The following is a 69,593-nucleotide window of genomic DNA, read 5'->3' on the forward strand; positions in this document are numbered from 1 at the left end:
CCTTGACGGGGATGTGAGCCTGACCCGCCCACCAGGCATCTGACCCCTTCATCAGTCTGCCCCTGCTCAGGTGGGCCCTCCACACACGACCCCTCCTTCCACACAGACACACACGCACACACACACACACACACACACACGGGGGGCATGGGGCCGCACAGGTCAGATCAGAGTGGTGTCGGGCTGGACTGGATGTCTCTAGGTCTCCCTGTGTTACCTTTGGGTCCCTGCGAGATAGAGACCTGAGGCGTCCTGTGCACGACCTGACCCACTGTCTCAAGGGTCGGGAAGCATCGCAGCCTCGGGCTCCCCTGAGCCGGCAGCCGGCGGACACGGGCACACAACAGGAGAACATGTTCGTCAGGCGAAGGTGTCCCAACGAATGAGCCCAGTCGGGCGCTGTCTCCAGAACGTGGGTGCCTGGTGACCCGGGTTCCGAGTTCTGTTGGGCTCTGTTACCAGGGAGGTGAGGTCACTTCCTGGGGCCCCCTTACCCGGCTTCCTGCTCCCACAAGAGCCCCTCCCAGTCTGCAAAGGGCTCCCCTCCATCCCATGCCCTGTCCCTACAGTGACACCAACACAGCCCAGACATGTTCCCGCGAGGCCTGGTGCAGCCGGGGCCGTGGCTTTGGGGCCACAGCGCTGGGTTCAGACCTGGGATTTCCTCCTGACCAGTGCTGGGGCCCTGCACAGACCCCGTGCCTCCTAGGGTCCCCCGGTCTCCCGGTCTGCACAGTGGGGTCCTTGTGGCATCTACTTGTAGGGGCGCCATCAGGGAGACACCGTAGACACGTCCCGTGCCTGCTATCCCATGAGGCTCGTGGGCACACGTGGCCGTGGAAAGATGAGGAAGGGGTGGGCCTGGCACGGAACACACTCACGCGGGCCTGGGTCTGCTCCGGGTCCAGGCACAGCCACCCCTCCTGCCTGGGTCCCAGGCCCGGGGGAAGGTGGAGGTGAACTCGTTCACACCCTGTGCCCACCGGACACGCACGCCAGGGGCTCCATTACATTTGGGCTCGGGTCCCAGTGCCTGGTCTGGGCCTACTTGCTGGGCGGTCCCCACTGTGGCTCCCAGCCTTCCCGAATCCTGGTCCCACGTCCCTCTGTCACCCCTCCCGTCCCGGGTGGGCTGCCCATGTGACCGGGTTTAAGGGCTAGTATATAATGACTGGGTGTCATTTCCAGGCCGATGCATGGAATTTCTGCTTTCCTCTCTCCTGGGTCCATTCTCTGTCTCTGCCTCGGACTCTGTCTGTCTCTGTGTGTCTCGCAGGAGCAGGGCCTGTGGGCTCCAGGGTCCAGGTGACAACCCTCAGAAGCCTCCCTTGTGGCCCGTGTCCCTCTCCCGGCCCGGTGCTCAGCTCCCTCACGAGGCCTCCTCGGCCCAGCCAGGGCACTGCCTGGGGAACCACTTCCTAATGAGGACCCGAGGCTCCGACAGGGAGGATCTTGACCTCGGTCCCCACACCAGGGTCCATGCTTGGCCACGTGCTGCGCACCCAGGTCCTCGGTCCTCCAAGCCCCCAGGCTGCCCTCTGCTCAGAAGGACCTTGAGGGAGTAGGAAGCGTTTTCCCAGGAGGGGAGAACAGAGGACCAGGGATGAAGATCCCAGGACACAGAGTCATCTATGAGCCTATGGGGCACTTGGGACACTGTCTACGCAGCCCAGTTTAGGAGGAGGAAGCTGAGTCCTTCTGTGCTGTAGCCCCATCCGCACTTCCTAGCTCCAGGGGCCCAAGGTGTTGGACACAGGACCCCAGACCACATCCTCCTCTAGTTCCTGGCAATCCCCCCGGACACCTTGGGGACCTCCTGACTCTCAGCCGGCATGTCCTCCTCCCCATGCTCTGGGTCCTGGGCTATTGCCAAAAATCCTGATGTCCCTGCCCCATGGCCCCACTGCCTCCAGCCTTTCTCTTCTTTCCCCCGTATTACCCACCCCCTCCCAGTGTGGACTCCCCTCTGATCCCCAGCTGGGCAGTCAGTGTCAGCGTGTGTGTGTGTTTCTGTGCGTGTGAGCCTTTCTGGAGATGCCCAGAGGTCACAGCCTCACAAGGACGGGGTGGATAGGGAAGCCCCGGCCTCTCAGGGGCTCTCATTCCCAGGGGGAATGCCATGTGGGGGTAGAGGCTGGCCTAGGACTGGAGACCAGCCCTGCTCCTTAGACCCTGCACACCTCGCATGTCCTGGGCCAGTCCTTGCCTCTCCTGACCTCAGTGTCCCCACTGTCCCTGAGGATCAGATGGGGAAGTGCATCAGCATGCACCTGCACCTGGCAAGCTGCGGTGACCCCGACTCCTTACCTGACATCCGGAGCCCCCTGAGAACTGGTCCAGATGCCCCCCCCAGTGTGTTCCCCTCCCCCCTCCCTAGTGTTTTCCTCCCCCAGGGAGCCCACCATCCCTGGCCCCTCAGAGCCCCCTGCTACCACTGCCTCACTTCATGGTTCTTCTTGTTCCCCGAGCGCAGAAGGGACCTAAGGCTGTGAGTGGTCCAGGGAAGCCAGGTTAGCGTGATGCTGGGCACCCAGCCTGGCAAAAGGAGGGGTCCTGGACACAGCTGCAGTGTAGGGGTGGCCTGGGATGCCAGCTGAGGTAGAAATTGCCTGGAAGCCTCATCCACTCCTGTCTGTAGTTGCTTATCTACCCAACAACCCAAACCTGGACAGTGGCCCTGTGGATGGCTGGTGTCCACAACAGGTAGAAGGTTCCTCTGGGTAACTAGAAAAGAGATCAAAGGCAACCTAAATATCTTAGATCGAAAGAAATTATAACGATAGAGGAAACAGAGGAGCCCTCGAGAAAATCGGTGAAAACAACATTCTTTCTTCTAGAGATTTACAAAATTGACAGAATAGACAAAAACTGAACAATTTCGTACCAGGAAATTGGCTGAGATGAAACGCATCAATTCTGAGACACACACAAACTACCAGAACTGACTCCAGAAGAGATGGAAACCACGAGCAGACCTGGAATACGTGCAGAGACTGAAGCGGTACCAAGAGCTTTCCAACAAAGCCAACCCCAGAGCCTGACGCTCTCACTGGTGCTTTGGCCAACACGGTTCAAGAAGGATCCGTCGTTGCAGGACGAGCTTTGACAAAATCTACAACCTTTCATGACAAGTGCTGCCAATGAAATAGAAATAGGAGATTGCATTATGACAAAGGGTATTTAGGAAAAAACTCACATGTGTGTCATTCTCAGTGGTTAAACACTGACCGTTCTCCCCTTATGATGGTGAGTAAGGGAAGGATGCCCTCTTCCAACACCTCATTTCCACAGCGTAATGGAAGTTTGGTCACAGCTACTACACAAGATGGATAATTTAAAAGTTCTCGAATGGACAAGAAGGAAAATACGTGTATATATTCCATGACCTTACGGGCAAAATATCATGGAATAAAAACATTCTGTGTGAGATTATAATACTTTCACCAAGCTATGGGCAGAGAAGTCCAACACATAGGGATCAATGGAATCCAACTGGGAATCAATGAATAAATCCGTACGGGTATGGTCACTTGTTTATGAACATGGGTGCCAAGACCGTTCCGTGCGGTAAAAACGGAGTATTCGCAAACGGTGTTGGGAAACCAGATTCCACGCAGAAAAGCGTGAACTCAGAACATTACCTGACACCACGGAAAACAATGATCTCCAGGGGCACCTGGGTGGTTCAGGCAGTGAGTGGGTCATCCAACGTCAGCCCACGTCATACCTCCCAGTTCAGGAGTTTGAGCCTTGTAGCTGGCTCGTTGCCATCATCATGGACCCCGCTTCGGATCCTCTGTCCTCCCCCCCACCGCCGCTTGCCCACTCATGCTCTCCCTCTCAAATATAAGGAAAACATTTTCTCAAGGGCAAAAATCTTAACGCCCCAGAAATCAATAAAGAGCACTTAGAGGGTAATCTTCATTCCCTTGGGTTTGGCAGTCGTGTCTCTAATGTAGCACCGGAGGCAAGGCAACCAAGGAGAAAAGAGACACACGGGACTTCATCATTGCCAAAACGTTTTGTGAATGCCTGACAATCTCAAACGAATGTAAAGAAAACCCAAAGAATGGTAGGAAATGTTGGCGCACCGTAATTCTGATAAGGGTATTGCATCTGGAATATACAAAGAAAAGGAAATGCAACCCGACACCGCACCACCACAGTAACCCGCCTTCCCACACCCACAAGGAGGGGCTCTACTGAATACACCGACATCACACCTGTTGGGGAGGATTTCGAGAACTCGGAACCCGCTTACGTAGCCGAGGGAGACGTAAAATGGTGGAGCCTCTGTAGCAGAACGTTTGGCACGTTCTCGAAGAGTCGGGCGTATGCGTATCATTTCACCCAAGTTGTCTATCGTATAACCAGAAGAATCGAGTTCGGGTGCTCTAACGAAAGCCTGTACGTAAATACTCATAGCAGCACCATTCACAATAGCCCTTTATTCGTTCGGGCACAAAGGACTGAAGTGTGGATACGGGCTACAGTGTGATGAACTCGGTGTTTGTTTCTTCAGAGAGAGAGAACGTACACAGAGTGTGAGGGGCAGAGGGAGAGGGAGAGAGAATCTGAAGCGGGGTCCACGCCCAGCACAGAGCCCGTCTCTGGGTTCCACTTCGTGACCCTGAGATCATGTCCTGAGCTGCAGTCAAGAGTCTGATGTGTAAGCAACTGAGCCTCCCAGGCGCCCCCGACATAGGCGAACTAGAAAACGTTATACTAAGTGGCAGAAACCAGACACAAAATACCACACGCTGTAGGATCCCACCCGTGTGAAAAACTCACAATGAGAAGTAAAGAAATAGTGACGGGAGCCACGTCGCTGGTTGCCGGGGAGCACGGGGGGTCGGCAAGAGCAAGCACCTGACCCTCGGCGGGGACTGGTTTTCTGCCTGGGGTGATGGGGATGTTTGGAACTAGATAGCGGTGATGGCGCCCGGCAGAGGAAGCCTAGTTAAGGTCAGGGACTTGTACCATGTTAAATGTTCAAAAGGAGAAAGTCGAGGGGCACCTGGGGGGCTCAGTCAGTGCCACGTCCGACCTCGGCTCAGATCATGATCTCACGGTTCGTGAGTTCGAGCCCCGCGTCGGGCTCTGTGCTGACAGCGTGGAGCCTGGAGCCTGTTTCAGATTCTGTGTCTCCTTCCCTCTCTGCCCCTCCCCCGCTCGCACTCTGTGTCTCTCTCTGTCTCAAAAATAGACGTTCAAAAAATTAAAGCGAGAAAGTCCATTTTATATTACATTTAAGACATCAATACACGTACTAGTGAAAAGCAACAAACCAAGAAAAGAGAAAGAATGCCTTCCCGGATGAGGACGGGAAGACTCCGGTCTGGAGCTGGCACTGGCCGTGTCTCGTAAGCGGTGCCGAGGCAGGCGGGAGCCGGGTCTGGCTCTGGAGCAGGTGCTGGCGGGGGTCTCGCCGTGTCGAGGGCACCGGCTCTGCGTCAGGAGGGGATGCGAGAGCGAATGCGGGGCCGGCTCTAGTCTGGGCCTTTGGCTGGCTCTGTCTCCGCGAACGTGTCAGAGCGGGTCACGGCCCTGGAGCTGGGAGCCCAGCCGACACCGGGGCGGGTGACAGAGCGTCTCTGTCTCTGCAGTCCCCGGGCAGTAACCTGGGACCTGTGCGGGGACAGCGGGCACCTGAGCACAGTCAGCTGGGTCCTGCTTCTGCTCCCGACACCGTTCCTGCCACCGCCCTTGCTCCCGCAGGGATGCCGGCCACAAATCAAGGGCCCGAAGGCCTTCGAGGGGTGTTTATTGTATTTCTAATTCTTGCTCCAATCCCAGTCTCCGCCCCCCCACCAGAATGAGTCTTCCTCTTCTCCCTTATCCTTTCTCTCCTCTACTTTGTAGCTGTTACTTTATTTGCTCATGGTTTGCTTAAAATCCACAGTAATCTTCAATAAAAATTTTATTTTTTTTTATGTTGTGCAATTCCTGAGCACTGGGCATGCTCACGATTCTGTGAACCACGCCACAGAATATTGTTGCAGAATAATTCGGTCCCCAAAGGTCACCGTGTACCCGGAGCCCTCACTCCCCATTCGTGCCCCCGCCAGCCCCTGGGAACCCCCAGTCTGCTTTCTCTCCGTGTTCCGTTACCTACTCTGGAGGTTTCCTTCAAGTGGAATCTCGCCAGAGATACTTTGGGTCCGCATCGACCTTTCATATGGGACAGATTTATTTTCATACTTTGTGGTCGTTTGAAATAGACTTTTTCTCCTTTGACCTTGAAATCACAATGGATTAAAGATTAGGTGGGTTAAAAGAGGCCCCTTCGGTGACAATGGGCATGGTCTTGGGTGGAGACCCCTGTGCGTGCTGTGACACCACACCCTGACGCCAGCAGGGACACGGCTGGTCCTCCCGTGGCCCAAACAGAAACCGGGAGATGCGGAAGGCTGGACGGTCACACCACAGAGGGGAGAGCATCCCTCACGACCCAGGGCCAGAACGGTTCACAGGCCTCTGGGCCAAATAATGCTCCAAATCAGTGCATTCCCCGGGATGGAGGCCAGACCCGTCCCAGTCCAAGGGGAGGCGACCCCTGTGAGAGCAGGCATCAGAGATGCGGGGCGTCCCGGGGAGGGACTCGGGCAAGTGAAACCCAGGGAGGCAGCGCTAGTTGCCTTCAGACGGGCAGGTTTCTGCTCTGGGAACCAGCCAGCCAGGTGACAAGGTGAGGAAGCACAGGTCCCCAGAGACAAGTGTGACGGAATCCCGTCTCCGGGAGAGAGTCCTCAGGCAGAGAGGAGGGACCGGGGGCTCCAGGGGGACGCGGCCAGCCTGCCGGGAACCAGCCCCTCCGGCTGAGGGTGCACTCGGGTGGCAGAGGGACCTGAACGGGACAGCAGTGCGTGGCCGGCCTCGCTTTCCCCATCCAAGGCCAACGTCCTCTGCAGCCGTTGCCACTCTGCCCCTCGTCTCAAAGCAAAGTGGTCTCTTCACTCAGGTTCCCTGGTGCCCGTTCAGGACAAGGATGCCTCCCGGCAAGAAAGAGGAGAGCCGGCGGGGCTCACCCAGCCCGGGGGCCCTGGCAGACAAGCCGGCACTGGGCCTGTGGACCACGGCCCTCTCCTGCCCCCACCGGCACCGTCTGCCCTCTGTCCGCTGACCCCCACCTCCCAGGAGACGAATTCAGCCCGAGGACCGCCTCGGGGACGGCCTGGGAAGCGCTGGGTGTTAGGACAGTTGAGGGAAGACACAAGGGGTGTTCTCGACTCCCAAATCTGACGACCCAAGTCTGGGAGGCGAGAGGAAGATGGGAGGAAATGCAGGGTGTGCATTTGCACGTCTTCCTAAGAGTAGAGGTGGGTGGGTGACCCAGGGACTCGGGCGGAGACCTGACGCCTTCAAGGGAGCCGGGAGGAGGATCCGAGAGAACCAGAGCAAACCCACAAAAGCACAGGGGCGGCGGGAGGTGCCGGAGACCTACGTGTGCGGGTCCTCCAGGGCCCCCACACTTCACTCTATGTGTGTGTGTGTGTGTGTACGATAGTTAAAAACCTTGGTGAATATGGCTTACGTGTCTTCTTAGGGTGAGGAGGGCCATGGGGACGGCGCTCCCCCTTGCTGGCTGTGGCCCAGAGGCCCTGGGTGGGGTCCGGGGCTCGCTTTTGGGATCCAGGTGCGTGCACACAGCGGGGAGCAGACAGGGTGCTGAGGGCAGGCAAGGACGCATCCACAAAGGGATAAGGACAGAAGCGGTTTCTGCTCTGGGGGGTGGGGCAGAGGCTGTTAGGGTCTTGTGCTTGGATTTGGGGAACTGCGGCTGGCAAGGCAAGCTGTCCCGGTGACGCCCCCTCAGGGCGCCCGAGTCCACCTGCCCCTGGGGGAGCACCTGCGACCCTCCTCTCTGCCTGAGGGCTCTGTCCTGCCCCAGGGGCGCCTCCTCTCCTGCCAGCCGGGGCCAGCCTGCCACCTGAGAGCGCAGGTACCCCGAATGCCCTGGGGACAGGGCCGGTCCGGGTAGGACACCGTCTCCCAGCGGACTTGAGCGCCAGGCCGCCACGGTGCTCCCCCTCCTCCTCCGGGCTGCGTGGGCCCAGGTCCTCCTCTGCCAGGGACCACCCTCTGTCCAGGCTCCACACGCTGGCACTTGGGGCAGGTCGTCTGGACCTTCTGGACTCGTGCTTCCTTGTCGGGAACGTGAGCAGAGGCCTCCCTCCCAGACTCGCCAGAGGGGACACGGCCAGGAACATTCACTCCCTGCAAAGGAAGATGCCACGTGGGGGACCTATCGGGTCCTGCTCAGTGGAGATTTCACGGTGCTCAGCACACAGCAGGGACCTGAGTTCCCCAGCTGAATTAGGGAAGGAGGAAGGGAAGGAGGCAGGGAGGGAAACCATAGAAGCAGGGTCCACACCAGGTCAGGTAAGAGGTCCGGTCAGAGGGCGTCACAACTCGGGCCCTGGAAGGGGGCACGGGACACGTCCTTCTGTCCCTCCAGCGCTGACCTTCCTCCACGTGGGACCTGTTGACCTCCTGGATCGTCTCCAACTCCTCCGCAAACAACGCTGAGTGTTCCCAGAAGGGGGTGGGCAGGCAGGGGCCAAAGAGGGGCTACCGGAGTCCTGTGCCCTGGGGGACTCTGGGACAGCCTTCCAGGTGGCCCTTTATGTCCTCCAGGCACCAGGCCACGATTCCACCTCATCTCTCAGGGAATGCGACAACCCATCTAGAAGGCCCGTTACGTCCCCATGTCACAGAGGGGGACACCGAGGCTAATAGCACGGCCTGGGTCACTGGTAAGATGACCTGGGTCAGGAAGCCCATCTCTTGACTTCGGATTGTCTTACCCGCAGGCGTGCATCTTGGTGTCCTGGGGCTCGGGGTCCCTCTTCCTGGGGGACCCTACCACCCGCTGAGGCCCCCCCTGAACTCTGGGGAGCAGAGCTGACCACCCTGCCTGGGGCCCCACATGGGGCTGGGGAAGGGCCAACTCCGGGCTCTGGGGGCTCTCCCTGTATTGGGCCAGCAGGTCCCCTGCAGGACAAGGACTTCTCGCTGGGGATCGGCTGGGGCCTCTGCTTCTTCACGTGGACACCTAGGCTGCCGGTCCCCAGACCAGAAACCTGCCTGTCTGAAGGCCACCAGCGCTGCCTCCCTCGGGTCTCACTTGCCCGAGTCCACCCCGGGACGTCCCGCATCTCTGACGCCTGCTCCCATGGGGGTCGCCTCCCCTTGGACTGGGACGGGTCTGGCCTCCATCCGGGGGAACGCACTGATTTGGAGCAATATTTGGCCCAGAGGCCTGTGAACCGTTCTAGCCCTGGGTCGTGAGGGATGCTCTCCCCTCTGTGGTGTGACCGTCCAGCCTTCCGCATCTCCCGGTTTCTGTTTGGGCCACGGGAGGACCAGCCGTGTCCTGTCTGGCTTCAGGCTGTGGTGTCACAGCACGCACAGGGGTCTCCACCCCAAGACCATGCCCATTGTCACCAAAGGGGCCTCTTTTTTCCTACCTAATACTTAATCCATTGTGATTTCAAGGTCAAAGGAGAAAAAGTCTATTTCAAACGGCCACAAAGTACAAAAATGAATCTGTCTTGTCTGAAAAGTCAGTGCAGACCCAAAGGTATCCCTTGTGAGATTCCACTTAAAGGAAACCTCCAGAGTAGGTAACGGAACACGGAGAGAAAGCAGACTGGGGGTTCCCAGGGGCTGGTGGGGGACGAATCGGGAGTGAGGGCTTGGGGTACACGGTGACCCTTGGGGACCGAGATGTTCTGCAGCAAAATTCTGTGGCGTGGTTCACAGCGTTGTGAGCGTACCCAGTGCTCAGGAATTGCACAATGTAAAATAAATAAAACTTTTTATTGAAGATTAACATAGATTATAATTAATGAACAAATAAAGTAACAGCTAAAAAGTAGAAGAGAAAAAGGATAAGGGAGAAGAGGAAGAGATATTCTGGTGGAGGGTCGGAGTCAGGGATTAGAGAATAAATTTGAAATAAAACATAACAAAAATAAAGTAAAATAAACACCCCGTGTAGGCCTTCAGGCCCTTGATTTCTGACTGGCATCCATATGGGAGCAAGGGCGGGGGCAGGGGCAGGGAGAAGGGCGTTGACAGGGGCGGGGGCAGGGGCGGGGAGAAGGGCAGTGGCAGGAACAGTGTTGGGAGCAGAAGCAGGAACAGTGGAACCAGGAGAAGCAGGAGCAGAAGCAGGACCCAGCTGACTCTGCTCAGGTGCCCGCTGTCCCTGCACAGGTCCCAGGTCACCTGCTGGCTCCCGGGCCCCTGTAGGAGTCGCCCCAGACACCACCACTGCCTGCAGAGCCCCCGAGGCCCCCATGCTGTTGGGTTGGTCTCTGGAGCCTCACCGGCTTCTGCTCCTGCCCCGGACTCTTGAGAAGGAAACAGAGTGATGGTTGCAGTGGCTCCAAGGCGTCAGGGTGAGAGGAGGGTAGGTCCCAGCTCACACCAGCGCCAGCCTCTCCAGGGGCCTTTGGGACACACAACTCACCCCAGAGCCTCCCCGAGAAGCCACGGCCAGGAACCCACACCAGGACCTCTGCCCCCTTGCAGTCCACAGCCCGGGGCTCTGCGTCTATGCTCCCGGCCCCACACCAGCCCCCGGGGGTTCCTCCCTGGGTGGCCCAGCACCCCCCAGCCCCGTGAACACACATCTGCCACCCCAGCCTTCTCACCCTCGGGCTCTGGCTCCGGGGGCTCCGGGGGCTCCGGGTCCTGGTCCCAAGACCCGTGAACCAGGACCCTGTGGGGGGGCCGGGGCGGTGAAGGAGGCCTTCCCAGGCCATCTCCAGGCTCTGCTTCCCAAGACCTCCGTGTGGCCACTCTCTCCCCGGGTCCAGGGTGGCCCTCCTGGGCGACGGGGCACACGCACAACTCTGTAGGTCAGGTGAATCGGGATTCCGACAGTCGCCTCCCGATTTCATTGGTTGATTTCTGTAAAGACAGTGACCCGCGGACGGCCCGGAGACATCACAGCCCCGCCCAGCCATCCTCAATGTCCTTCCGCCCTCTCTCCCCGCTGCTCCCAGATCGGACACAGACCTGAATGTGCACAGACCTACCCCTGGGACACAGTGACATCCACCAGCAGGGCTCTGGATGAACCTTGGGGACAAGAGGGCCACCCCAGCACAGCCTGTCCCTGCCTTCCAGACTTGACTGGGGTGTGAGCCTGACCCGCCCACCAGGCATCTAACCCCTTCATCAGCCTGCACCTGCTCAGGTGGGCCCTCCACACACGACCCCTCCTTCCACGCGCACACACACACACACACACACGGGAGGGGACCTGGGGTCGCACAGGTCAGATCAGAGCACTGTTGGGATGGACTGGCTGTCTCTGGGTCTCCCTGTGTTACCTTTGGGTCCCTGCGAGCTAGAGACCTGAGGCGTCCAGTGCACGACCTGACCCACTGTCTCCAGGGTCGGGAAGCGTCGCGGCCACAGGCTCCCGTGAGCCGGCAGCCACGGGACACGGGCACACAACAGGAGAACATGTTCGTCAGGCAAAGGTGTCCCAACGAATGAGCCCAGTCAGGCGCTGTCTCCAGAAGGTGGGTGCCTGGTGACCCGGGTTGTGAGTTCAATTGGGCTCTGTGACCAGAGGGGTGAGGTCACTTCCTGTGGCCCCCTTACCCAGCTTCCTGGTCCTACAAGAGCCCCTCCCAGGCTGCAAAGGGCTCCCCTCCACCCCATGCCCTGTCCCTACAGTGACACCAACACAGCCCAGACACATCCCCGCGAGGCCTGGTGCAGCCGGGGCCGCGGCTCTGGGGCCACAGAGCTGGGTTCAGACCTGGGTTTTCCTCCTGACCAGTGCTGGGACCCCGCACACACCCTGTGCCTCCTGGGGCCACCCGGTCTCCCCGTCTGCACAGTGAGGTCCTTGTGGCATCTACTTGTAGGGGCGCCATCAGGGAGCCACCTGTAGACACGTCCCGTGCCTGCTATCCCATGAGGCTCGTGGGCACACGTGGCCGTGGAAGGATGAGGAAGGGGTGGGCCTGGCACGGAACACACTCACGCGGGCCTGGGTCTGCTCCGGGTCCAGGCACAGCCACCCCTCCTGCCTAGGTCCCGGGCCCCGCGGGAGGTGGAGGTGAACTCGTTCAGACCCTGTGCCCACCGGACACGCACTCCAGGGGCTCATTGCATTTGGGCTCGGGTCCCGTTGCCTGGTCTGGGCCTAGGTGCTGGGCGGTCCCCACTGTGGCTCCCAGCCTTCCCGATTCCTGGTCCCACATCCCTCTGTCCACCCTCCCCTCCCGGGTGGACGGCCCGTGTGACCGGGTTCTAAGGGCTAGAACATGATGACCGGGTGTCATTTCCTGGCCAATTCATGGAATTTCTGGTTTCCTCTCTCCTGGGTCCATTCTCTGTCTCTGCCTCGGACTCTGTCTGTCTCTGTGTGTCTTGCAGGAGCAGGGCCTGTCGGCTCCAGGGTCCAGGTGACAACCCTCAGAAGCCTCCCTTGTGGACCATGTCCTTCATCAAGCCCGGGGCTCAGGTCCCTCACGAGGCCTCCTCGGCCCAGCCAGGGCACTGCCTGGGGAACCACTTCCTAATGAGTACCCGAGGCTCCAACAGGGAGGATCTTGACCTCGGTCCCCACACCAGGGTCCATGCTTGGCCACGTGCTGCACACCCAGGTCCTCGGTCCTCCAAGCCCCCAGGCTGCCCTCCGCTCAGAAGGACCTTGAGGGAGTAGGAAGCGTTTTCCCAGGAGGGGAGATCAGAGGGCCAGGGATGAAGATACCAAGACACAGACTCATCTATGAGCCTGTGGGACCCTTGGGACACTGTCTACTCAGCCCAGTTTACAGAAGAGGGGACGTGTCTGGGCTGTGTTGGTGTCACTGTAGGGACAGGGCATGGGGTGGAGCGGAGCCCTTTGCAGCCTGGGAGGGGCTCTTGTAGGAGCAGGAAACCGGGTAAGGGGACCCCACGATGTGACCTCACCTCCCTGGTCACAGAGCCCAATTGAACTCAGAGCCCAGGTCACCAGGCACCCACGTTCTGGAGACAGCGCCCGACTGGGCTCATTCGTTGGGACGCCTATGCCTGACGAACTTGTTCTCCTGTTGCGTGCCCGTGTCCCTTGGCCACCGGCTCAGGGGAGCCCGCGGCCGCGACGCTTCCCGACCATGGACAGTAGGTCAGGTCGTGCACTGGACGCCTCAGGTCTCTAGCTCGCAGGGACCCAAAGGTAACTCAGGAGACCCAGAGACAGCCGGTCCAGCCCGATACCGCTCTGATCTGACTTGTGCGGCCCTAGGTCCCCTCCCGTTTGTGTGTGTGTGTGTGTGTGTGTGTGTGTGCATGTGGAAGGAAGGGTCGTGTGTGGAGGGCCCACCTGAGCAGGTGCAGGCTGATGAAGGGGTCAGATGCCTGGTGGGTGGGTCAGGCTCACACCCCGGTCAAGGCTGGACGGCAGGGACATGTTGTGCTCGGGTGGCCCTCTTGTCCCCAAGGTTCATCCAGAGCCCTGATGGTGGATGTCACTGTGTCCCAGGCGCAGGGCTGTGCACACTCAGGTCTGTGTCCGATCTGGGAGCAGCAGGGAGAGAGGGCGGAAGGACACTGAGGATGGCCGGGTGGGGCTGTGATGTCTCCGGGCCGTCCGCGGGTCACTGTCTTTACAGAAATCAACCGATGAAATCGGGAAACGTCTGGCCGAATCCCGATTCACCTGCCCTACAGAGTTGTGCGTGTGCCCCGTCGCCCAGGAGAGCCACCCTGGACCCGGGGAGAGAGTGGCTGCACAGAGGTTTTGGGAAGCAGGGCCTGGACTTGGCCTGGGAAGGCCTCCTTCAGCGCCCCGGCGCCGCTGTAAGGTCCTGGTTCACTGGTCCTGGGACCGGTACTTGGAGTCCCCGGAGTCAGAGCCCGAGGGTGAGAAGGCTGGGGGTGGGGGATGGGATGCTCGGGGCCTGGGAAGTGCTGGGCAACCCAGGGAGGAGCCCCTGGGGGCTGGTGTGGGGCCAGGAGCAGAGACTGAGAGCCCCAGCTGCAGACTGCAGGGGAGCAGAGGTCCTGGTGTGGGTTCCTGGCCGCGGTTTTTCGGGGCGGCTCTGGGTTGAGTTGTGTGTCTGCAAAGGCCCCTGGAGAGGCCGGCACGGGGGGGACCTTCCCTCCTCTCACCCTGAGGCCTTGGAGCCGCTGCAACCGTCACTCTGTTTCCTTCTCAAGAGTCCGCCGCAGGAGCAAAAGCCGGGTGGGCTCCAGAGCCCGGCCCAACGGTATCGGGGGTCTCGGCGTATCTGCAGGCAGGCGTGGTATCTGGAGCGACTCCTGCAGGGACCCGGTTGCCAGCAGGCGACCTGGGACCTGTGCGGGGACAGCGGGCACCTGAGCAGAGTCAGCTGGGTCCTGCTTCTGCTGGTTCCACTGTTCCTGCTTCTGCTCCCAACACTGTTCCTGCCATCGCCCTTCTCCCCGCCCCTGCCACTGCCCTTGCTCCCACATGGATGTCGGCCAAAAATCAAGGGACTGAAGACCTATACAGGGTGCCTTTGTTATTTTCTTTTATTTTTTGTTTATGATACTTTATTTCAAATTTATTCTCCAATCCCTGAGCCCGACCTCCCACCAAAATGTCTCTTCCTCTTCTCCCTTATCCTTTTTCTCTTCTACTTTTAGCTGTTATTTTATTTATTCATTAGTTATAATCTATATTAATCTTCAATAAAATGTTTTATTTATTTTACATTGTGCGATTCCTGAGCACTGGGTACGCTCACAACGCTGTGAACCATGCCAAAGAATTTTGTTGCAGAATATCACGGTCCCCAAGGGTCACTGTGTACCCGGAGCCCTCACTCCCCATTCGTGCCCCCGCCAGCCCCTGGGAACCCCCAGTCTGCTTTCTCTCCGTGTTCCGTTACCTACTCTGGAGGTTTCCTTCAAGTGGAATCTCGCCAGAGATACCTTTGGGTCTGCACCGACTTTCTAAGATGGGACAGATTCATTTTTGTAGTTTGTGGTTTTTTGAAATAGACTTTTTCTCGTTTGATATTGAATCACAATGGATTAAAGATAAGGTGGGAAAAAAGAGTCCCTCTCACCCACAGCCAGCAAGGGGGAGCGCCGTCCCCATGGCCCTCCTCACCCTAAGAAGACACATAAGCCATATTCACAAAGGTTTTTAACCACAGCACACACACACACACACACACACACACACACACACATAGAGCGAAGGGTGGGGGCCCTGGAGGACCCGCACACGTAGGTCTCCGGCACCTCCCGCCGCCCCTGTGCTTTTGTGGGTTTGCTCTGGTTCTCTCGGACCCTCCTCCCGGCTCCCTTGAAGGTGCCAGGTCTCTGCCCGAGTCCCTGCGTCACCCACCCACCTCTACTCTTAGGAAGACGTGCAAATGCACACCCTGCATTTCCTCCCATCTTCCTCTCGCCTCCCAGACTTGGGTCGTCAGATTTGGGAGTCGAGAACTCCCCTTGTGTCTTCCCTCACCTGTCCTTCCACCCAGCTCTCCCCAGGCCGACCCCGAGGCGGTCCTCGGGCTGGATTCATCTCCTGGGAGGTGGGGGTCAGCGGACAGAGGGCAGACGGTGCCGGTGGGGGCAGGAGAGGGCCGTGGCCCACAGGCCGAGTGCCGGCTTGTCTGCCAGGGCCCCCGCGCTGGGTGAGCCCCGCCGGCTCTCCTCTTTCTTACCGGGAGGCATCCTTGTCCTGAACGGGCACCAGGGAACCTGAGTGAAGAGACCACTTTGCTTTGAGACGAGGGGCGGAGTGGCCCTGGAGGGCTGGGACCTCACAGGACCTTTGACTCCGGCCCCCGGACCCAACACAGCCCCTGCTCAGGGTAAGAGGTACAGGGGCTGAATGCGTCCAGAGAGGATCTCAGAGTCCCCACCTGCCTCTGAGCATCTCACGCTGTGGACATGCAGACTAATAGTAAAAGGTACATGTTGGGGTGGGGGCAGGGGACGCCCAGCTTGACCCCTGAGCTTCCCTTCCCCCTCCAGAGGCTTCACTGAGCACAGTGGACACAGCCTGCCCCCTGGTGGTCAGCACCGGCATGACAGCCCCAGGCTTGGAAACCAGAAAACAAAACACACACGTTTGTTTGGGTGTAGTCCAGGCAGCAGCCCTCCCTGGCCCTAGGGGGGCACAGGGGCAGGACCTGCGGGCTCCAGGGGCGATGTGAGGACTTCACAAGCCTCCCTTGGCCCCCGTTCCACCTCTCCTGCCCTGGTGCCCAGTTCAATCCTAAGGCTTCCTCACCCCAGCCAAGGCACTGCCTTTGAAAGCCCTTCCTAATGAGGCCCCGGGGCTCCGACAAGGAGGGTGTTGACCTCGGTCCCCACACCAGGGTCCGCTGCTTGGCCACGTGCTGCAAACCCTGGTCTTCGGTCCTCCAAGCCCCCAGGCTGCCCTCTGCTCAGAAGGACCCTGAGGGAGTAGGAAGCGTTTTCCCAGGAGGGGAGAACAGAGGGCCAGGGATGAAGATCCCAGGACACAGAGTCGTCTATGAGCCTGTGGGACACTTGGGACACTGTCTACACAGCCCATTTTAGGAGGAGAAAGCTGAGTCCTTCTGTGCTGTAGCCCCGTCCACACTTCCTAGCTCCAGGGGCCCAGCATGGTACACACAGGACCCCAGACCCCGTCTTCCCTACTTCCTGCCAATCCTCCTGGACACCTTGGACACCCCCTGACCTCAGCCGGCATGTGTCCCTCCCTATGCTGTGGGTCCCGGGCTATTGCCAGGAATCCTGATGTCCCTGCCCCATGGCCCCACTGCCTCCAGCCGTTCTCTTCTTTCCCCCGTATTACCCACCCCCTCCCAGTGTGGACTCCCCTCTGATCTCCAGTTGGACAGTCAGAATGTGTGTGTGTGTGCACGTGCCTTTCTGGAGATGCCCAGAGGTCACAGCCTCACAGGGACGGGGTGGATAGGGACCCCTGAGCATCTCAGGGTCTCTCATTCCCACGGGGATCCCCATGAGGGGGGGCGGATAGAGGCTGGCCTAGGACTGGAGACCAGCCCTGCTCCTTGGACCCTGCACACCTCACATGTCCTAGGCCAGTCCTTGCCTCTCCTCAGGGTCCCTCTGTCCCTGGGGGTCAGACGGGGAAGTGCATCAGTGTGGCCAGGCTTACCCCAGGGGTAGATGGAGGGGAGCTGCCCCGGGTACCCAGGCCTCTCTCCCCAGGGCCGGCGGGGATGTGGGGTGGCCAGGTGTGCCCAGGGACCTGCACCCAGCACCTGTAGATGATCCAGATGGTCCGGTGATGTGCATGAATCCAACCGCTCCCCACCTGGCTGGTCCCCCATGTTCCCACCTCCACCAACTGCTCTGGGAACCGAACCTCTCCTCAGCTCCAAAAGCATGCCCGCCCCATCCAGGCAGGCCTCAGGGTGCGAGGCCAGGTGGGTTGGACATCTGGGGACACGATGGCCAGTGACTACACCCATCCCACCCAGCTGGCCTGGACCGCAGACTCCACCCCAGGGTCCAGGTGCATGGACCCTGGGACATGGCTGGGCCAGGGCTCCTGGAGGCAGCAGTGGAGGCCGACTCAGGGCAGGGAGAAGTCGGTCTGCCCCTTGCCCTTCTCCTTTCCTCCTTCCGCCTTGTCTTCCTGGCAGGACCTTGGACAGAGGTCCAGCCTGTGCCTGGCTGCAGCCCCGAGAGCAGTCAGAGGGTGGCAAGCTGCCCAGGGAGGCCGGGGGCCACCTCTAGGATGACCAAGTGTCAGGGGGCTACTGTAACTGGCCATCTCCCGGGCACTCGGTGATGTCAGCCCTTTGTATACATGAGCCGTGACCCCGGGACCGAGTCCCGGCCCCTTCTTCATCCCACGAGGCCCGCATCCTCCCCAGCCGAGGCCCCGTCGGTGGCCGGCTCTCCCTCCAGCCCCAAGAACTCCGCGGCTCCAGAGGCTCTACATCTTTCGCGGCTGGAGCCCGAGCAGCCATCAGGGGCCTGGATCCGGGCCCTGGAGCCCCTCAGGAGGACAGGTGAGACCGGGCAGGAGCCAGGAGAGGGCCGAGTGGAGTCTCCTTGAGGTCATGGCCTCCTGCTCAGCCCAGACCCAGGTGTGTGCTGACCCCTAGGGCACCTGGACCCCGGCTGCCGGGCAGGCTCGGGGACAGAGACCACAATGTGGCTCCTGGTAGCTCACAGGTGTCCCTGTGCCCTGTAGCTACACCTGTCCTACCAGCTGGACTCCCTCCTGCTCGGCCAGCAATGTCTGTGGCCAAAAGGAACAGGCCACCGTCGAGGTCTGGGAAGAATGCGTGGCCAGGCAGAAGGGGAAGGCTCGCCCTCGGCTCGGGGGGTCCCTGCCGGGCTGGCGGGGGCTCTGGAGGTGGTATTCCAGCGCTCTGCTGACCAGCCCTGTGCCCAGAAACACCTGCCTCCCTTCTCTGGGCCTCACTCTCCTGCTCTGTGAAATGGGTGATGCAGGGCGATCACTCCCATGGCAGGGACAAGGCAGGTACCAGTGACGGATGGAGCACCCGTACAGGGCCCGGATCGCAGACCGCAGTGGGGAAGGGGAGAGGGGACGCCAGTGAGGCCCCGCCCCCAAAGCCATCCAGCCTTTCCATGCAGCCACCAGGGCCTGGCATGGCCCCAGGAGCGGTGGCCGACCAGACTCCGGACACAGGTCACTGTGGCCTCTTTCTCAGCAGTGGGGACCCGGGGGCGGGGACACCCAGGGTGCAGGGGTGCTCGGGGCAGCTCCTCCCTCAGAGGGAAAGAGAACAATGGAGACGTTCTCTGGGGTCCCCCCAGGCCAGGAGAAATGGGAGGAGCGCTCCCCCAGCCCAGAGAGCTCTTCCCCGTGACTATTTCCCTGGCGATGGTAGGGGGTCAGCGGGTTATACTGGCTGTGACTCTGCACTTGAATGTGTGAGCCCCCGAATTCACCATATACACTGAGAGGCGGTTTCACTGAAAACTCGGCAGGAAGTTGCTTCGGCAGCTTGTGAGTCTCAGTTTGGAGCCCTGTCCTTCCCAGAGACCTCAGGGCCTGGACTGTCCTCCCGGTCCCCCCCACCCCCCAGAGACCCCAGGGCCCAGGCTGTCCTCCAGGTCCCCCCAGGCGCCCCAGGTCCCAGGATGTCCTCCCAGTCCCTCCCGGAGACTCCAGGGCCTGTGTTGTCCTCCCGGTCCCTCCTGGAGACCCCAATGCCCTGGCTGACCTCCCAGTACCCCCAGGGACCCCAGGGACCGGACTGTCTTTCCGGTCCCCCCCAGAGACCCCAGGCTCAAGCTGTCCTCCCAGTCTCTCCCAGAGACCCCAGGGCCCAGGCTGTCCTCCCAGTCCCCCCCCCCCCCGCCAGAGACCCCAGGGCCTGGGCTGTCCTCCCGGTCCTTCCCAGAGACATCGGGCTTCAGCTCAGCCTCAGCCACCACACGCCCCGGGGCAGCCTTGGGCCCTCACGAGCTCTGTCTCTCAGGGTCCGCAAGCACAGCTCCTCACTGCCCCTGTCCCCCCAGCCGGCGGGCGACACCGCATCACCGGTGCCGGCCTGGACGTGACGATCAGCAGCTTGGACGAGAGCATCCGCCGAGCTGGCAGGGGGCACGTCCCTTGGTCCCCTCTCCGAGACCTCTCCGGGTACAGACCTCACTTGAACAACGCCTCTGACAGGAGACCATCTCTGGACCTGCCGGGGAATCCAGCCCCGGGAGGAGGCGACGACCTGCTCTGCTCTACAGAGGGGGAGACCGAGGCAGCATCGTCCTCCCAGGCCGGTGCCTGGGAATCCATGCTTGCCTGGGGGCAAATACCAAGCCCGCGAGCTCCCTCCACATCTAGGATGCCGTGGCTGTGACGACACTGCCTGGTCACGTCCCCTGCACCTGGCAAGCTGCGGTGACCCCCGACTCCTTACCTGACGTCCGGAGCCCCGAGTGAACTGGGCCAGATGCCCTCCCTGGGGTGTTCCCCTCCCCCCTCCCTAGTGTTTTCCTCCCCCAGGGAGCCCACCATCCCTGCCCCTCGAGCCCCCTGCTCCCACCGCCCCGCTCCATAGCTCCCATCCAGAACACCCTCATCTCTAAGGCTGGCTTCAGAGGTCACCTCCTCGGGGTCCTGCCAAAGCCCAGGCTCCGGGTCAGAGCGACCCGGGCTCACACCCACAGCGGGACCACGTCAGAGTCGTGTGACACGCAAGCTCTATGCCAGCTTCTGGGACCTCGGTGCTCTTTTTGCAGATGGGGTCGGCGGCTCCCACCTCCGGTGGGTGTGTGGGGGATGAAAGCAGGGAGGTGAAGGTTTCCGAAGTGGGGAAGCTTGTGGGCGGAGGGGGCTCTCAGGAAGGCAGGGGGAGGGGATGGGGAAGAAGGAAAGGCGGCCTGACCTCCCCCCTTAGACTGGTGTCCACCTCCCCCTCCTCCTGGCTCAGCCACGCGCCCGCATGAATAGCGGAGTGGAGTGTGGGGGCCAGGTCAGCAGGGTGGGGGTGTGTCTCGTTTCCCTCTTGCCCCCGTGTCTCCATACCCGCTGCGTCCAGCCGCCCTGCCTGGGTGGAGTGGCCGTGGGCCCAGGCCTAAGAGGATATGAGGGTCACTGAGCGGGCGTCGGAGATCGGATACGTGCGACCCAGGTGTCGTGGGCTCCTGCCGCGAGGTGGTCCCGTGCGCGCAGTCCCGTGGTCCCGGTGCACCTGCCCAGGCTCCACCTGCCTCGACCTTTGGTGGGAGCACCTCCCTGCCCCCAAGGCTCCCGCGCCACATCCTGCCCAAAGGTGGGAGCCAGGGGCCACTCTAGCCGGACTGGTGAAGCTCCTCCTCCAAGCGCTCATGGAACAGTCAGGAAACTGAGGCCAGGAGAGGCAGGGACTGGCCGGGGACCCACCAGGTGAGCAGAGCCTAGAGGGGCTGGGGGAGGTTTCAGGTCCTAGGCCAGGGCTTCACTTTCCCAGGGGGTTTTCGAGGGAATGAGAGCCTCTAACATCCTGGAGGACCACTGAACCCATCCCGTGTGGGGTCCTTTCCTCTGGGCATCCCCGAGTGGGCACAGGTCCACGCAATTGCATGGAAACACAGTCCCCCGCCCCCCAGTAACTAACCACCCGCGTGGGGGTCAAAGGATGAGTGGACCCTGGAGGTGACAGGGGTTGGGGAAGAGAAGAGGTGTGGGGCGGGGACCTTGTCTCCAGGGAACATGCCCATGAGGGGAGCCACGCCAGGCCGATGGCCAGGGGACCCCCAGATACCCCCGTGTGTATCACAGGCACCCCCATTCTAGAGAAGCACCCCACTCAGCTCCCGTGGTTGGAGACCTTCGAATGCGCGACGTGTTCTCATGCTGTGTCCTGATACCTCGAGGCTGTGGTCTCAGGAAAGCCCACAGGGAGAGCCTTTTCCCACCTGCAGACGGGGGGTCAGGTCTCACCCCCGAAGGCTGTGGTCATGTGCCCGGAGGGACGCAAAGGTGACACCGGGAGGCCCAGGACTGGCTGGTCTAGCCTGACACTAGCCTGATCCGACTTGTGAGTCGCACGAGCCTCCCTGTGTCTGTGAGTGTGTGTGAGGCTGTGTGTGTTTGTAAGGATGGGACGTGGGGGGGAAGCCACCCAGAGCAGGAGTAGGCTGATGGGAGGGTCATGTCCACACCCCAGGTCAAGGGTGACCGGGAGGGACAGGGTGAGTTGTGTAGAGCTACAGGACACAGGGACACATTCTGGTGTCCGTCCCCGAGCCCGGCCGGAAGCTGGGGTGCAGGTGCCCTAGGGGTCGGCACACACCTGGGTCTGGGCTGAGCAGGAGGCCATGACCTCAAGGAGACTCCACTCGGCCCTCTCCTGTGTTCCGTGCCAGGCGCACCCCTTCCTCATCCTTCCACGGCCACGTGTGCCCACGAGCCTCACAGGATAGCAGGCACGAGACGTGTCTACAGGTGGCTCCCTGATGGCGCCCCCACAAGTAGATGCCACAAGGACCCCACTGGGCAGATGGGGAGAATGGGGGGCCCCAGGAGGCACGGGGTCTGTGCAGGGTCCCAGCAGTGGTCAGGAGGAAATCCCAGGTCTGAACCCAGCTCTGTGGCCCCAAAGCCGTGGCACCGGCCGCACCAGGCCTCGCGGGGACGTGTCTGGGCTGTGTTGGTGTCACTGTAGGGACAGGGCATGGGGTGGAGGGGAGCCCTTTGCAGACTGGGAGGGGCTCCTGTGGGAGGAGGAAGTCGGGTAAGGGGGCCCCAGGAAGTGACCTCACATCCCTGGTCACAGAGCCCGATTGAACTCACAACCCGGGTCACCAGGCACCCACGTTCTGGAGACAGCGCCCGACTGGGCTCATTCGTTGGGACACCTTCGCCTGACGAACATGTTCTCCTGTTGTGTGCCCGTGTCCCGCAGCTGCCGGCTCAGGGGCGCCCTTGGCCGCGACGCTTCCCGACCCTGGAGACAGTGGGTCAGGTCGTGCACTGGACGCCTAAGGTCTCTATCTCGCAGGGACCCAAAGGTAACACAGGGAGACCCAGAGATAGCCGTTCCAGCCCGACACCGCTCTGATCTGACCTGTGCGGTCCCATGTGCCCTCCCGTGTGTGTGTGTGTGTGTGTGTCTGTGTGGAAGGAGGGGTCGTGTGTGGAGGGCCCACCCGAGCAGGTGCAGGCTGATGAAGGGGTCAGATGCCTGGTGGGCAAGTCAGGCTCACACTCGGTCAAGGCTGGTTGGGAGGGACAGGGTGTGCTGGGGTGGCCCTCTTGTCCCCGATGTTCATCCCAAGCCCTGCTGGTGGATGTCACTGTGTCCCAGGGGCAGGTCTATGCACACTCAGGTCTGTGTCCAATCTGGGAGCCCCAGGTGGAGAGGGTGGAAGGACACTGAGGATGGCCGGCCGGGGCTGTGATGTCTCCGGGCCGTCCGCGGGTCACTGTCTTTACAGAAATCAACTGATGAAATCGGGAAACGTCTGGCCGAATCCCGATACACCAGCCCTACAGAGTTGTGCGTGTGCCCCGTCGCCCAGGAGGGCCACCCTGGACCCAGGGAGAGAGTGGCTGCACGGAGGTCTTGGGAAGCAGAGCCTGGGGATGACCTGGGAAGGCCTCCTTCACCGCCCCGGCCCCTCCACAGGGTCCTGGTTCACGGGTCCTGGGATCAGGACCCGGAGCCCCCGGAGCCAGAGCCCGAGGGTGAGAAGGCTGGGGTGGCAGATGTGTGTTCACGGGGTCCGGGCGGTGCTGGGCCACCCAGGGAGGAGCCCCCGGGGGCTCGTGTGGGGCCAGGAGCAGAGACTGAGAGCCCGGGCTGCGGCCTGCAGGGGGGCAGAGGTCCTGGTGTGGGTTCCTGGCCGCGGCTTCTCGGGGAGGCTCTGGGGTGAGTTGTGTGTCTGCAAAGGCCCTTGAGAGGCCGTCGCTGGGTGGGTGGGGGGCGGGGGGAACTTCCCTCCTCTCACCCTGAGGCTTTGGAGCCGCTGCAACCATCACTCTGTTTCCTTCTCAAGAGTCCGGGGCAGGACCAGAAGCTGGTGGGGCTCCAGAGCCCGACCCAAGGGCATCCGGGTCCTCGGCGTCTCTGCAGGCAGGGGTGGAGTCTGGAGCGACTCCTGCAGGGGCCGGAGAGCCAGCAGGTGACCTGGAACCTGTGCTGGGACAGCGGGCACCTGAACAGTGTCAGCTGGTTCCTGCTTCTGCTCCCGACACCGTTCCTGCCACCGCCCTGGTTCCCGTATGGATTCCGGCCACAAATCAAGGGCCCAAAGGCCTTCGAGGGGTGTTTATTGTATTTCTAATTGTTGCTCCAGTCCCAGTCACCGACCCCGTCACCAGAATGACTCTTCCTCTTCTCCCTTATCCTTTCTCTCCACCACGTTTTAGGTGGTACTTTATTTGTTCATGGTTTGTTTAAAATCCACATTAATCTTCAATAAAAATTTATTTTATATTGTGCAATTCCTGAGCACGGGGTACGCTCACGACGCTGTGAACCACGCCACAGAATTTTGTTGCAGAATATCTCGGTCCCCAAGGGTCACCGTGTACACGCAGCCCTCAGTGCCCATTCGTGTCCCCTCCAGCCCCTGGGAACCCGAGTCTGTTTTCTCTCGGTGTTCCGTTACCTACTCTGGAGGTTTCCGTCAAGGGGAATCTCGCCAGAGATACCTTTGGGTCTGAACCAACTTTTCAGACGAGACAGATTCATTTTTGTACTTTGTGTTCGTTTGAAATAGACTTTTTCTCCTTTGATATTGAAATCACAATGGATTAAAGATTAGGTGGGAAAAAGAGGCCCCTTCGGTGACGATGGTCTCAGGGTGGAGACCCCTGTTTGTGCTGTGACACCACAGCCTGACACGAGAGAGGACACGCCTGGTCCTCCCGTGGCCCAAACAGAAACCGGGAGATGCAGAAGGCCGGACGGTCACATCACGGAGCGGAGAACATCCCTCATGACCCAGGGCCCGAACGGTTCACAGCCTTCTGCACCAAATAATGCTCCAAAGCCAGTGCGTTCCCCGGGATGGAGGCCAGACCCGTCCCAGTCCAAGGGGAGGCAGCCCCCATGGGAGCAGGCATCAGAGATGCGGAACGTCCCGGGGAGGGACTCGGGCAAGTGAAACCCAAGGGACGCAGTGCTGGGCACCTTCAGACGGGCAGGTTTCTGGTCTGGGGACCCGCAGCCCAGGTGACAATGTGAGGAAGCACAGGCCCCAGCCGATCCACAGCGAGAAGTGTGACCGGCACCCCTCTCTTGGACAACAGAGCGCAGCCCCCATCCGCGGCCACAGGCGCGGACCCTCCCCCAGCAGGGCTCGTCCCAGGACCAGCGGAGAAACTCTGGTGCAGCGTGTGGGGTGAGCCGGGTGCCAGGTAGGTGCTCTTCCCGAGCCAGCTTTCCCTGGGGCTGGGTGCTGGCCACTCAAGTCTCTTCCTCTGCATCCTGTGTCCCCACATCAGAATTTCCAAAGCGCCCCAGCCCTGGAACATGGGCCGTTTGTGAGTTTTCACTCCCAGCTTCCTCAAGGGATCAACTGTGTGCATAAATCTCTCCTTTTTCAGGACACAAGCCGTCAAGTGGACTTTCTGGGTCAAATTTTATATCATGTGTCAGGTACAAGCCTCGGCTTTCAACCTCCACGGTCTCCCGGGCCACTGAGATCCTTGCTTGGGAAAACGGGGGTGCAGAGCCCCGGGACTGTGATCTCCAGGAGGGATCGGGCAGGCGAGCTCTGAGTGGAGTGACCAGGGTACCTGGGGTGGCCGGCCCAGCAAAGACCGTCCTGACCCCAGCCCCATACCGGCCCCCACGATGGTGGCGGTGGACGAGGAAGGAGCGGACACTCGTGTGGGTAGTTCCACAGCTGGTGCCGGAGCTGCTCTGGCTCGAACGGGGGCTCTAACCCCGGAACTGGCCCCAGGGCTGAAGCCGGAGCCGGCCCCATCTGTGCAGCTGGGGCAAGAGGCGGTGTTGGACGGGGCTCCAGCTCTAGGGAAGGTGCTAGAGCCGCAGGCACCTCCAGAGAGGACCCAGACCTGCTTCTGCAGCCGGATATGGCTCTGGAGCTGAAGCTAGAGCTTCTGCTGTGGACTCTGGCTCTGGCTCTGGCTCCGGAGTGGGTGCTGCAGCGGCTTCAGCTTTGGCCCTGGAAGTGCAGCTGGCCGTGCAGCCCGTGCGAGCGACGCAGCCGGTGCCAGAGTCCCGGGGGATCCGAGCCCGGAACCGCTGCGGGAGCTGTCCATGGTGCTGGAGCTGCTCTGGTTCGGAGCTGGCTCTCGTCGCGGCTGCGATGCCGCGCCCGGTGCCGGGGGCCCCGCTTGCATCGCCGGTCCTGGATCTGGCCCTCCGGCTGGTGGGGAAACCGGCGGGGGAGCTGGTCGGAGCCCCGGCGTTGGCTCCACCTGCGGACCCGGCGTCCGGGCGGACGCCGACACCAGAGCCGGCGCTGGAGCGGACACGGGCTCCGGCACAGGAGGCGGTGACGGAGCCGGTGCCAGAGCAGGACGTGGCTGGGATGTCGGTGCCGGAGCTGGTTCTTTGTCCGGAGGTGGCATCGGCTCTGCGTCTACCACTGGTGCCCAAGGCAGCTTTCGCTCTGGAGCGGGCGCAGCAGCTGGCACTTGCGGGGGCTTCTGCTCCGGACCCGGTATGAGAACTGCTGCTGTGGCAGGCTCTGACCCTCAACTCGGTCCGGACTCTAGTTCTGGAGCCGATGCTGGAGCCGATGCTGGAGCTGGCTCTTCCGTGCACCCTGGCACCGGCGCTACATGGGCCTCGAGCAGCTTCTCTCTCTCAAGTGGGCACTGGAACGACCACCGGGGCTGACACTGCAGTTGGCCAGAGAGCGGCCGCCGTCTCTGGAGGCAGCGCTACAGCCGGCATCGAGCCAGGGCTGGCTGGCGGGAGAACACCGACCCTGACCTTGGACCTGGCACCACAGCTAAAGCTGGAGCGGCCTCGGTCTCGGCAGTTGAATCAGTGCCGGACCTGGAGTTGACTCGAGCTGGGAAGTGGCTTGACCTCGGGCCCTGGAGCCGGCTCTGGCTGTGGTTCTGGGCTGGTGACAGAACCGGCTGTGGCAGTGGCTCAGACGCAGAGGCCGGGGCTCAGACTGACTCTGGGTCTGGAGCTTCGGCGGGAGCTGGCTGGCTCTGCAGGTCTCTCAAGCTCTTGAGCCGGTGCCGGAGCTGGCTCTCGGGTGGGATCTGGCGCTGAAGCCACTTCCGGGGCTGACGCTGGCTGTGGAGACGTTTCCAGCCCTCGAGATGCCTGTAGCTCTAGTCGTGCTGCCGGGAGCGATGAGGACCAGGTCTAGTTCGCTCCTGCCTTGTCCGTTGCTCTGGAATGTACGTCGGTCCGACCCACACTCCAGAGCTGGCTGGTGCCGGACCTGGCAAGTCGGTTGACGACAGAGCTGCCTCTGTCTCTGCAGCCGGTGATACCGCGGGTGCCTGTGCTGGTTCCAGCCCTTCCGCTGGTCCTGGAGCCGGTGCTGGAGCTGGCCGTGGTTCCGGGGCTCTCACGTGAGCCGATGTGAGAACAACAGCTCTGGACTTGACACTGGCTCAGGTGGGAGAGCCGGCCCGCGCTCCTTACCTGCCGCTCTATCTGCTGCTGGGCTTGTGCCGGAGACGCCCCTAACTCCGGATTCGATACCAAAGAGCTGGCCCTGAAGGCGGTGCGAGCTTTGGAGCCGGGGGTCGAGCCGGCACCGTGGTCGGCACCGTGGTCGGCACTGGTGCCGCAAGAGGACGAAAATTGGCCACGCGAGCGCCTTCCCACGTGCCTTTGCAAAACCAGAACACGTTCCAGCGCCGCGCAGAGAAGCCCCAGCCCGAGGATCCACCCCAGGGCGTCTTCCTCACCTGTAGACCGTATGCGTGAATATCAAATACCTTTCTTTTCTTCCCTTCCTTCTTATCGTGTAACATCTTATCGTGTAACATCATATAAGATGCATTAATAACGGCTCACTTCACATCATAGGATGTAAGTCACAGGATATCGAAGACAAGCGTGGACGTCCCCTGAGAGCTCAGCATCCTCCTCGGGGAGAGGATTTGTATGGTTTGAACTGTACGTGGGACAGCTGTGCTACGTTAGGAGGGAGGATGACTTTCTCACTCTCTTTCTTTGGAGCTTAACCTGGAGAACCTCAACGACCACAGCGCTAAACTGCCTTCCCGTTCCCACTTTAAGAGTCTCTGTCACTTGCGGGCCTTAGAGACCGAGCGCCACGCAGCGTGCAAAGTGCCTCCCCGGTCCAGGCCTCGTGTCGCGTACTGGGCTCTGCGGGCACCTCCTGGGAATGCCGAGAAGTGCGTGGCTGATGCTTTCCTGGCTGAGGACACAGGTGACCCCCCAAGCCCTCTTACCTGGAAGAGGCCAAGTTGTGGGCTCAGGGCTGCCGCTCGCGAGACCGGCCGGAAACACCGTCAGCACCCAGACTCCCGGAAGAGAAAAACGGGCCTCCCGACGCGAGGCCTCAGAAAACAAGCCAGAAACGGTCTTTTCGGAATGTGGACTTCCACAAAGGAAGTCAGTACAGAAGATGCTGTATTCCTTCTGCCATGCGTCTCGGGTGAGCAGGGGTTTTTGCCTCCTTGTCATTACCCGTTAGGACACATGCTTGATATGCTCTGTTTCCCGTACAGTCGACTCCATTGATGCTAAAAATTCTCACTCTATCGTCGGGACAGAGAGGAGGAAATTATGGCATACGCGTGCCAGAGGCAGCCACCACCTGGAAGATCATCGTTACTATTTTGATTTCTAGTTGTCCCTTGTGGGGCGTGTCATCTGAACGGGCCCACCCCCAGGCACACAGCGGCCCGAACGAGGATAACCAGGACCAAAGAGCTCCCATCCGGATCCTGATGAGCTTCCAGAGAAGTTCTGTGTGTTTGTGTGAGGGAGAAAGACAGAAGAAGAGGGAAAGCGACACGACTTCGTGGTTTTCACGCTGCTGTAAAATCCGATCGCCACTAAGTACAGAAAACGCTTGACAGAATCCAACACCATTTCGTGATACGAACGCTCAAAGCAGAAACAGAAGGGAACTCCCTGAGCGCTCCTAAAGGCCACCTACGAACAAGCCACAGCTCCCGTCACCCAGAACGGAGACAAGACTGGAAGCCTTGTCCCTGAGTTCAGGAGCAAGACGGACGAGGCCCAAGCCCCCGGCAGCAGCCCACGCTGTCCTAGAGGTCTGGGCCGTGTCGACGAGGCAAGAAAGGGGGATAACAGACATCTAGATCGGAGGGAATGAAGGAAAGCCGTCTCTAGTTGCAAAGAACATGACTGTGGACATGGGAAATCATACAGAATACACAGAAAAGCTTCCGGAAGTAATAAAATAGTTCAGCAAGGCTGCAGGATACAAGCACAGTACCAACAAAGAAATTGTACGAGACGGTAAACTGGTGCAGCCAATGCGGAAAGCAGCATGGAAACTCCCCAAGACATCGAAAATAGAAACACCATGTAATCCGGCAATTCCACTTTCGGGTATTTAGGGGAAGAAAACGAAACACTCACGCCAAAAGATATCTTACCCCCGCCTCCCAGCACTACTTACAGAGTCAAGACGTGGAAGGAACCCAAACGTCCACGATGGATGGACGGATCAAGAGGATGTGGGAGTGTGCGCACACAGAAACGTACATATCATAGAATACTAGTCAGTCATAAACAAGGAGGAAACCCGTTTGTGACAACACAGACGAGGATATTATGCTACGGGAAATAAGTCCGACGGAGAAAAACAGATATCATGTCTCCTTTGTAAGTGGGATCTTAAAAACAGAGCTCAAAGAACTCACAGACAGAGCAATCACACTGGTGGTTGCCAGAGGCAGGGGCTAAGGGATGAGCGAACCGGGGAAGGTGGGCGAAAGGTACAAGCTGCCGGTGATAAAATAAATAAGCCTAGGGACGTGATGTGCAGCCTGGTCACTATAGTTAATACTGCATTGCACGTGTGGAAACTGCAAAGGGGTAAATCTGAAAAGTCTCTGTGACAAGAAAAAATGTGCAACTACGTGTGCAGATGGACGTTAACAGGCCCTGCTGTGTGATCACTCGGCCATACACACAGCTACCCAATCATCGAGGTACATACGGAACGGACTGAATGCCACGCGTCCGTTCAACAAAATCAGGGGCGCCCGGGGGGCCCAGTCGGTTAAGCGGCCGACTTCAGCTCAGCTCAGGATCTCACAGTTCGTGGGTTCAAGCCCGCATCGGGCTCTGTGCTGATGGCTCAGAGCTGGAGCTGCTTCGGATTCCCTGTCTCCCTCTCTCTCTGCCCCTCCCCCACCTGCACTCTGTCTTTCTCTCTCTCTCTCTCAAAAAGAAACACTACAAGTAGGTGAACTGAAAGACAGCATCACGAAAGCTAGAAGGCACCCTACTGAATGGGACAATGAATCGGCTAAGGACATATATCCTAAGAGACTCGCATGTGGAATGCATATTAAATCTTACAACTCAATAGGAAGAAACCACGCATCCAATTTAAAAATGGGAAATGCAGGGCGCCTGGGTGGCTCAGTCGGCTGAGCGTCCGACTTCGGCTCAGGTCATGATCTCACAGCTCGTGAGTTCGAGCCCCGCGTCGGGCTCTGTGCTGACCGCTCAGAGCCTGGAGCCTGCTTCTGCTTCTGTGTCTCCCTCTCTCTCTGCCCCTAACCCACTCACATTCTGCCTCTGTCTCTCTCAATAATAAATAAACATGAAAAAATTTTTTTTAAAAATGGGAAATGCAGGGGCGCCTGGGTGGCGCAGTCGGTTAAGCGTCCGACTTCAGCCAGGTCACGATCTCACGGTCCGTGAGTTCGAGCCCCGCGTCAGGCTCTGGGCTGATGGCTCAGAGCCTGGAGCCTGTTTCTGATTCTGTGTCTCCCTCTCTCTCTGTCCCTCCCCCGTTCATGCTCTGTCTCTCTCTGTCCCAAAAATAAATAAACGTTGAAAAAAAAAATTTTTTTTAAATAAAAAATAAAAAAAAAAAGGGAAATGCAGCTGAGGAGACATTTCTCGACAAACGATAAACAAGTGACCAACAATGTTCCACATCGTTCTTTAGGATGGAAATCCAATCAAAGCCACCATGACATACAAGTTCACATCCACCAGGACGGCTGTCATTAAAAAGATAGATATTAAGAAGTGTTGGCACGGATCTGTAGACGTTGGGGTCCTCCTCCTATGCTGGCAGAAATATAAAGTGATGTAGTCCTTTGGGAGACAGTCTGGCCATGTTTCAAAACGTAAACACGGAGTATCCATATGATCCAGGGATGAAAACCTGTGAAAAGCCTGACCGTGAACATTCACAGCATTGCCACTCACAGTTGCCCAAAGGTAGAAACGCCCCCAATGTCCATCGACTGCTGAGTGGATACAGAACACGGCCTATCTACACCATAAAAATGATTTGAAGAACATGATCAGGCTTGAGACCGACTGAACTCCCGGTCCATGCCGCACTCACGGTGAACCTTGACAACATCAGCTGCATTTAAAGGAGCCTTCGGAAACCAGCACATCCGCGTTATTCTGTGTATAGAAGAGGCCCAACACAGCCTCCCTAGCTACAGCTGGGCACCTGCTACCAGGTCATTACAGGAAAAATGACCTCAGGTGTGCCCCTGCCCCCAGGCGCCCCGAGGGGGTCGAGGGCAGTGGTGGTGGACGGTGCTCCCCTTGGTACCGAGGATGCGCCCTCTCACCTGCTGGATGACGGGGGTCCCCGATCCTCCATGGAGGGACGGAGGTCTCCAGCCGGTCCCTTCATACACAAACAAGGACAGTGCAAGACAAAGGCCCGGGGACAGGCAAAGGATCCCCGGTCCCCCGGGGCAGCTGGGCAGTCGAAGGGCACCCAGACCTGCCCCAGCACCGGAAAGTCCTAAGTGGACTCTGGGCACCGGCTGAGGCCCGTGCAAGGGCTGCAAACTGTGGGCGGGCACGGGTCGCCCTGCAACAGGTTGCGCACACCCAGTGCGCACGACGAGGCCCCACAGCGGCTGGAGGAACCCTTCCAACACCCCCACGGACGTGCGCCACGCGGGACCAGGAGGGGCGGAGACTCCCGGGCGGGATGCGCGCCCTCCTGGCTGGGTCCCAGGACGTGGCTAAGTGAGGACAGAGGCCCGCGACTTGAGCCCGAGCCTCCCTTCCCCTGCCCCAGGCGTGTGTCTCCTCTCCTGCCCTGGTTGGAGGGCCCCAGTCCTGCCCCAGTGTCCCCACCCCTGCCTCCGACGTCCCCACCCACTGCCTCCTGCTACCCTCCAGCCCTGCTGGGAGCCCACACTGCCCCCAGGCTGGGTGAGCGATGTGGTTCCACCTCAGGCCCTCGGGGACAGTTGGGAAACAAGCCAGGAAAGGCGGGCACTGGCCCAGGGCAGCTGTAGGAAACACCTGTGCGCTCACTCCTCTGTCCCGGCTGTTACTGGCCATGTGAAATTCTGGAACGAAAGGTTGGGCCAGTTTCCGGTGGAATATAAAATGTAGACACTGCAGGGAGGGCTGAGACCCAAGAAACACAGCAGGATTCTGGAGGAGATGTGCGTCCCCCAACATCCCCGCCCCCGCCAGGCGGCCCTGCCGCCCCAGACCCTGCACGCCAGCCACGGTGTCTCCCGCCGGGGTGCTGGCCGGGGTCCAGCGTCTGCCATGACCCTAATTGTAGAGGATCTCGTTTCAGAAAATCTAGAACAGGGTGTTATGCAGACATCGTGTGTGATACCTTGTTCCAGTTACTGGCATATTTCCTACAGGATGCTAGAAATGAGAAAAAGAACAGTGATGGGCCCGGAGACACCCCATAATCCCACCGCTGGCCTCCACCTCCCCTGGCTCCCAGGTGGGTCCTGGGCGTTTGAGTCGGCATCAAACTGGGAAAAGGGTGCTTGGCTCTCTGCGGCATCACCCTCGGACGCCCCAGTGTCGGGGCTCCAGGGACTGACCGGCTAGAGGTCACCTGCTTAGCCCCCACGCGTGTCCAGACGGGCAGGCTGCAGGCCCCGGGCGCTTCTCCCTGCCCCTCCGCGTCAGCTCTGTGCTTGCCCCTGCCCCTCGCCTGGGGGCCGTGTGGACTCCGCTCCCTCCCGCTACTCCCTCTGCTGCAGGCCGGCGGCCACCACGTCCCCAGCCGGAGAGGGAGGGCCGACGAGAACACCCGCAAGCGACGTATTTCTGGCGTCTATGCCCGGCTCGAGCGGCACCCGCTCCGGTCAGCTCCAGGCGCACACACCCCGTCCCGTTCCCTGCTGGATTCTCAGCCCTCAAACTGTGCCGGGTGAGGAATAACACTTCACATCTCGCTGACTCACTGGGACCGTCCCAGAGCCGCATGACGCGGGCCCCGCTGTTTACAGCGACACATGGGAGCCGCGGCCTCGTGTCCATTCATTCATCACCGCAGGCGTCAGCACCCGTGTCTGTCTGCTGCTGTGTGCAGGCACCCGCACACGATGGTGAAGCCCAGACACCACCCTGCCCTCGGGCTCACAGCCTAAGTGGAGGGACGGCGTCTCCCCCACAGTCAGCAGCTGGGGCCACAGAGGCAGAGCGTCCCCACCCTCCCCAACCTGCAGTGACCCCCGACTCCTGGCCCGACTTCCGGCGCCCTGCGTGAGCTGGTCCAGACGCCCTCCCCTGTGGGCAGCCCTCACCCCACTCCGGCCTCCCTAGGGCCTTCCTCCCCCAGGGAACCCACGGAGCCGCGGCCCCTCAGAGGCCCCTGTCGCCACCGCCCCTCCCATGGCCCCCACCCAGGACGTCCTCATCTCCAGGGTTGGAGCCTCCTCAGGCTCCCGTGCGAGCTCAGGCTTTGGGTCGGATTGTCCTGGGGGCAAACCCACAATAGGGTCATGTCCCAGCCCTGTGACCCACAAACTCACGTGGTGGGGGTCAGAGCCTCATTTTCTTCGTTGATAATGGGGTCCGTGACTCCCATCTCAGGAAGGTGAGCAGGAGGCACGGGGGTCACCTGGCTGGGGGAGCCCCAACCCAGGACAAGACCTGGGCTGGTCAGGGCAGGGCTCCATGAGGGTGAAGACTGAGTCCCTTGTTCCCGTTCACCGCTGGCCTTGGTCGCTTAGAGCTGAGTGCCCTTGATCCCGGGGCCGCAGTTCATGTATAAGAAGGGGTGAAGTCAGTGAGCACCCCGGGGAGTCCCTAGCAACTCTAACCACCCCCAACACTCAGACATCCCCACGATGTGCCCCCTCCTTCCGGGTCTCCCTCCCACCCCTCTGACCCGGCCAGGGCTGCGGCCAGGGACAGGCTGCCCCTTGTGTCCCGGGTTCTGGCAGGAAGACAATGGGAGGAGGTGGAGAGAAGGAGGGGGAGGCGGGAGGTGACAGGCTGATCCTCTCCTTGCCCGTACTTGGTGTCCACCGTCTCCTCCAGGCCCCCTGCCCCGGCCGTGCACCCAGCTGGACCCTGGGGGGGAGCGTGGGGTCTGTGACAGCTGGGACGGTATAGGGACATTCGGCGACCCTCGTGTACCCGCGTGTCCAACCCACCCGGCCCTCAAGTCTGCAGCCCACTGGCTGGGGTGAGGCTGACCCGAGGGCTCACAGGATTTGGGGTTACAGGGCAGCGGTCTGGAGGCAGGGTGCACACGGGATCAGTGGCACGGAGCCCCCCGGGGAGGGCACACAGCCGTGCCAGGCCGAGGACACGAGACCCAGCTGCCCTTTGCTAGGGAGGCTGTGTGCCTGGCACATCTCCTCTCCATCCACCCAGGAGGAGAGCCTGGGCCCTGTCCACGCTGACGTCACTCCACGCCCAACCTCAGGGCCAGGTGGGAGACTGAGGCCAGGGACCGGCCCAGGACACGTGAGGTGGGCAGAGTCCAAGCAGTGGGGGTCTCCGTCCTAGGCCAAACTCAGTCCTCCCCTGGGGTTCGCCCTGGGAAGGAGACCCCTGAGATCCCGTCGGATCCCTATCAACCCCATACGAGGTGGGGCTGTTATATCTGCATGTCCCCAGACCGTACAGGCAAGCACACGCACACACACAGAGACACACACGCACACTGACCACCTGGCAGCGGCTCAAGGGGAGTACACCCTGGAGGGGGGAGGTGACACCGGGGCAAGAAGAAGGGGACTAGAGGCAGTTCTGCCACGGGGCAGGGGCGCCCAGTGTGCTGGCAGCATGACCAGGGCTCTTACGTGGGGTGGGGAGACGTGCCAGCCTGATGGCCAGCGGGGTCTCCAGGGTACCCAGGGGGCTGCCTGGGCTGGGCACTTCCCCAGGGCACCCGAAGAAGACGGGATCTGGGGTCCTGTGTCCACCACCAGCCTGGATCTAGAAGGAGACACCCCCCTAGTGGGAGGGGGCTACGGGACAGGCCTCAGCGTACTCCTGTGTAAATTGGGCTGCATAGACGTGGTGTCCCAAGGGTCCCACAGGCTTATCTGCTGACCCTGGACCTCCACCCCTGCCCCAAGATGCTCCTGGTCCTGGGAAAATGCTATCTCCTCCCTCAAGGTCCTTCTGAGCGGAGGGCATCCTGAGAGCTTAGAGGACCGAGGACCTGGGTTTGCAGCACGTGGCCAAGCAGCGGACCCTGGTGTGGGGACCGAGGTCAACACCCTCCTTGTCGGAGCCCCGGGGCCTCATTAGGAAGGGCTTCCAGAGGTAGTGCCCTGGCTGGGGTGAGGAAGCCTTAGGAGTGAACGGGGCACCGGGACGGGAGAGGTGGAACGGGGGACAAGGGAGGCTTCTGAAGTCCTCACCTGCCCTGGAGCCCGCAGGTCCTGCCCCTGTGCCCCCCTAGGGCCAGGGAGGGCTGCTGCCTGGACTACACCCAAACAAACGTGTGTGTTTTGTTTTCTGGTTTCCAAGCCTGGGGCTGTCATGCCGGTGCTGACCACCAGGGGGCAGGCTGTGTCCACTGTGCTCAGTGAAGTCTCTGGAGGGGGAAGGGACGCTCAGGGGTCAAGCTGGGCGTCCCCTGCCCCCAACCCAACATGTACCTCTTACTATTAGTCTGCATGTCCACAGCGTGAGCTGCTCAGAGGCAGGTAGGGACTCTGAGTTCCTCTCTGGACGCATTCAGCCCCTGTACCTCTTACCCTGAGCAGGGGCTGTGTTGGGCCCAGGGGCCGGAGTCAAAGATCCCGTGAGGTCCCAGCCCTCCAGGAGCTCACAGCCAAGAGGGGGAGGTGGGTCAAAGCACAAGAGTGAATCCGTGTGAAAGGAAAGACCAACACTGTCGGGAAATGAAGCAGGGTGAAGGAGGGCGGCCAGGGGCCCTGGGTGGGTGGGGGTCTCACAGGCTTCCAGGGTGGCTCTGATGCTGGGACCCAGAAGGACAAGAGGAGCCAGTCCCACACACGTCTGCAAGCAGTGTGCTCCGGGGACAAGCAAAGCTGCAGAGACTCAGAGGCACGGAGGGTTTGTCCGCAGAGGAGCTGAGGAGGAGCCAGTGTGGCCGGAGAGAGCTCGGGAGGGAGGAGAGTGGGCCCGGGCCCCAGCCTGGAGGATGGGCTGTTGTCTATGCTGGGGGACACATTCACCTTACTTGGACCACCTCACACTTTCTGTACCAGTCTCCCGGCTCGGCTCAGCTGGGGGCCTCAGCCCCACGTTCACCCAGGAGGCCAGGGCTGCAGCCTCAGCGGAGGCTCGACTGGGGCAGGGTCCGCCTCCAAGACCGCGACCGGGCACGTGCTCTTGGCAGGATTCGGCCGGGACTGGGGGGGTCTCAGGACTTCTGTGTCTCAGCCCGGAGCCTCTGCAGGTTCTTGGCACTGGGCCTCCTGGGGCAGCTCATATTGTCTGCTCTTGCTTCGTCAGAGGGAGACACACACACAGACACACAGACTGACACAGAGACAGAGAATGGACCCGGGAGAAAAGGAACCCAGAGAAACCACAGGCTTTCATGAACCAGCTTGGAAGCGACACCCATCGTTATATTCTCTCCCTCAGAACCGGTCACACGGGCCTTCCACCGGGGAGGGGAGAGGATGTCACGAGGATTCAAGAGGCTGTGTTAGTAAAAGAGGGCACGTGTCAGAGATAGAGACCCCTGTGCGTGCTGTGACGCCACAGTCTGACGCCAGCCAGGACAGGGCTGGTCCTCCCGTGGCCCAATCACAAACTGGGAGATGCAGAAGGCTGGACGGTCACACCACAGAGGGGAGAGCATCCCTCACGACCCAGGGCCAGAAAGGTTCACAGGACTCTGGGCCAATTAATGCACCAAAGCCAGTGCGTTCCCCGGGATGGAAGCCAGACCCGTCCCAGTCCGAGGGAGGCGGTCCCCACGGGAGCAGGCGTCAGAGATGCGGGGCGTCCCGGGGAGGGACTCTGGCAAGTGAGACCCAAGGGAGGCATTGGTGGTCTCTTCAGACGGGCAGGTTTCTGGTCTGGGGACCGGCCGCCCAGGTGACAAGGTGAGGAAGCACAGGTCCCCAGTTCAGATGTGATGGGCTCCCGTGTCTGGGAGAGAGTCCTCAGGCAGAGAGGAGGGACCAGGGGCTCCAGGGGGATGTGGCAAGCCTGCCGGGAACCAGCCCCTCCGGCTGCAGGTGAACCCAGGTGCCAGAGGGACCTGAACGGGACAGCAGTGTGTGGCCGGCCTCGCTTTCCCCATCCAAGGCCAACGTCTTCTACAGCCCTTGCCACACCGCCCCTCGTCTCCAAGCAAAGTGGTTTCTCCACTCAGGTTCCCTGGTGCCCGTTCAGGACAAGGATGCCTCCCGGTAAGAAAGAGGAGAGCCGGCGGGGCTCACCCAGCCCGGGGGCCCTGGCAGACAAGCCGGCACTGGGCCTGTGGACCACGGCCCTCTCCTGCCCCCACCGGCACCGTCTGCCCTCTGTCTGCTGACCCCCACCTCCCAGGAGACAAATCCAGCCCGAGGACCGCCTCGGGGTCAGCCTGGGAAGATCTGGGTGTTACCACAGGTGAGGGAAGACACAAGGGGTGTTCTCGACTCCCAAATCTGACGACCCAAGTCTGGGAGGCGAGAGGAAGATGGGAGGAAATGCAGGGTGTGCATTTGCACGTCTTCTTAAGAGTAGAGGTGGGTGGGTGACCCAGGGACTCGGGCGGAGACCTGACGCCTTCAAGGGAGCCGGGAGGAGGATCCGAGAGAACCAGAGCAAACCCACAAAAGCACAGGGGCGGCGGGAGGTGCCGGAGACCTACGTGTGCGGGTCCTCCAGGGCCCCCACCCTTCGCTCTGTGTGTGTGTGTGTGCGCGTGTGTGTGTGTGTGTGTGAGTGTGTACAATGGTTAAAAACCTTGGTGAATATGGCTTACGTGTCTTCTTAGGGTGAGGAGGGCCATGGGGACGGCGCTCCCCTTGCTGGCTGACGGGTGAGAGGCCGTACCACCTCCTGGGTGGGGTCCGGGGCTCGCTTTTGGGATCCAGGTTCGGGCACACAGCGGGGAGCAGACAGGGTGCCGAGGGCAGGCATGGACGCATCCACAAAGGGACAAGGACAGAAGCGGTTTCAGTCAATGACAGCACCTTTCGCATATCAATTCATCTGCTTATTCGAGAAAGGTAAACGTCCACTACATTGCGGGAAGGTTCTGGGGACTTGGACTTAGAGCAATGAGCCAACCTAGTTCCTGCTCGCATGGAGCTGACTGCAGCAGGGAGGGGTTCACTGAGGAATTCTGGTGACAGCCATGTGGTCTCGCTGGGATCAGCGGGCTCGTCCAGCAGCTTAGGACCAAGCCAAGTGAGGCCCGCGGTGGAGGGGCTATGCCCGAGCCACCCCGGATAAGCAAGCCTCCGTTCCCTTGGCCTGTCCTTAGATTTCCCATGTGTCCCACGGGTGTGTAGGGAAACAAGGCCCTCGATTTGTCCGTGAACTTGGTCTCGACTCTTCCGGGCAGAGGAGGAAGAACTTCCTGCTGGTCGGTCTCCCCACTGGTAACTCCAGGAGAGGGGTTGACGTCACCAAGGGGACGGGGCGGCACCCCCGGGGGAATGGCTAGGGATCCTTTTCTGGTTAGCGGCCAAGCTGGACTGGGAGCCCTGGCCTCCAGACTCCGTCCTCAACCTCCCTCCCACCCAGATCCTCCCGCTTGATCCCTTGCTGTGACCTCCGCCTGAGATCCCGGAGGAGGCCCGGGAATGTCTCCCAGGAAGGAGGGGCTACGTGGTCGAGCATGTGTTAGCACCCTGGAAGGAGCAGGAACAGGGCTCCCCAGACCTTCATCTCCAAGGGCAGGTGGAGGCAGGGCCTCAAGCCCAGTGAGTGCATGCACCTCCCATTTGTTACCAGAGGGCAGAACCTTCTGTCTGGAGCAAGGGCCAGCGTTTTCCCGGGAGCCCAGCAGACGGCTCTGGAGAGCTCAGGGTAGACCCAGACATCCATGTCAGGCCCCGCGGGGCCTCGGTATCGGGACTGGGCGACAACAGGAGACGTGTCTCTGTGGACAGATGCCAGGTCTCAGGCCACCTGCCACGGGCTCTGCCCTCCAAGTTCTGGGTGACCTTGGACAAAACCTCGGTGTTCCCTGCTATAAAAAGAAGCGATGGGTTCCTCATGGGCTCGTCAAGCTGTGCTTCTGGGATTGGGGGTCGGGCCTCTAGGGGGCCGTGGACGTTCGGGGAGTCCACGCCTCATCCCGGTGTCACCCTGAGCAGCTCTGTCCCGTGTTTGCCACACAGGGCTTCTGCCTTAGGTACCGTCGGGACAGCGTACGCCCGCCCCCATATAGGTGAGGTTTAAAACCGTAAGGGCAGGTGAGCCCTGGGCCAAGCCTGTCCCTCCGGGTCTCTGCTCCTCTGTTCCTTGTTGTCCTGTGCGCTCAGGGGGGACCAGTGGGTATGCAGTCTGGTTGCTCAGTCTACGGGAGTCCAGCTGAACCTGCAGGTCATTCTTTTACCAAATCCCATCGTCCCGCACTCGCTAAGTCCAGGCCTCGACCCACAGCCCCCATCCTGTCCCTGATCCCACGCTGGTCATGGGGAGCAAATCTGCAAGCTCCTCTGAGACCAGCAGGCCGGGACCCCAGGAGCAGACCCAGGGAGAGGAGAGGGCTCCCCCTGCATCCGGCAGAGGAGCTGAGGGTGGGGCAAGGGGCCCAGACCCACATGTGAACGAGGGCATGTTCGGAGGGGCCTGTGTGCCCAGCAGGCTCACCCTGGGCTGGAGAGAAGGCCTTGCACTTTGGAGAAGGCTGGGAGGGACGAAGGTCCAGCCTCCCTCATCCACTGAGGCGGTTGGGGCCGCCTTTCCGTTCAGGCTCCACAGGCTGGGACCTGGGGCAGGTGGTCTGGACCTTCTGGACTCGTGCTTCCTTGCAGGCACATGTGCAGAGGCCTCCTCCCAGACTCGTCAGAGGGGACACGGCACAGGAAGATTCAGACCCTGCAAAGGAAGATGCCACGTGGGGGACCCCGTAGGGTCGTGCTCACTGAAGAGGTCATGGTGCTCAGCACACAGCAGGGACCTGAGTTCCCCAGCTGAATTAGGGAAGGAGGAAGGGAAGGAGGGAGGGAAGGGAAACCATAGAAGTGGGGTCTACCCCAGATCAGGTCAGAGGTCCGGTCAGAGGGCGTCACAACTCGGGCCCTGGAAGGGGGCACGGGACACGTCCTTCTGTCCCTCCAGTACTGACCTGCCTCCACGTGGGACCTGTTGACCTCCTGGATCGTCTCCACCTCCTCCGCAAACAACGCTGAGTGTTCCCAGAAGGGGGACAGTGGGTAGGGGCCAAAGAGGGGCTACCGGAATCCTGTGCCCTGGGGGACTCTGGGACAGCCTTCCAGGTGGCCCTTTATGTCCTCCAGGCACCAGGCCACGATTCCACCTCATGTCTCAGGGAATGTGCCCACCCATCTAGAAGGCCCGTTACATCCCCATGTCACAGATGGGGACACCGAGGCTAATAGCACAGCCTGGGTCACTAGTAAGACGAGCTGGTCAGGAAGCCCATCTCCTTGACTTTGGATTGTCCTACCCGCAGGCGTGCATCTTGGCGTCCTGGAGCACGGGGTCCCTCTTCCTGGGAAACCCCACCACCTGCCGGGGGCCCCCACTTAACTCTGGGGAGCAGAGCTGACCAACGCGCCTGGGGCCCCACATGGGGCTGGGGAAGGGCCGACTCCGGGCTCTGGGGGCTCTCCCAGTATTGGGCCAGCCGGTCCCCTGCAGGACGAGGACTTCTCGCTGGGGATCGGCTGGGGCCTCTGCTTCCTCACGTGGATACCTAGGGTGCCGGTCCCCAGGCCAGAAACCTGCCCATCTGAAGGCCACCAGCGCTGCCTCTCTGGGGTCTCGCTTGCCCGAGTCCCACCCCGGGACGTCCCGCATCTCTGACGCCTGCTCCCATGAAGGTCGCCTCCCCTTGGACTGGGACGGGTCTGGCCTCCATCCCAGGTAACGCACGGATTTGGAGCATTATTTGGCCCAGAGGCCTGTGAAACGTTCTGGCCTTGGGTCGTGAGGGATGCTCTCCCCCCTGTGGTGTGACCGTCCAGCCTTCCGCATCTCCCGGTTTCTGTTTGGGCCACGGGAGGACCAGCCGTGTCCTCTCTCGTGGCAGGCTGTGGTGTCACGGCACAAACAGGGGTCTCCACCCCGAGACCGTGCCCATTGTCACCGAAGGGGCCTCTTTTAACCCACCTAATCTTGAATCCATTGTGATTTCAAGGTCAAAGGAGAAAAAGTCTATTTCAAACGACCACAAAGTACGAAAATGAATCTGTCCCATATGAAAGTTCGGTGCGGACCCAAAGTATCTCTGGCGAGATTCCACTTGAAGGAAACCTCCAGAGTAGGTAACGGAACACGGAGAGAAAGCAGACTGGGGGTTCCCAGGGGCTGGCGGGGGCACGAATGGGGAGTGAGGGCTCCGGGTACACGGTGACCTTTGGGGACCGAATTATTCTGCAACAATATTCTGTGGCGTGGTTCACAGAATCGTGAGCATGCCCAGTGCTCAGGAATTGCACAACATAAAAAAAAATAAAATTTTTATTGAAGATTAATGTGGATTTTAAACAAACCATGAGCAAATAAAGTAACAGCTACAAAGTAGAGGAGAGAAAGGATAAGGGAGAAGAGGAAGACTCATTCTGGTGGGGGGGCGGAGACTGGGATTGGAGCAAGAATTAGAAATACAATAAACACCCCTCGAAGGCCTTCGGGCCCTTGATTTGTGGCCGGCATCCCTGCGGGAGCAAGGGCGGTGGCAGGAACGGTGTCGGGAGCAGAAGCAGGACCCAGCTGACTCTGCTCAGGTGCCCGCTGTCCCAGCACAGGTCCCAGGTCACCTGCTGGCTCTCCGGCCCCAGCAGGAGTCGCCCCAGACTCCACCCCTGCCTGCAGAGACGCCGAGGACCCCGATGCTGTTGGGTTGGTCTCTGGAGCCGCACCGGCTTCTGCTCCTGCCCCGGACTCTTGAGAAGGAAACAGAGTGATGGTTGCAGCGGCTCCAAGGCCTCAGGGTGAGAGGAGGGATGGTCCCCCACCCACCCAGCGCGGGCCCCCCACCCAGCGCGGGCCTCTCCAGGGGCCTTTGCAGAGACACAACTCACCCCAGAGCCTCCCCGAGAAGCCGCGGCCAGGAACCCACACCAGAACCTCTGCCCTCTTGCAGGCCGCAGCCCTGGGCTCTCAGTCTCTGCTCCCGGCCCCACACCAGCCCCTGGGGGCTTCTCCCTGGGAGGCCCAGCACCGCCCTGGTCCCATAAACACACATCTGCCACCCCAGCCTTCTCACCCTCGGGCTCTGGCTCCGGGGGCTCCGAGTCCTGATCCCAGGACCGGTGAACCAGGACCCTGTGGAGGGGCCAGGGCGGTGAAGGAGGCCTTCCCAGGCCAACTCTAGGCTCTGCTTCCGGAGACCTCCATGTGGCCACTCTCTCCCTGGGTCCAGGGTGGCCCTCCTGGGCGACGGGGCACACGCACAACTCTGTAGGGCAGGTGAATCGGGATTCGGCCAGACGTTTCCCGATTTCATCGGTTGATTTCTGTAAAGACAGTGACCCGCGGACGGCCTAGAGACATCACAGCCCTCCCCAGTCATCCTCACAGTCAGTCCTTCCACCCTCTCCACCTGTGGCTCCCAAATCGGACACAGACCTGAATGTGCACAGACCTGCCCCTGGGACACAGTGACATCCACCAGCAGGGCTTGTGATGAACCTCCAGAACAAGAGGACCACCCCAGCAGACCCTGTCCCTCCCATCGACCCTTGACGGGGATGTGAGCCTGACCCGCCCACCAGGCATCTGACCCCTTCATCAGTCTGCCCCTGCTCAGGTGGGCCCTCCACACACGACCCCTCCTTCCACACAGACACACACGCACACACACACACACACACACACACGGGGGGCATGGGGCCGCACAGGTCAGATCAGAGTGGTGTCGGGCTGGACTGGATGTCTCTAGGTCTCCCTGTGTTACCTTTGGGTCCCTGCGAGATAGAGACCTGAGGCGTCCTGTGCACGACCTGACCCACTGTCTCAAGGGTCGGGAAGCATCGCAGCCTCGGGCTCCCCTGAGCCGGCAGCCGGCGGACACGGGCACACAACAGGAGAACATGTTCGTCAGGCGAAGGTGTCCCAACGAATGAGCCCAGTCGGGCGCTGTCTCCAGAACGTGGGTGCCTGGTGACCCGGGTTCCGAGTTCTGTTGGGCTCTGTTACCAGGGAGGTGAGGTCACTTCCTGGGGCCCCCTTACCCGGCTTCCTGCTCCCACAAGAGCCCCTCCCAGTCTGCAAAGGGCTCCCCTCCATCCCATGCCCTGTCCCTACAGTGACACCAACACAGCCCAGACATGTTCCCGCGAGGCCTGGTGCAGCCGGGGCCGTGGCTTTGGGGCCACAGCGCTGGGTTCAGACCTGGGATTTCCTCCTGACCAGTGCTGGGGCCCTGCACAGACCCCGTGCCTCCTAGGGTCCCCCGGTCTCCCGGTCTGCACAGTGGGGTCCTTGTGGCATCTACTTGTAGGGGCGCCATCAGGGAGACACCGTAGACACGTCCCGTGCCTGCTATCCCATGAGGCTCGTGGGCACACGTGGCCGTGGAAAGATGAGGAAGGGGTGGGCCTGGCACGGAACACACTCACGCGGGCCTGGGTCTGCTCCGGGTCCAGGCACAGCCACCCCTCCTGCCTGGGTCCCAGGCCCGGGGGAAGGTGGAGGTGAACTCGTTCACACCCTGTGCCCACCGGACACGCACGCCAGGGGCTCCATTACATTTGGGCTCGGGTCCCAGTGCCTGGTCTGGGCCTACTTGCTGGGCGGTCCCCACTGTGGCTCCCAGCCTTCCCGAATCCTGGTCCCACGTCCCTCTGTCACCCCTCCCGTCCCGGGTGGGCTGCCCATGTGACCGGGTTTAAGGGCTAGTATATAATGACTGGGTGTCATTTCCAGGCCGATGCATGGAATTTCTGCTTTCCTCTCTCCTGGGTCCATTCTCTGTCTCTGCCTCGGACTCTGTCTGTCTCTGTGTGTCTCGCAGGAGCAGGGCCTGTGGGCTCCAGGGTCCAGGTGACAACCCTCAGAAGCCTCCCTTGTGGCCCGTGTCCCTCTCCCGGCCCGGTGCTCAGCTCCCTCACGAGGCCTCCTCGGCCCAGCCAGGGCACTGCCTGGGGAACCACTTCCTAATGAGGACCCGAGGCTCCGACAGGGAGGATCTTGACCTCGGTCCCCACACCAGGGTCCATGCTTGGCCACGTGCTGCGCACCCAGGTCCTCGGTCCTCCAAGCCCCCAGGCTGCCCTCTGCTCAGAAGGACCTTGAGGGAGTAGGAAGCGTTTTCCCAGGAGGGGAGAACAGAGGACCAGGGATGAAGATCCCAGGACACAGAGTCATCTATGAGCCTATGGGGCACTTGGGACACTGTCTACGCAGCCCAGTTTAGGAGGAGGAAGCTGAGTCCTTCTGTGCTGTAGCCCCATCCGCACTTCCTAGCTCCAGGGGCCCAAGGTGTTGGACACAGGACCCCAGACCACATCCTCCTCTAGTTCCTGGCAATCCCCCCGGACACCTTGGGGACCTCCTGACTCTCAGCCGGCATGTCCTCCTCCCCATGCTCTGGGTCCTGGGCTATTGCCAAAAATCCTGATGTCCCTGCCCCATGGCCCCACTGCCTCCAGCCTTTCTCTTCTTTCCCCCGTATTACCCACCCCCTCCCAGTGTGGACTCCCCTCTGATCCCCAGCTGGGCAGTCAGTGTCAGCGTGTGTGTGTGTTTCTGTGCGTGTGAGCCTTTCTGGAGATGCCCAGAGGTCACAGCCTCACAAGGACGGGGTGGATAGGGAAGCCCCGGCCTCTCAGGGGCTCTCATTCCCAGGGGGAATGCCATGTGGGGGTAGAGGCTGGCCTAGGACTGGAGACCAGCCCTGCTCCTTAGACCCTGCACACCTCGCATGTCCTGGGCCAGTCCTTGCCTCTCCTGACCTCAGTGTCCCCACTGTCCCTGAGGATCAGATGGGGAAGTGCATCAGCATGCACCTGCACCTGGCAAGCTGCGGTGACCCCGACTCCTTACCTGACATCCGGAGCCCCCTGAGAACTGGTCCAGATGCCCCCCCCAGTGTGTTCCCCTCCCCCCTCCCTAGTGTTTTCCTCCCCCAGGGAGCCCACCATCCCTGGCCCCTCAGAGCCCCCTGCTACCACTGCCTCACTTCATGGTTCTTCTTGTTCCCCGAGCGCAGAAGGGACCTAAGGCTGTGAGTGGTCCAGGGAAGCCAGGTTAGCGTGATGCTGGGCACCCAGCCTGGCAAAAGGAGGGGTCCTGGACACAGCTGCAGTGTAGGGGTGGCCTGGGATGCCAGCTGAGGTAGAAATTGCCTGGAAGCCTCATCCACTCCTGTCTGTAGTTGCTTATCTACCCAACAACCCAAACCTGGACAGTGGCCCTGTGGATGGCTGGTGTCCACAACAGGTAGAAGGTTCCTCTGGGTAACTAGAAAAGAGATCAAAGGCAACCTAAATATCTTAGATCGAAAGAAATTATAACGATAGAGGAAACAGAGGAGCCCTCGAGAAAATCGGTGAAAACAACATTCTTTCTTCTAGAGATTTACAAAATTGACAGAATAGACAAAAACTGAACAATTTCGTACCAGGAAATTGGCTGAGATGAAACGCATCAATTCTGAGACACACACAAACTACCAGAACTGACTCCAGAAGAGATGGAAACCGCGAGCAGACCTGGAATACGTGCAGAGACTGAAGCGGTACCAAGAGCTTTCCAACAAAGCCAACCCCAGAGCCTGACGCTCTCACTGGTGCTTTGGCCAACACGGTTCAAGAAGGATCCGTCGTTGCAGGACGAGCTTTGACAAAATCTACAACCTTTCATGACAAGTGCTGCCAATGAAATAGAAATAGGAGATTGCATTATGACAAAGGGTATTTAGGAAAAAACTCACATGTGTGTCATTCTCAGTGGTTAAACACTGACCGTTCTCCCCTTATGATGGTGAGTAAGGGAAGGATGCCCTCTTCCAACACCTCATTTCCACAGCGTAATGGAAGTTTGGTCACAGCTACTACACAAGATGGATAATTTAAAAGTTCTCGAATGGACAAGAAGGAAAATACGTGTATATATTCCATGACCTTACGGGCAAAATATCATGGAATAAAAACATTCTGTGTGAGATTATAATACTTTCACCAAGCTATGGGCAGAGAAGTCCAACACATAGGGATCAATGGAATCCAACTGGGAATCAATGAATAAATCCGTACGGGTATGGTCACTTGTTTATGAACATGGGTGCCAAGACCGTTCCGTGCGGTAAAAACGGAGTATTCGCAAACGGTGTTGGGAAACCAGATTCCACGCAGAAAAGCGTGAACTCAGAACATTACCTGACACCACGGAAAACAATGATCTCCAGGGGCACCTGGGTGGTTCAGGCAGTGAGTGGGTCATCCAACGTCAGCCCACGTCATACCTCCCAGTTCAGGAGTTTGAGCCTTGTAGCTGGCTCGTTGCCGTCATCATGGACCCCGCTTCGGATCCTCTGTCCTCCCCCCCACCGCCGCTTGCCCACTCATGCTCTCCCTCTCAAATATAAGGAAAACATTTTCTCAAGGGCAAAAATCTTAACGCCCCAGAAATCAATAAAGAGCACTTAGAGGGTAATCTTCATTCCCTTGGGTTTGGCAGTCGTGTCTCTAATGTAGCACCGGAGGCAAGGCAACCAAGGAGAAAAGAGACACACGGGACTTCATCATTGCCAAAACGTTTTGTGAATGCCTGACAATCTCAAACGAATGTAAAGAAAACCCAAAGAATGGTAGGAAATGTTGGCGCACCGTAATTCTGATAAGGGTATTGCATCTGGAATATACAAAGAAAAGGAAATGCAACCCGACACCGCACCACCACAGTAACCCGCCTTCCCACACCCACAAGGAGGGGCTCTACTGAATACACCGACATCACACCTGTTGGGGAGGATTTCGAGAACTCGGAACCCGCTTACGTAGCCGAGGGAGACGTAAAATGGTGGAGCCTCTGTAGCAGAACGTTTGGCACGTTCTCGAAGAGTCGGGCGTATGCGTATCATTTCACCCAAGTTGTCTATCGTATAACCAGAAGAATCGAGTTCGGGTGCTCTAACGAAAGCCTGTACGTCAATACTCATAGCAGCACCATTCACAATAGCCCTTTATTCGTTCGGGCACAAAGGACTGAAGTGTGGATACGGGCTACAGTGTGATGAACTCGGTGTTTGTTTCTTCAGAGAGAGAGAACGTACACAGAGTGTGAGGGGCAGAGGGAGAGGGAGAGAGAATCTGAAGCGGGGTCCACGCCCAGCACAGAGCCCGTCTCTGGGTTCCACTTCGTGACCCTGAGATCATGTCCTGAGCTGCAGTCAAGAGTCTGATGTGTAAGCAACTGAGCCTCCCAGGCGCCCCCGACATAGGCGAACTAGAAAACGTTATACTAAGTGGCAGAAACCAGACACAAAATACCACACGCTGTAGGATCCCACCCGTGTGAAAAACTCACAATGAGAAGTAAAGAAATAGTGACGGGAGCCACGTCGCTGGTTGCCGGGGAGCACGGGGGGTCGGCAAGAGCAAGCACCTGACCCTCGGCGGGGACTGGTTTTCTGCCTGGGGTGATGGGGATGTTTGGAACTAGATAGCGGTGATGGCGCCCGGCAGAGGAAGCCTAGTTAAGGTCAGGGACTTGTACCATGTTAAATGTTCAAAAGGAGAAAGTCGAGGGGCACCTGGGGGGCTCAGTCAGTGCCACGTCCGACCTCGGCTCGGATCATGATCTCACGGTTCGTGAGTTCGAGCCCCGCGTCGGGCTCTGTGCTGACAGCGTGGAGCCTGGAGCCTGTTTCAGATTCTGTGTCTCCTTCCCTCTCTGCCCCTCCCCCGCTCGCACTCTGTGTCTCTCTCTGTCTCAAAAATAGACGTTCAAAAAATTAAAGCGAGAAAGTCCATTTTATATTACATTTAAGACATCAATACACGTACTAGTGAAAAGCAACAAACCAAGAAAAGAGAAAGAATGCCTTCCCGGATGAGGACGGGAAGACTCCGGTCTGGAGCTGGCACTGGCCGTGTCTCGTAAGCGGTGCCGAGGCAGGCGGGAGCCGGGTCTGGCTCTGGAGCAGGTGCTGGCGGGGGTCTCGCCGTGTCGAGGGCACCGGCTCTGCGTCAGGAGGGGATGCGAGAGCGAATGCGGGGCCGGCTCTAGTCTGGGCCTTTGGCTGGCTCTGTCTCCGCGAACGTGTCAGAGCGGGTCACGGCCCTGGAGCTGGGAGCCCAGCCGACACCGGGGCGGGTGACAGAGCGTCTCTGTCTCTGCAGTCCCCGGGCAGTAACCTGGGACCTGTGCGGGGACAGCGGGCACCTGAGCACAGTCAGCTGGGTCCTGCTTCTGCTCCCGACACCGTTCCTGCCACCGCCCTTGCTCCCGCAGGGATGCCGGCCACAAATCAAGGGCCCGAAGGCCTTCGAGGGGTGTTTATTGTATTTCTAATTCTTGCTCCAATCCCAGTCTCCGCCCCCCCACCAGAATGAGTCTTCCTCTTCTCCCTTATCCTTTCTCTCCTCTACTTTGTAGCTGTTACTTTATTTGCTCATGGTTTGCTTAAAATCCACAGTAATCTTCAATAAAAATTTTATTTTTTTTTATGTTGTGCAATTCCTGAGCACTGGGCATGCTCACGATTCTGTGAACCACGCCACAGAATATTGTTGCAGAATAATTCGGTCCCCAAAGGTCACCGTGTACCCGGAGCCCTCACTCCCCATTCGTGCCCCCGCCAGCCCCTGGGAACCCCCAGTCTGCTTTCTCTCCGTGTTCCGTTACCTACTCTGGAGGTTTCCTTCAAGTGGAATCTCGCCAGAGATACTTTGGGTCCGCATCGACCTTTCATATGGGACAGATTTATTTTCATACTTTGTGGTCGTTTGAAATAGACTTTTTCTCCTTTGACCTTGAAATCACAATGGATTAAAGATTAGGTGGGTTAAAAGAGGCCCCTTCGGTGACAATGGGCATGGTCTTGGGTGGAGACCCCTGTGCGTGCTGTGACACCACACCCTGACGCCAGCAGGGACACGGCTGGTCCTCCCGTGGCCCAAACAGAAACCGGGAGATGCGGAAGGCTGGACGGTCACACCACAGAGGGGAGAGCATCCCTCACGACCCAGGGCCAGAACGGTTCACAGGCCTCTGGGCCAAATAATGCTCCAAATCAGTGCATTCCCCGGGATGGAGGCCAGACCCGTCCCAGTCCAAGGGGAGGCGACCCCTGTGAGAGCAGGCATCAGAGATGCGGGGCGTCCCGGGGAGGGACTCGGGCAAGTGAAACCCAGGGAGGCAGCGCTAGTTGCCTTCAGACGGGCAGGTTTCTGCTCTGGGAACCAGCCAGCCAGGTGACAAGGTGAGGAAGCACAGGTCCCCAGAGACAAGTGTGACGGAATCCCGTCTCCGGGAGAGAGTCCTCAGGCAGAGAGGAGGGACCGGGGGCTCCAGGGGGACGCGGCCAGCCTGCCGGGAACCAGCCCCTCCGGCTGAGGGTGCACTCGGGTGGCAGAGGGACCTGAACGGGACAGCAGTGCGTGGCCGGCCTCGCTTTCCCCATCCAAGGCCAACGTCCTCTGCAGCCGTTGCCACTCTGCCCCTCGTCTCAAAGCAAAGTGGTCTCTTCACTCAGGTTCCCTGGTGCCCGTTCAGGACAAGGATGCCTCCCGGCAAGAAAGAGGAGAGCCGGCGGGGCTCACCCAGCCCGGGGGCCCTGGCAGACAAGCCGGCACTGGGCCTGTGGACCACGGCCCTCTCCTGCCCCCACCGGCACCGTCTGCCCTCTGTCCGCTGACCCCCACCTCCCAGGAGACGAATTCAGCCCGAGGACCGCCTCGGGGACGGCCTGGGAAGCGCTGGGTGTTAGGACAGTTGAGGGAAGACACAAGGGGTGTTCTCGACTCCCAAATCTGACGACCCAAGTCTGGGAGGCGAGAGGAAGATGGGAGGAAATTCAGGGTGTGCATTTGCACGTCTTCCTAAGAGTAGAGGTGGGTGGGTGACCCAGGGACTCGGGCGGAGACCTGACGCCTTCAAGGGAGCCGGGAGGAGGATCCGAGAGAACCAGAGCAAACCCACAAAAGCACAGGGGCGGCGGGAGGTGCCGGAGACCTACGTGTGCGGGTCCTCCAGGGCCCCCACACTTCACTCTATGTGTGTGTGTGTGTGTGTACGATAGTTAAAAACCTTGGTGAATATGGCTTACGTGTCTTCTTAGGGTGAGGAGGGCCATGGGGACGGCGCTCCCCCTTGCTGGCTGTGGCCCAGAGGCCCTGGGTGGGGTCCGGGGCTCGCTTTTGGGATCCAGGTGCGTGCACACAGCGGGGAGCAGACAGGGTGCTGAGGGCAGGCAAGGACGCATCCACAAAGGGATAAGGACAGAAGCGGTTTCTGCTCTGGGGGGTGGGGCAGAGGCTGTTAGGGTCTTGTGCTTGGATTTGGGGAACTGCGGCTGGCAAGGCAAGCTGTCCCGGTGACGCCCCCTCAGGGCGCCCGAGTCCACCTGCCCCTGGGGGAGCACCTGCGACCCTCCTCTCTGCCTGAGGGCTCTGTCCTGCCCCAGGGGCGCCTCCTCTCCTGCCAGCCGGGGCCAGCCTGCCACCTGAGAGCGCAGGTACCCCGAATGCCCTGGGGACAGGGCCGGTCCGGGTAGGACACCGTCTCCCAGCGGACTTGAGCGCCAGGCCGCCACGGTGCTCCCCCTCCTCCTCCGGGCTGCGTGGGCCCAGGTCCTCCTCTGCCAGGGACCACCCTCTGTCCAGGCTCCACACGCTGGCACTTGGGGCAGGTCGTCTGGACCTTCTGGACTCGTGCTTCCTTGTCGGGAACGTGAGCAGAGGCCTCCCTCCCAGACTCGCCAGAGGGGACACGGCCAGGAACATTCACTCCCTGCAAAGGAAGATGCCACGTGGGGGACCTATCGGGTCCTGCTCAGTGGAGATTTCACGGTGCTCAGCACACAGCAGGGACCTGAGTTCCCCAGCTGAATTAGGGAAGGAGGAAGGGAAGGAGGCAGGGAGGGAAACCATAGAAGCAGGGTCCACACCAGGTCAGGTAAGAGGTCCGGTCAGAGGGCGTCACAACTCGGGCCCTGGAAGGGGGCACGGGACACGTCCTTCTGTCCCTCCAGCGCTGACCTTCCTCCACGTGGGACCTGTTGACCTCCTGGATCGTCTCCAACTCCTCCGCAAACAACGCTGAGTGTTCCCAGAAGGGGGTGGGCAGGCAGGGGCCAAAGAGGGGCTACCGGAGTCCTGTGCCCTGGGGGACTCTGGGACAGCCTTCCAGGTGGCCCTTTATGTCCTCCAGGCACCAGGCCACGATTCCACCTCATCTCTCAGGGAATGCGACAACCCATCTAGAAGGCCCGTTACGTCCCCATGTCACAGAGGGGGACACCGAGGCTAATAGCACGGCCTGGGTCACTGGTAAGATGACCTGGGTCAGGAAGCCCATCTCTTGACTTCGGATTGTCTTACCCGCAGGCGTGCATCTTGGTGTCCTGGGGCTCGGGGTCCCTCTTCCTGGGGGACCCTACCACCCGCTGAGGCCCCCCCTGAACTCTGGGGAGCAGAGCTGACCACCCTGCCTGGGGCCCCACATGGGGCTGGGGAAGGGCCAACTCCGGGCTCTGGGGGCTCTCCCTGTATTGGGCCAGCAGGTCCCCTGCAGGACAAGGACTTCTCGCTGGGGATCGGCTGGGGCCTCTGCTTCTTCACGTGGACACCTAGGCTGCCGGTCCCCAGACCAGAAACCTGCCTGTCTGAAGGCCACCAGCGCTGCCTCCCTCGGGTCTCACTTGCCCGAGTCCACCCCGGGACGTCCCGCATCTCTGACGCCTGCTCCCATGGGGGTCGCCTCCCCTTGGACTGGGACGGGTCTGGCCTCCATCCGGGGGAACGCACTGATTTGGAGCAATATTTGGCCCAGAGGCCTGTGAACCGTTCTAGCCCTGGGTCGTGAGGGATGCTCTCCCCTCTGTGGTGTGACCGTCCAGCCTTCCGCATCTCCCGGTTTCTGTTTGGGCCACGGGAGGACCAGCCGTGTCCTGTCTGGCTTCAGGCTGTGGTGTCACAGCACGCACAGGGGTCTCCACCCCAAGACCATGCCCATTGTCACCAAAGGGGCCTCTTTTTTCCTACCTAATACTTCATCCATTGTGATTTCAAGGTCAAAGGAGAAAAAGTCTATTTCAAACGGCCACAAAGTACAAAAATGAATCTGTCTTGTCTGAAAAGTCAGTGCAGACCCAAAGGTATCCCTTGTGAGATTCCACTTAAAGGAAACCTCCAGAGTAGGTAACGGAACACGGAGAGAAAGCAGACTGGGGGTTCCCAGGGGCTGGTGGGGGACGAATCGGGAGTGAGGGCTTGGGGTACACGGTGACCCTTGGGGACCGAGATGTTCTGCAGCAAAATTCTGTGGCGTGGTTCACAGCGTTGTGAGCGTACCCAGTGCTCAGGAATTGCACAATGTAAAATAAATAAAACTTTTTATTGAAGATTAACATAGATTATAATTAATGAACAAATAAAGTAACAGCTAAAAAGTAGAAGAGAAAAAGGATAAGGGAGAAGAGGAAGAGATATTCTGGTGGAGGGTCGGAGTCAGGGATTAGAGAATAAATTTGAAATAAAACATAACAAAAATAAAGTAAAATAAACACCCCGTGTAGGCCTTCAGGCCCTTGATTTCTGACTGGCATCCATATGGGAGCAAGGGCGGGGGCAGGGGCAGGGAGAAGGGCGTTGACAGGGGCGGGGGCAGGGGCGGGGAGAAGGGCAGTGGCAGGAACAGTGTTGGGAGCAGAAGCAGGAACAGTGGAACCAGGAGAAGCAGGAGCAGAAGCAGGACCCAGCTGACTCTGCTCAGGTGCCCGCTGTCCCTGCACAGGTCCCAGGTCACCTGCTGGCTCCCGGGCCCCTGTAGGAGTCGCCCCAGACACCACCACTGCCTGCAGAGCCCCCGAGGCCCCCATGCTGTTGGGTTGGTCTCTGGAGCCTCACCGGCTTCTGCTCCTGCCCCGGACTCTTGAGAAGGAAACAGAGTGATGGTTGCAGTGGCTCCAAGGCGTCAGGGTGAGAGGAGGGTAGGTCCCAGCTCACACCAGCGCCAGCCTCTCCAGGGGCCTTTGGGACACACAACTCACCCCAGAGCCTCCCCGAGAAGCCACGGCCAGGAACCCACACCAGGACCTCTGCCCCCTTGCAGTCCACAGCCCGGGGCTCTGCGTCTATGCTCCCGGCCCCACACCAGCCCCCGGGGGTTCCTCCCTGGGTGGCCCAGCACCCCCCAGCCCCGTGAACACACATCTGCCACCCCAGCCTTCTCACCCTCGGGCTCTGGCTCCGGGGGCTCCGGGGGCTCCGGGTCCTGGTCCCAAGACCCGTGAACCAGGACCCTGTGGGGGGGCCGGGGCGGTGAAGGAGGCCTTCCCAGGCCATCTCCAGGCTCTGCTTCCCAAGACCTCCGTGTGGCCACTCTCTCCCCGGGTCCAGGGTGGCCCTCCTGGGCGACGGGGCACACGCACAACTCTGTAGGTCAGGTGAATCGGGATTCCGACAGTCGCCTCCCGATTTCATCGGTTGATTTCTGTAAAGACAGTGACCCGCGGACGGCCCGGAGACATCACAGCCCCGCCCAGCCATCCTCAATGTCCTTCCGCCCTCTCTCCCCGCTGCTCCCAGATCGGACACAGACCTGAATGTGCACAGACCTACCCCTGGGACACAGTGACATCCACCAGCAGGGCTCTGGATGAACCTTGGGGACAAGAGGGCCACCCCAGCACAGCCTGTCCCTGCCTTCCAGACTTGACTGGGGTGTGAGCCTGACCCGCCCACCAGGCATCTAACCCCTTCATCAGCCTGCACCTGCTCAGGTGGGCCCTCCACACACGACCCCTCCTTCCACGCGCACACACACACACACACACACGGGAGGGGACCTGGGGTCGCACAGGTCAGATCAGAGCACTGTTGGGATGGACTGGCTGTCTCTGGGTCTCCCTGTGTTACCTTTGGGTCCCTGCGAGCTAGAGACCTGAGGCGTCCAGTGCACGACCTGACCCACTGTCTCCAGGGTCGGGAAGCGTCGCGGCCACAGGCTCCCGTGAGCCGGCAGCCACGGGACACGGGCACACAACAGGAGAACATGTTCGTCAGGCAAAGGTGTCCCAACGAATGAGCCCAGTCAGGCGCTGTCTCCAGAAGGTGGGTGCCTGGTGACCCGGGTTGTGAGTTCAATTGGGCTCTGTGACCAGAGGGGTGAGGTCACTTCCTGTGGCCCCCTTACCCAGCTTCCTGGTCCTACAAGAGCCCCTCCCAGGCTGCAAAGGGCTCCCCTCCACCCCATGCCCTGTCCCTACAGTGACACCAACACAGCCCAGACACATCCCCGCGAGGCCTGGTGCAGCCGGGGCCGCGGCTCTGGGGCCACAGAGCTGGGTTCAGACCTGGGTTTTCCTCCTGACCAGTGCTGGGACCCCGCACACACCCTGTGCCTCCTGGGGCCACCCGGTCTCCCCGTCTGCACAGTGAGGTCCTTGTGGCATCTACTTGTAGGGGCGCCATCAGGGAGCCACCTGTAGACACGTCCCGTGCCTGCTATCCCATGAGGCTCGTGGGCACACGTGGCCGTGGAAGGATGAGGAAGGGGTGGGCCTGGCACGGAACACACTCACGCGGGCCTGGGTCTGCTCCGGGTCCAGGCACAGCCACCCCTCCTGCCTAGGTCCCGGGCCCCGCGGGAGGTGGAGGTGAACTCGTTCAGACCCTGTGCCCACCGGACACGCACTCCAGGGGCTCATTGCATTTGGGCTCGGGTCCCGTTGCCTGGTCTGGGCCTAGGTGCTGGGCGGTCCCCACTGTGGCTCCCAGCCTTCCCGATTCCTGGTCCCACATCCCTCTGTCCACCCTCCCCTCCCGGGTGGACGGCCCGTGTGACCGGGTTCTAAGGGCTAGAACATGATGACCGGGTGTCATTTCCTGGCCAATTCATGGAATTTCTGGTTTCCTCTCTCCTGGGTCCATTCTCTGTCTCTGCCTCGGACTCTGTCTGTCTCTGTGTGTCTTGCAGGAGCAGGGCCTGTCGGCTCCAGGGTCCAGGTGACAACCCTCAGAAGCCTCCCTTGTGGACCATGTCCTTCATCAAGCCCGGGGCTCAGGTCCCTCACGAGGCCTCCTCGGCCCAGCCAGGGCACTGCCTGGGGAACCACTTCCTAATGAGTACCCGAGGCTCCAACAGGGAGGATCTTGACCTCGGTCCCCACACCAGGGTCCATGCTTGGCCACGTGCTGCACACCCAGGTCCTCGGTCCTCCAAGCCCCCAGGCTGCCCTCCGCTCAGAAGGACCTTGAGGGAGTAGGAAGCGTTTTCCCAGGAGGGGAGATCAGAGGGCCAGGGATGAAGATACCAAGACACAGACTCATCTATGAGCCTGTGGGACCCTTGGGACACTGTCTACTCAGCCCAGTTTACAGAAGAGGGGACGTGTCTGGGCTGTGTTGGTGTCACTGTAGGGACAGGGCATGGGGTGGAGCGGAGCCCTTTGCAGCCTGGGAGGGGCTCTTGTAGGAGCAGGAAACCGGGTAAGGGGACCCCAGGATGTGACCTCACCTCCCTGGTCACAGAGCCCAATTGAACTCAGAGCCCAGGTCACCAGGCACCCACGTTCTGGAGACAGCGCCCGACTGGGCTCATTCGTTGGGACGCCTATGCCTGACGAACTTGTTCTCCTGTTGCGTGCCCGTGTCCCTTGGCCACCGGCTCAGGGGAGCCCGCGGCCGCGACGCTTCCCGACCATGGACAGTAGGTCAGGTCGTGCACTGGACGCCTCAGGTCTCTAGCTCGCAGGGACCCAAAGGTAACTCAGGAGACCCAGAGACAGCCGGTCCAGCCCGATACCGCTCTGATCTGACTTGTGCGGCCCTAGGTCCCCTCCCGTTTGTGTGTGTGTGTGTGTGTGTGTGTGTGTGCATGTGGAAGGAAGGGTCGTGTGTGGAGGGCCCACCTGAGCAGGTGCAGGCTGATGAAGGGGTCAGATGCCTGGTGGGTGGGTCAGGCTCACACCCCGGTCAAGGCTGGACGGCAGGGACATGTTGTGCTCGGGTGGCCCTCTTGTCCCCAAGGTTCATCCAGAGCCCTGATGGTGGATGTCACTGTGTCCCAGGCGCAGGGCTGTGCACACTCAGGTCTGTGTCCGATCTGGGAGCAGCAGGGAGAGAGGGCGGAAGGACACTGAGGATGGCCGGGTGGGGCTGTGATGTCTCCGGGCCGTCCGCGGGTCACTGTCTTTACAGAAATCAACCGATGAAATCGGGAAACGTCTGGCCGAATCCCGATTCACCTGCCCTACAGAGTTGTGCGTGTGCCCCGTCGCCCAGGAGAGCCACCCTGGACCCGGGGAGAGAGTGGCTGCACAGAGGTTTTGGGAAGCAGGGCCTGGACTTGGCCTGGGAAGGCCTCCTTCAGCGCCCCGGCGCCGCTGTAAGGTCCTCGTTCACTGGTCCTGGGACCGGTACTTGGAGTCCCCGGAGTCAGAGCCCGAGGGTGAGAAGGCTGGGGGTGGGGGATGGGATGCTCGGGGCCTGGGAAGTGCTGGGCAACCCAGGGAGGAGCCCCTGGGGGCTGGTGTGGGGCCAGGAGCAGAGACTGAGAGCCCCAGCTGCAGACTGCAGGGGAGCAGAGGTCCTGGTGTGGGTTCCTGGCCGCGGTTTTTCGGGGCGGCTCTGGGTTGAGTTGTGTGTCTGCAAAGGCCCCTGGAGAGGCCGGCACGGGGGGGACCTTCCCTCCTCTCACCCTGAGGCCTTGGAGCCGCTGCAACCGTCACTCTGTTTCCTTCTCAAGAGTCCGCCGCAGGAGCAAAAGCCGGGTGGGCTCCAGAGCCCGGCCCAACGGTATCGGGGGTCTCGGCGTATCTGCAGGCAGGCGTGGTATCTGGAGCGACTCCTGCAGGGACCCGGTTGCCAGCAGGCGACCTGGGACCTGTGCGGGGACAGCGGGCACCTGAGCAGAGTCAGCTGGGTCCTGCTTCTGCTGGTTCCACTGTTCCTGCTTCTGCTCCCAACACTGTTCCTGCCATCGCCCTTCTCCCCGCCCCTGCCACTGCCCTTGCTCCCACATGGATGTCGGCCAAAAATCAAGGGACTGAAGACCTATACAGGGTGCCTTTGTTATTTTCTTTTATTTTTTGTTTATGATACTTTATTTCAAATTTATTCTCCAATCCCTGAGCCCGACCTCCCACCAAAATGTCTCTTCCTCTTCTCCCTTATCCTTTTTCTCTTCTACTTTTAGCTGTTATTTTATTTATTCATTAGTTATAATCTATATTAATCTTCAATAAAATGTTTTATTTATTTTACATTGTGCGATTCCTGAGCACTGGGTACGCTCACAACGCTGTGAACCATGCCAAAGAATTTTGTTGCAGAATATCACGGTCCCCAAGGGTCACTGTGTACCCGGAGCCCTCACTCCCCATTCGTGCCCCCGCCAGCCCCTGGGAACCCCCAGTCTGCTTTCTCTCCGTGTTCCGTTACCTACTCTGGAGGTTTCCTTCAAGTGGAATCTCGCCAGAGATACCTTTGGGTCTGCACCGACTTTCTAAGATGGGACAGATTCATTTTTGTAGTTTGTGGTTTTTTGAAATAGACTTTTTCTCGTTTGATATTGAATCACAATGGATTAAAGATAAGGTGGGAAAAAAGAGTCCCTCTCACCCACAGCCAGCAAGGGGGAGCGCCGTCCCCATGGCCCTCCTCACCCTAAGAAGACACATAAGCCATATTCACAAAGGTTTTTAACCACAGCACACACACACACACACACACACACACACACACACACACACATAGAGCGAAGGGTGGGGGCCCTGGAGGACCCGCACACGTAGGTCTCCGGCACCTCCCGCCGCCCCTGTGCTTTTGTGGGTTTGCTCTGGTTCTCTCGGACCCTCCTCCCGGCTCCCTTGAAGGTGCCAGGTCTCTGCCCGAGTCCCTGCGTCACCCACCCACCTCTACTCTTAGGAAGACGTGCAAATGCACACCCTGCATTTCCTCCCATCTTCCTCTCGCCTCCCAGACTTGGGTCGTCAGATTTGGGAGTCGAGAACTCCCCTTGTGTCTTCCCTCACCTGTCCTTCCACCCAGCTCTCCCCAGGCCGACCCCGAGGCGGTCCTCGGGCTGGATTCATCTCCTGGGAGGTGGGGGTCAGCGGACAGAGGGCAGACGGTGCCGGTGGGGGCAGGAGAGGGCCGTGGCCCACAGGCCGAGTGCCGGCTTGTCTGCCAGGGCCCCCGCGCTGGGTGAGCCCCGCCGGCTCTCCTCTTTCTTACCGGGAGGCATCCTTGTCCTGAACGGGCACCAGGGAACCTGAGTGAAGAGACCACTTTGCTTTGAGACGAGGGGCGGAGTGGCCCTGGAGGGCTGGGACCTCACAGGACCTTTGACTCCGGCCCCCGGACCCAACACAGCCCCTGCTCAGGGTAAGAGGTACAGGGGCTGAATGCGTCCAGAGAGGATCTCAGAGTCCCCACCTGCCTCTGAGCATCTCACGCTGTGGACATGCAGACTAATAGTAAAAGGTACATGTTGGGGTGGGGGCAGGGGACGCCCAGCTTGACCCCTGAGCTTCCCTTCCCCCTCCAGAGGCTTCACTGAGCACAGTGGACACAGCCTGCCCCCTGGTGGTCAGCACCGGCATGACAGCCCCAGGCTTGGAAACCAGAAAACAAAACACACACGTTTGTTTGGGTGTAGTCCAGGCAGCAGCCCTCCCTGGCCCTAGGGGGGCACAGGGGCAGGACCTGCGGGCTCCAGGGGCGATGTGAGGACTTCACAAGCCTCCCTTGGCCCCCGTTCCACCTCTCCTGCCCTGGTGCCCAGTTCAATCCTAAGGCTTCCTCACCCCAGCCAAGGCACTGCCTTTGAAAGCCCTTCCTAATGAGGCCCCGGGGCTCCGACAAGGAGGGTGTTGACCTCGGTCCCCACACCAGGGTCCGCTGCTTGGCCACGTGCTGCAAACCCTGGTCTTCGGTCCTCCAAGCCCCCAGGCTGCCCTCTGCTCAGAAGGACCCTGAGGGAGTAGGAAGCGTTTTCCCAGGAGGGGAGAACAGAGGGCCAGGGATGAAGATCCCAGGACACAGAGTCGTCTATGAGCCTGTGGGACACTTGGGACACTGTCTACACAGCCCATTTTAGGAGGAGAAAGCTGAGTCCTTCTGTGCTGTAGCCCCGTCCACACTTCCTAGCTCCAGGGGCCCAGCATGGTACACACAGGACCCCAGACCCCGTCTTCCCTACTTCCTGCCAATCCTCCTGGACACCTTGGACACCCCCTGACCTCAGCCGGCATGTGTCCCTCCCTATGCTGTGGGTCCCGGGCTATTGCCAGGAATCCTGATGTCCCTGCCCCATGGCCCCACTGCCTCCAGCCGTTCTCTTCTTTCCCCCGTATTACCCACCCCCTCCCAGTGTGGACTCCCCTCTGATCTCCAGTTGGACAGTCAGAATGTGTGTGTGTGTGCACGTGCCTTTCTGGAGATGCCCAGAGGTCACAGCCTCACAGGGACGGGGTGGATAGGGACCCCTGAGCATCTCAGGGTCTCTCATTCCCACGGGGATCCCCATGAGGGGGGGCGGATAGAGGCTGGCCTAGGACTGGAGACCAGCCCTGCTCCTTGGACCCTGCACACCTCACATGTCCTAGGCCAGTCCTTGCCTCTCCTCAGGGTCCCTCTGTCCCTGGGGGTCAGACGGGGAAGTGCATCAGTGTGGCCAGGCTTACCCCAGGGGTAGATGGAGGGGAGCTGCCCCGGGTACCCAGGCCTCTCTCCCCAGGGCCGGCGGGGATGTGGGGTGGCCAGGTGTGCCCAGGGACCTGCACCCAGCACCTGTAGATGATCCAGATGGTCCGGTGATGTGCATGAATCCAACCGCTCCCCACCTGGCTGGTCCCCCATGTTCCCACCTCCACCAACTGCTCTGGGAACCGAACCTCTCCTCAGCTCCAAAAGCATGCCCGCCCCATCCAGGCAGGCCTCAGGGTGCGAGGCCAGGTGGGTTGGACATCTGGGGACACGATGGCCAGTGACTACACCCATCCCACCCAGCTGGCCTGGACCGCAGACTCCACCCCAGGGTCCAGGTGCATGGACCCTGGGACATGGCTGGGCCAGGGCTCCTGGAGGCAGCAGTGGAGGCCGACTCAGGGCAGGGAGAAGTCGGTCTGCCCCTTGCCCTTCTCCTTTCCTCCTTCCGCCTTGTCTTCCTGGCAGGACCTTGGACAGAGGTCCAGCCTGTGCCTGGCTGCAGCCCCGAGAGCAGTCAGAGGGTGGCAAGCTGCCCGGGGAGGCCGGGGGCCACCTCTAGGATGACCAAGTGTCAGGGGGCTACTGTAACTGGCCATCTCCCGGGCACTCGGTGATGTCAGCCCTTTGTATACATGAGCCGTGACCCCGGGACCGAGTCCCGGCCCCTTCTTCATCCCACGAGGCCCGCATCCTCCCCAGCCGAGGCCCCGTCGGTGGCCGGCTCTCCCTCCAGCCCCAAGAACTCCGCGGCTCCAGAGGCTCTACATCTTTCGCGGCTGGAGCCCGAGCAGCCATCAGGGGCCTGGATCCGGGCCCTGGAGCCCCTCAGGAGGACAGGTGAGACCGGGCAGGAGCCAGGAGAGGGCCGAGTGGAGTCTCCTTGAGGTCATGGCCTCCTGCTCAGCCCAGACCCAGGTGTGTGCTGACCCCTAGGGCACCTGGACCCCGGCTGCCGGGCAGGCTCGGGGACAGAGACCACAATGTGGCTCCTGGTAGCTCACAGGTGTCCCTGTGCCCTGTATCTACACCTGTCCTACCAGCTGGACTCCCTCCTGCTCGGCCAGCAATGTCTGTGGCCAAAAGGAACAGGCCACCGTCGAGGTCTGGGAAGAATGCGTGGCCAGGCAGAAGGGGAAGGCTCGCCCTCGGCTCGGGGGGTCCCTGCCGGGCTGGCGGGGGCTCTGGAGGTGGTATTCCAGCGCTCTGCTGACCAGCCCTGTGCCCAGAAACACCTGCCTCCCTTCTCTGGGCCTCACTCTCCTGCTCTGTGAAATGGGTGATGCAGGGCGATCACTCCCATGGCAGGGACAAGGCAGGTACCAGTGACGGATGGAGCACCCGTACAGGGCCCGGATCGCAGACCGCAGTGGGGAAGGGGAGAGGGGACGCCAGTGAGGCCCCGCCCCCAAAGCCATCCAGCCTTTCCATGCAGCCACCAGGGCCTGGCATGGCCCCAGGAGCGGTGGCCGACCAGACTCCGGACACAGGTCACTGTGGCCTCTTTCTCAGCAGTGGGGACCCGGGGGCGGGGACACCCAGGGTGCAGGGGTGCTCGGGGCAGCTCCTCCCTCAGAGGGAAAGAGAACAATGGAGACGTTCTCTGGGGTCCCCCCAGGCCAGGAGAAATGGGAGGAGCGCTCCCCCAGCCCAGAGAGCTCTTCCCCGTGACTATTTCCCTGGCGATGGTAGGGGGTCAGCGGGTTATACTGGCTGTGACTCTGCACTTGAATGTGTGAGCCCCCGAATTCACCATATACACTGAGAGGCGGTTTCACTGAAAACTCGGCAGGAAGTTGCTTCGGCAGCTTGTGAGTCTCAGTTTGGAGCCCTGTCCTTCCCAGAGACCTCAGGGCCTGGACTGTCCTCCCGGTCCCCCCCACCCCCCAGAGACCCCAGGGCCCAGGCTGTCCTCCAGGTCCCCCCAGGCGCCCCAGGTCCCAGGATGTCCTCCCAGTCCCTCCCGGAGACTCCAGGGCCTGTGTTGTCCTCCCGGTCCCTCCTGGAGACCCCAATGCCCTGGCTGACCTCCCAGTACCCCCAGGGACCCCAGGGACCGGACTGTCTTTCCGGTCCCCCCCAGAGACCCCAGGCTCAAGCTGTCCTCCCAGTCTCTCCCAGAGACCCCAGGGCCCAGGCTGTCCTCCCAGTCCCCCCCCCCCCGCCAGAGACCCCAGGGCCTGGGCTGTCCTCCCGGTCCTTCCCAGAGACATCGGGCTTCAGCTCAGCCTCAGCCACCACACGCCCCGGGGCAGCCTTGGGCCCTCACGAGCTCTGTCTCTCAGGGTCCGCAAGCACAGCTCCTCACTGCCCCTGTCCCCCCAGCCGGCGGGCGACACCGCATCACCGGTGCCGGCCTGGACGTGACGATCAGCAGCTTGGACGAGAGCATCCGCCGAGCTGGCAGGGGGCACGTCCCTTGGTCCCCTCTCCGAGACCTCTCCGGGTACAGACCTCACTTGAACAACGCCTCTGACAGGAGACCATCTCTGGACCTGCCGGGGAATCCAGCCCCGGGAGGAGGCGACGACCTGCTCTGCTCTACAGAGGGGGAGACCGAGGCAGCATCGTCCTCCCAGGCCGGTGCCTGGGAATCCATGCTTGCCTGGGGGCAAATACCAAGCCCGCGAGCTCCCTCCACATCTAGGATGCCGTGGCTGTGACGACACTGCCTGGTCACGTCCCCTGCACCTGGCAAGCTGCGGTGACCCCCGACTCCTTACCTGACGTCCGGAGCCCCGAGTGAACTGGGCCAGATGCCCTCCCCGGGGTGTTCCCCTCCCCCCTCCCTAGTGTTTTCCTCCCCCAGGGAGCCCACCATCCCTGCCCCTCGAGCCCCCTGCTCCCACCGCCCCGCTCCATAGCTCCCATCCAGAACACCCTCATCTCTAAGGCTGGCTTCAGAGGTCACCTCCTCGGGGTCCTGCCAAAGCCCAGGCTCCGGGTCAGAGCGACCCGGGCTCACACCCACAGCGGGACCACGTCAGAGTCGTGTGACACGCAAGCTCTATGCCAGCTTCTGGGACCTCGGTGCTCTTTTTGCAGATGGGGTCGGCGGCTCCCACCTCCGGTGGGTGTGTGGGGGATGAAAGCAGGGAGGTGAAGGTTTCCGAAGTGGGGAAGCTTGTGGGCGGAGGGGGCTCTCAGGAAGGCAGGGGGAGGGGATGGGGAAGAAGGAAAGGCGGCCTGACCTCCCCCCTTAGACTGGTGTCCACCTCCCCCTCCTCCTGGCTCAGCCACGCGCCCGCATGAATAGCGGAGTGGAGTGTGGGGGCCAGGTCAGCAGGGTGGGGGTGTGTCTCGTTTCCCTCTTGCCCCCGTGTCTCCATACCCGCTGCGTCCAGCCGCCCTGCCTGGGTGGAGTGGCCGTGGGCCCAGGCCTAAGAGGATATGAGGGTCACTGAGCGGGCGTCGGAGATCGGATACGTGCGACCCAGGTGTCGTGGGCTCCTGCCGCGAGGTGGTCCCGTGCGCGCAGTCCCGTGGTCCCGGTGCACCTGCCCAGGCTCCACCTGCCTCGACCTTTGGTGGGAGCACCTCCCTGCCCCCAAGGCTCCCGCGCCACATCCTGCCCAAAGGTGGGAGCCAGGGGCCACTCTAGCCGGACTGGTGAAGCTCCTCCTCCAAGCGCTCATGGAACAGTCAGGAAACTGAGGCCAGGAGAGGCAGGGACTGGCCGGGGACCCACCAGGTGAGCAGAGCCTAGAGGGGCTGGGGGAGGTTTCAGGTCCTAGGCCAGGGCTTCACTTTCCCAGGGGGTTTTCGAGGGAATGAGAGCCTCTAACATCCTGGAGGACCACTGAACCCATCCCGTGTGGGGTCCTTTCCTCTGGGCATCCCCGAGTGGGCACAGGTCCACGCAATTGCATGGAAACACAGTCCCCCGCCCCCCAGTAACTAACCACCCGCGTGGGGGTCAAAGGATGAGTGGACCCTGGAGGTGACAGGGGTTGGGGAAGAGAAGAGGTGTGGGGCGGGGACCTTGTCTCCAGGGAACATGCCCATGAGGGGAGCCACGCCAGGCCGATGGCCAGGGGACCCCCAGATACCCCCGTGTGTATCACAGGCACCCCCATTCTAGAGAAGCACCCCACTCAGCTCCCGTGGTTGGAGACCTTCGAATGCGCGACGTGTTCTCATGCTGTGTCCTGATACCTCGAGGCTGTGGTCTCAGGAAAGCCCACAGGGAGAGCCTTTTCCCACCTGCAGACGGGGGGTCAGGTCTCACCCCCGAAGGCTGTGGTCATGTGCCCGGAGGGACGCAAAGGTGACACCGGGAGGCCCAGGACTGGCTGGTCTAGCCTGACACTAGCCTGATCCGACTTGTGAGTCGCACGAGCCTCCCTGTGTCTGTGAGTGTGTGTGAGGCTGTGTGTGTTTGTAAGGATGGGACGTGGGGGGGAAGCCACCCAGAGCAGGAGTAGGCTGATGGGAGGGTCATGTCCACACCCCAGGTCAAGGGTGACCGGGAGGGACAGGGTGAGTTGTGTAGAGCTACAGGACACAGGGACACATTCTGGTGTCCGTCCCCGAGCCCGGCCGGAAGCTGGGGTGCAGGTGCCCTAGGGGTCGGCACACACCTGGGTCTGGGCTGAGCAGGAGGCCATGACCTCAAGGAGACTCCACTCGGCCCTCTCCTGTGTTCCGTGCCAGGCGCACCCCTTCCTCATCCTTCCACGGCCACGTGTGCCCACGAGCCTCACAGGATAGCAGGCACGAGACGTGTCTACAGGTGGCTCCCTGATGGCGCCCCCACAAGTAGATGCCACAAGGACCCCACTGTGCAGATGGGGAGAATGGGGGGCCCCAGGAGGCACGGGGTCTGTGCAGGGTCCCAGCAGTGGTCAGGAGGAAATCCCAGGTCTGAACCCAGCTCTGTGGCCCCAAAGCCGTGGCACCGGCCGCACCAGGCCTCGCGGGGACGTGTCTGGGCTGTGTTGGTGTCACTGTAGGGACAGGGCATGGGGTGGAGGGGAGCCCTTTGCAGACTGGGAGGGGCTCCTGTGGGAGGAGGAAGTCGGGTAAGGGGGCCCCAGGAAGTGACCTCACATCCCTGGTCACAGAGCCCGATTGAACTCACAACCCGGGTCACCAGGCACCCACGTTCTGGAGACAGCGCCCGACTGGGCTCATTCGTTGGGACACCTTCGCCTGACGAACATGTTCTCCTGTTGTGTGCCCGTGTCCCGCAGCTGCCGGCTCAGGGGCGCCCTTGGCCGCGACGCTTCCCGACCCTGGAGACAGTGGGTCAGGTCGTGCACTGGACGCCTAAGGTCTCTATCTCGCAGGGACCCAAAGGTAACACAGGGAGACCCAGAGATAGCCGTTCCAGCCCGACACCGCTCTGATCTGACCTGTGCGGTCCCATGTGCCCTCCCGTGTGTGTGTGTGTGTGTGTGTCTGTGTGGAAGGAGGGGTCGTGTGTGGAGGGCCCACCCGAGCAGGTGCAGGCTGATGAAGGGGTCAGATGCCTGGTGGGCAAGTCAGGCTCACACTCGGTCAAGGCTGGTTGGGAGGGACAGGGTGTGCTGGGGTGGCCCTCTTGTCCCCGATGTTCATCCCAAGCCCTGCTGGTGGATGTCACTGTGTCCCAGGGGCAGGTCTATGCACACTCAGGTCTGTGTCCAATCTGGGAGCCCCAGGTGGAGAGGGTGGAAGGACACTGAGGATGGCCGGCCGGGGCTGTGATGTCTCCGGGCCGTCCGCGGGTCACTGTCTTTACAGAAATCAACTGATGAAATCGGGAAACGTCTGGCCGAATCCCGATACACCAGCCCTACAGAGTTGTGCGTGTGCCCCGTCGCCCAGGAGGGCCACCCTGGACCCAGGGAGAGAGTGGCTGCAGGGAGGTCTTGGGAAGCAGAGCCTGGGGATGACCTGGGAAGGCCTCCTTCACCGCCCCGGCCCCTCCACAGGGTCCTGGTTCACGGGTCCTGGGATCAGGACCCGGAGCCCCCGGAGCCAGAGCCCGAGGGTGAGAAGGCTGGGGTGGCAGATGTGTGTTCACGGGGTCCGGGCGGTGCTGGGCCACCCAGGGAGGAGCCCCCGGGGGCTCGTGTGGGGCCAGAGGCAGAGACTGAGAGCCCGGGCTGCGGCCTGCAGGGGGGCAGAGGTCCTGGTGTGGGTTCCTGGCCGCGGCTTCTCGGGGAGGCTCTGGGGTGAGTTGTGTGTCTGCAAAGGCCCTTGAGAGGCCGTCGCTGGGTGGGTGGGGGGCGGGGGGAACTTCCCTCCTCTCACCCTGAGGCTTTGGAGCCGCTGCAACCATCACTCTGTTTCCTTCTCAAGAGTCCGGGGCAGGACCAGAAGCTGGTGGGGCTCCAGAGCCCGACCCAAGGGCATCCGGGTCCTCGGCGTCTCTGCAGGCAGGGGTGGAGTCTGGAGCGACTCCTGCAGGGGCCGGAGAGCCAGCAGGTGACCTGGAACCTGTGCTGGGACAGCGGGCACCTGAACAGTGTCAGCTGGTTCCTGCTTCTGCTCCCGACACCGTTCCTGCCACCGCCCTGGTTCCCGTATGGATTCCGGCCACAAATCAAGGGCCCAAAGGCCTTCGAGGGGTGTTTATTGTATTTCTAATTGTTGCTCCAGTCCCAGTCACCGACCCCGTCACCAGAATGACTCTTCCTCTTCTCCCTTATCCTTTCTCTCCACCACGTTTTAGGTGGTACTTTATTTGTTCATGGTTTGTTTAAAATCCACATTAATCTTCAATAAAAATTTATTTTATATTGTGCAATTCCTGAGCACGGGGTACGCTCACGACGCTGTGAACCACGCCACAGAATTTTGTTGCAGAATATCTCGGTCCCCAAGGGTCACCGTGTACACGCAGCCCTCAGTGCCCATTCGTGTCCCCTCCAGCCCCTGGGAACCCGAGTCTGTTTTCTCTCGGTGTTCCGTTACCTACTCTGGAGGTTTCCGTCAAGGGGAATCTCGCCAGAGATACCTTTGGGTCTGAACCAACTTTTCAGACGAGACAGATTCATTTTTGTACTTTGTGTTCGTTTGAAATAGACTTTTTCTCCTTTGATATTGAAATCACAATGGATTAAAGATTAGGTGGGAAAAAGAGGCCCCTTCGGTGACGATGGTCTCAGGGTGGAGACCCCTGTTTGTGCTGTGACACCACAGCCTGACACGAGAGAGGACACGCCTGGTCCTCCCGTGGCCCAAACAGAAACCGGGAGATGCAGAAGGCCGGACGGTCACATCACGGAGCGGAGAACATCCCTCATGACCCAGGGCCCGAACGGTTCACAGCCTTCTGCACCAAATAATGCTCCAAAGCCAGTGCGTTCCCCGGGATGGAGGCCAGACCCGTCCCAGTCCAAGGGGAGGCAGCCCCCATGGGAGCAGGCATCAGAGATGCGGAACGTCCCGGGGAGGGACTCGGGCAAGTGAAACCCAAGGGACGCAGTGCTGGGCACCTTCAGACGGGCAGGTTTCTGGTCTGGGGACCCGCAGCCCAGGTGACAATGTGAGGAAGCACAGGCCCCAGCCGATCCACAGCGAGAAGTGTGACCGGCACCCCTCTCTTGGACAACAGAGCGCAGCCCCCATCCGCGGCCACAGGCGCGGACCCTCCCCCAGCAGGGCTCGTCCCAGGACCAGCGGAGAAACTCTGGTGCAGCGTGTGGGGTGAGCCGGGTGCCAGGTAGGTGCTCTTCCCGAGCCAGCTTTCCCTGGGGCTGGGTGCTGGCCACTCAAGTCTCTTCCTCTGCATCCTGTGTCCCCACATCAGAATTTCCAAAGCGCCCCAGCCCTGGAACATGGGCCGTTTGTGAGTTTTCACTCCCAGCTTCCTCAAGGGATCAACTGTGTGCATAAATCTCTCCTTTTTCAGGACACAAGCCGTCAAGTGGACTTTCTGGGTCAAATTTTATATCATGTGTCAGGTACAAGCCTCGGCTTTCAACCTCCACGGTCTCCCGGGCCACTGAGATCCTTGCTTGGGAAAACGGGGGTGCAGAGCCCCGGGACTGTGATCTCCAGGAGGGATCGGGCAGGCGAGCTCTGAGTGGAGTGACCAGGGTACCTGGGGTGGCCGGCCCAGCAAAGACCGTCCTGACCCCAGCCCCATACCGGCCCCCACGATGGTGGCGGTGGACGAGGAAGGAGCGGACACTCGTGTGGGTAGTTCCACAGCTGGTGCCGGAGCTGCTCTGGCTCGAACGGGGGCTCTAACCCCGGAACTGGCCCCAGGGCTGAAGCCGGAGCCGGCCCCATCTGTGCAGCTGGGGCAAGAGGCGGTGTTGGACGGGGCTCCAGCTCTAGGGAAGGTGCTAGAGCCGCAGGCACCTCCAGAGAGGACCCAGACCTGCTTCTGCAGCCGGATATGGCTCTGGAGCTGAAGCTAGAGCTTCTGCTGTGGACTCTGGCTCTGGCTCTGGCTCCGGAGTGGGTGCTGCAGCGGCTTCAGCTTTGGCCCTGGAAGTGCAGCTGGCCGTGCAGCCCGTGCGAGCGACGCAGCCGGTGCCAGAGTCCCGGGGGATCCGAGCCCGGAACCGCTGCGGGAGCTGTCCATGGTGCTGGAGCTGCTCTGGTTCGGAGCTGGCTCTCGTCGCGGCTGCGATGCCGCACCCGGTGCCGGGGGCCCCGCTTGCATCGCCGGTCCTGGATCTGGCCCTCCGGCTGGTGGGGAAACCGGCGGGGGAGCTGGTCGGAGCCCCGGCGTTGGCTCCACCTGCGGACCCGGCGTCCGGGCGGACGCCGACACCAGAGCCGGCGCTGGAGCGGACACGGGCTCCGGCACAGGAGGCGGTGACGGAGCCGGTGCCAGAGCAGGACGTGGCTGGGATGTCGGTGCCGGAGCTGGTTCTTTGTCCGGAGGTGGCATCGGCTCTGCGTCTACCACTGGTGCCCAAGGCAGCTTTCGCTCTGGAGCGGGCGCAGCAGCTGGCACTTGCGGGGGCTTCTGCTCCGGACCCGGTATGAGAACTGCTGCTGTGGCAGGCTCTGACCCTCAACTCGGTCCGGACTCTAGTTCTGGAGCCGATGCTGGAGCCGATGCTGGAGCTGGCTCTTCCGTGCACCCTGGCACCGGCGCTACATGGGCCTCGAGCAGCTTCTCTCTCTCAAGTGGGCACTGGAACGACCACCGGGGCTGACACTGCGGTTGGCCAGAGAGCGGCCGCCGTCTCTGGAGGCAGCGCTACAGCCGGCATCGAGCCAGGGCTGGCTGGCGGGAGAACACCGACCCTGACCTTGGACCTGGCACCACAGCTAAAGCTGGAGCGGCCTCGGTCTCGGCAGTTGAATCAGTGCCGGACCTGGAGTTGACTCGAGCTGGGAAGTGGCTTGACCTCGGGCCCTGGAGCCGGCTCTGGCTGTGGTTCTGGGCTGGTGACAGAACCGGCTGTGGCAGTGGCTCAGACGCAGAGGCCGGGGCTCAGACTGACTCTGGGTCTGGAGCTTCGGCGGGAGCTGGCTGGCTCTGCAGGTCTCTCAAGCTCTTGAGCCGGTGCCGGAGCTGGCTCTCGGGTGGGATCTGGCGCTGAAGCCACTTCCGGGGCTGACGCTGGCTGTGGAGACGTTTCCAGCCCTCGAGATGCCTGTAGCTCTAGTCGTGCTGCCGGGAGCGATGAGGACCAGGTCTAGTTCGCTCCTGCCTTGTCCGTTGCTCTGGAATGTACGTCGGTCCGACCCACACTCCAGAGCTGGCTGGTGCCGGACCTGGCAAGTCGGTTGACGACAGAGCTGCCTCTGTCTCTGCAGCCGGTGATACCGCGGGTGCCTGTGCTGGTTCCAGCCCTTCCGCTGGTCCTGGAGCCGGTGCTGGAGCTGGCCGTGGTTCCGGGGCTCTCACGTGAGCCGATGTGAGAACAACAGCTCTGGACTTGACACTGGCTCAGGTGGGAGAGCC

General features: G+C 60.8%; 1 protein-coding gene across 3 annotated transcripts; it reads left to right on the plus strand.

The window, feature by feature from the left end:
- The first annotated feature begins 20,330 nt into the window (after positions 1 to 20,330).
- On the plus strand, positions 20,331 to 57,283 carry LOC131491130 (uncharacterized). 3 transcript variants are annotated; one of them, XR_009251322.1, is made up of 4 exons: positions 20,331 to 20,824; positions 21,343 to 21,458; positions 56,225 to 56,474; positions 56,772 to 57,283. XR_009251322.1 is itself a non-coding variant. In XM_058693658.1 (2 exons), exons 1-2 carry the CDS (start codon positions 55,902 to 55,904, stop codon positions 57,219 to 57,221), a joined length of 1,023 nt encoding a protein of 340 aa, XP_058549641.1. In that variant the 5' UTR covers positions 55,760 to 55,901; the 3' UTR covers positions 57,222 to 57,283. The 3 variants fall into 3 exon arrangements, 1 of the variants encoding a protein (XP_058549641.1); XR_009251321.1 differs by having other exon boundaries at positions 20,331 to 21,458; XM_058693658.1 differs by lacking the exons at positions 20,331 to 20,824; positions 21,343 to 21,458 and having other exon boundaries at positions 55,760 to 56,474.
- The last annotated feature ends 12,310 nt before the right edge of the window (positions 57,284 to 69,593 follow it).

Source organism: Neofelis nebulosa, chromosome 12 (genome assembly GCF_028018385.1).
Source record: "Neofelis nebulosa isolate mNeoNeb1 chromosome 12, mNeoNeb1.pri, whole genome shotgun sequence".
NCBI lineage: Eukaryota > Metazoa > Chordata > Mammalia > Carnivora > Felidae > Neofelis > Neofelis nebulosa.

Excerpts from the sequence above, each read along its gene's own strand:
- LOC131491130 (XM_058693658.1), top strand. The coding sequence starts at position 55,902 with ATGTGGAAGGAAGGGTCGTGTGTGGAGGGCCCACCTGAGCAGGTGCAG. Across the intron at positions 56,475-56,771 it reads CCCGGAGTCAGAGCCCGAGG|AGTCCGCCGCAGGAGCAAAA; the intron begins GTGAGAAGGCTG and ends TTCCTTCTCAAG.